Raw genomic sequence first — 72089 nt, forward strand, 5'->3', positions numbered from 1 at the left:
TAGGCATCAGTAACCCATCCTTCAATCACGGCCCTATCCTTAAGCCAAGCAAGCCTCTGATGTTTCCTTGATGGTGCATTCCTGGTTCTTCGGGCAAGTTTAGAGCATTAATGGTTTGTTAGCATTGAAGATGGGGATGGTGGTTGATTGGTAGCAATGGACATGTCCTGAGAGGCCTTGATTTAGATCCAAAGCTGGAGATCAGCTGAGGGAGATAAGGAAGGTTCTAAAGTGCTTAAAGGTGACACGGACAAAAGTCATCTCAGCCCATTATGGCCTCATTAAGTGGGCCACACATGGCAGGAAAGTTCACGAAGTAATTCAATCAGGAGGTTTGATCCCAGCTTACTAGTTAAAAAATAGTAACGAAATATAAAATATGTTAAACAAGTTTCCCTTATTTTCATGTGCTCCAAAAATTTGCATTTACATTACAACATGCAAACTGAGCCAATTGGAAAAACTAATGGGAAACAGACCAAGCCCATGAAGTTTTAGGATGAGAAATTGTAGAGAGTTTTTTTAAAATATGATGAGATAGTAGCCCAGCCCATCTGTGTAGGGTGGACATCATCCCAAAAGAAAGCAGACTCTGGGCTTTCACATACTGTATACATATTGGTACCATTTCCATCTACACTCGCACATGGGAATGCACTGCTCACTCCTGTGCAGCAAGGCTTCATCGGATTCTCAAACTTCCACCTTCCTGTATAAGGGACAGAAAAATCATGTACGTTATAATATTGTTGGGCTAGAATCCCGTGTTAGTTTTGGGCCATTCAAAAATGTTCAAGCATATACACTTGGCTTAGTTATACATCAATCCAGACCATCCCAATCAATGACCCTACTTTTATGGTTTTAAGACTCCAGTCTTATGTTCAAGCCCTTATCCGGGTTACCTTCAGTCGGTTTTAACATCTTCACCTTATTATTATTTTTAATAAGTTTTACTATTTCGAGGATGTTTCATATTTCTAGAGCGCAACTATGTTGTAAAACACATTTCTTTCAATAATTCAAGGTTTTTTTTTTTTTTTTTTGGTGGGGGTTTTTGTTGTTGTTTTCAGAGTTATTTCAATCCAGGTAGAGGGTGATCTCTCCTCTTTCCTTTATGCACTTGCTTCTTTGATCTCTCCTCTTTCCTTTATGCACTTGCTTCCTTAGGGACCCACAATTTAGATCGTTAGATAATTGCACATCAGTGTCATGTGTGAGAAGGGATAAGTCACCACTGTTTTTTCAAGCAGTGAAAAACTAACGAAGAGTAGAGTCTAGCCTATAATGTAAAGGGTGTTTGCATTGCCAAAAAAAAGAAGCTTTTAGACTGTTTGGTAAAAGTCTAGTCATTAGTTATGGGGCTTATTTATTTAGAAAGTAACAAATAAGCTCTGATTTTATAAGTTGGGGTTAGGGATGAGTTACTTTTTGAAAAAGAGTTTATGTAGCTTAATAGACATTTTGGGCTCTCTTTTTTTTTTTTTTTTAATTTTTATAACTAGTTTGTCTTTAAACTTTTTAAGTAATTCCTATCTTACCATCTTTTCTTCTCTTTACAATCTCTTTGAGGTAGGCTTACATGATGAACCACTAATATTGAAGAGGGAGGCCCAAATGATAAATGGTCCACATCAAATGTGAGCACAAATAATGCACTGTCACATCAAAGGTAAGTCCCACATAATGGATGATCCTCGTCAAAGTGTGGCCCCACATGATAGACGATTCATATAAAGTAGGCCCTACCTGATGGACGGTCCACATCAAAGGTGGGACCCAGATGATGGATGATGGTCATTGAAGGTGGGCATATATGATAGTTGGTTGATATCAAAGGTGGGCCTACATGATGAACAACCCATATTGAAGGTGGGGCCTCACACAATGAATGGTCCACATCAAGGTGGGCCCACATAATGGATGAAGTTGGCTTCACATGATGGATGACCCACATCAAAGTGTGGCCCCTTGTAATGGATAGTCCACATCAAGTAGGCCTGATCTAATGGGCAGTCCACATCCAAGGTCTGGTATGATGGATGACCCATATCCAAAGTGGGCCACATGATGGATGATCCACATAGAAGGTGCACCCCATACAATGAATGATGGATATCAAAAGTGAGCTTCACATGATGGACAATCCACTTTAAAGGTAGGCCCCACAATATGGACACATTAAATGTGGACTCCATGTGATGGATGATGAATAGTTGACATTAAGGGGCCCCACATAAAGGACAATTAGCATTGATGGTAGGCCCCACATGATGGGTAACCTACATCAAAGTGGGCCCTTAATGATGAATGGTCCACATCCAAGATGGTCCTTGCATGATGGACGACCCACTTTGAGGTTTAGCTTACACGATGGACGGTCCACATCAAAGGTGAGCTCCATATGATGGATGATCAACATCTAATGTATGACATAATAGATGGCCCAAATGTCTTAAAATATGAGATTGTAGCCATCCATTCTTTTGTCATTTAGGGCATGCTTCATTTATAGTAAGATCCACCAAAATGTAAATGAAGGAGCGGTGAATCAAGGGAACGTTTTATTCAGGAATGTAAATGATTTATCTCGCTATATTAGAGGTTTGTATATATTAGATAAGGTTGGTTTGAGTGCTATTAGAGAGTCTAATGTTTGATCATGTCTATGATCTGCGGAGGCTTTTTCCTTTTGTATATGGATATGATAGGCGGCCCATGTGTTTTTAGCATTGTCCTGGGGCAGCCCGAAATATATTAATGCTTCTTCAAATATAATATATTCATCTCTTCCCCTCCTGTTTGAGGAAAAAAAAAAGAAGAAGAAGAAGAAGAAAAAAAAAGATCCACCAAAATAACCATACGGATTGTTCTTCTAATAGAGTTGTTGTAATCTTCTTCTTCTTATTTATTTATTTATTTATTTATTTATTTATTTATTATTATTAAAGACATTAATTACCCTTAAAAAACACTCTTATTTGAAAGTTTTACCAAATGTCCTTATTTCAAAAGAGAGCCCTTTTTTTTTTTTTTTTCTTTTTTAATGAAAAAGTCAGGAATAAGAGATAAAACAAAAAGAGCTTATGGAAATAGCTCTTATTAAAAAAAATTTCTTATTGAATTGGAGTAAAATGCCAAACCGAGACCATAGTTTCAATTCCACCTACAACCCATTGCATGTGAATTTCACATGAAATACTATAATTTTTATTTTTATTTTTTTTTTTGCTATTTTGATTGTCGAAGTAGAAACGAGGCATGTGTATCAAAAGATAGGCCGTAGAAATCAGCAAAAACCCAACTAATTAGATCTCCCAAAACGTAAAATCAAAAAGCAAAACATGGTTTTGCATCTAATTAATCATACGAATGATCACCTTGTTTTCCAGTGCTCTGAAGTACGGAGTTGAATGCTTTGTAGAGATTCAAAATCACGACAGTTGATTTATTGCCATTTTTGTTCAACTCTTCCACAGCATTCTTCAACAAGAGGTTGTGTACATTAGCAACCTGATTGAACGTGTCATTGCATTGTTGGTAGGATGAAGCCTTGGTGTTCTGCGGTACGTTAGGCATCCGATGGGCTGGAGACCTGTTACTGCGATCTTTTTTATGCCGAGATCGGTAATGCGTTTTATATCTAATGCAAGCTGATTAATTAAAGATGGGATGAAGAATTGTATCTCCTGTTACCACATTGGATGAAAGAGAAGAGATTAGAAATAAGATGTGAAATGTGTTCAGAGTGGAATGATAATCAACGTCTAAAACCTTGAAAGAAAAAAAAAGAAACGAAAAGAAAACAAGGGACCCAACACACCCAAGCAGCCTCAACTATTTAAAATCTCACTAATACTTGATAGAAACATGATTAGTTGAAAATACTAACATTTAAATATTATTAAAAAAAAGTAAGAGAAAAAAAAAGTAAAGAAAGAACTCATCCGAGTGAATCAACTCAACTTGAATCCGACTTTTAGGTTTTTGAACTATGTTGTTAATTGCAATTGACATTTCCACAAGTTTCCATGGAAACACATGGTAGACAAGTATAAGATCTGAACAGCTCATCCAGAGGCCCCACATGTAAATATGTAATGTAAACATGCAAACGAATAACTGTTTTATTTCACTGGGGATTATTTATTTATTTTTTCCTATTTGGGAGCTTGGAGAGTATTAAGGTGAGAAATTATTCCAAGAAAATGACATTTTCCTCCGATTGGAAATTCCTTTTTTGGTGGAAATCATTTTTCAGAATGTGTTTCCATAGAAAAAGTCTTAAAACCGTTTCCTAGCCCTCTCCCACTTTTATTTCTCGTCGAATTCTTTTTTGGAAAATAACTTGAAAGAAAATGTCATTCTCTCCCATTTTCCAAGCTCCTATATGGTATTAAACATGAAAATTTCCTTCTCCAAATTTTTTGTTTGCATTTCTTACTTTTGGGCATCTTTATAATTATTGAGACCGAATTAAACACTGGTGTTTTCCGACTTGGATTATGAAAAGCATGGCCACCCACTCGTATGATGTAGAGCGGGTCGCGGATAAATGGCCAAGATGGATCAGAAAAGGCCCAGTCGACGACAGAAGCTCTGAAATTAATGTTGTCAATTGAGTATGTGTTAGGGATATCACTACGCCAAAATCGCTAATTTGCGACGGACCAAATCCGTCGTAAAACCAAATAAACGACGGACTTCGTCCGTCGCTTGGTCCGTCGCTGTTTACTGGGTCGTTTTTTTCTTTCGACGGATAAAATCCGTCGTTTAATCTGCGACGGATAAGGTCCGTCGCCTTCTAGCGACGGATAAAATCCGTCGTAAAAAATAAAAAATCCGTCGGTAAAATTCAAAAAATTAGTTGTCACTAAAAACATTAGCGACGGATAAGGTCCGTCGCTAATTTGAGTAACCGACGGACCTCAAAGCCGTCGTTGATTTTCAAAGGTCAGAAATTAGCGACGGATAAGGTCCGTCGCTAATATGAGTAAGCGACGGACCACGAATCCGTCATTATTTTCAATGTTAGGAAATTAGCGACGGATTTGGTCCGTCGCTAAAATATCTGTGAATAAAAAAAAATATCAATAAATTATTATTATTATTTTTAAAATCTTGCACCTGATAGTCATTCAAAAAATAATTCACACTATTGTTTGATAAGAATCCTATTCACAAAATTGGTAACAACTCAATTCAATAAAAGAGGAAATGTCTCAAGTGTCCCACTCCAACAAAAATTGACTTTAACCCTCCTAACTAAACACTTACCCACCAAACTAGGACCCATACAAAAGAAATTACCCGGAACTTCAACTGTTGGCTATGCCTTGCCTTGAATTGGTTACTTGGTATCTTCTCTTGTTCAACCTTCTTTTGAGCCCTTCCTACATATATTACAAACAACCAGTTTCAATCCAAGAAAAAACTAGCCAACCCTTCATATATTACAAATAACCAGCTCAAATCCATAAAAAGTGAATAGTTTAATCAACTGAAACCAATTAACAAAATAAAAGATTAGAATTCATCCTAGCCATTAGAGGTTCAGGTAAGAGCATTTCTTAACTTCATAATATTCACTGGGAGAGCATAATACAGTTTGAAAAGATCTTTAGATGTTGGAATCAATACACAACAGCACAATGCAATCTGCATTTAATGCACTAGTGTCTAACAAAATGACCAAATGAAAACTGTAGGAACTACGAAATTCCTATTTCCCAACAAGATACACTTGCATAATCAGAAGATAGCAACAACTTGTCAGTGCTTGTAACTGCTTTCATTTATGAAACTGCATCTCTATTACCATTTCACTAAAAGAAAAAAAGGGGCTTTAGCCTTGGTTCAAAACTGTGGGTAACATGGTTAAAAACTGAGGCTAAAGCCTTTAGCCTCAGTTTTGCCTCAGTTATCCAAACCGAGGTTGAAACCCCCATGGCTAAAGGCTTTAGCCTCAGTTTTAGCAACCGAGGCTAAAATGACTTTTATAGCCTCGGTTCTTCAAGTGAGGCTAAAAGAACCTTTTTAGCTTCAGTTTTCTCAAAATGAGGCTAAATCAAAATTTTAGCCTCCATTGTTTCCAACTGAGACTAAATCCAAATTTTAGCCTCAATTGCCTTCAACCGAAGCTAAATCTATTTTTAACCTCGGCTCTCAACAACCGAGGCTAAAGCCTTTAAAGTACACAATCAAGACTTTCAAGAACATGATTGTGTCCAACTATTCTCAGTTAAAGAAAACAACTAAATTACCCAATGTGACCAGAGTCTTGATCAAGTAAACTCTACAAGTTCGTTGAGTAACACTGCCAATCTGCCATTAATCACATCACTTATCCACGCAGTCTTAATAGTACTATAAGTGCAACCCTCTAGAAATTATGCCTTACTAATCCAGGGTTTAAGAAAGTACCACCAATGAGTCGAGGAATCCCATGACCAATTTACTCTCAGCAATTGGTATCTTTTCAGCATCCTCAGTTGTGGTTACATTGTGAATACCAGGTCCTGTTTTCTTCTTAATCCAAGTAACAATAGCATTCCTGTGTATTAAATTCAGAGAGCATTGGCACCAAATCATGTCAGCGAATTCACTGAAGATAGCATAAGAAAGGCTTGAATAGTGGGTGAAGTTACCAACTCCTAAGACAAACAGGAGGGTACCCATTTAACAACTGGGTGGGCCATTTAACAGGATCTACTGCTGACCTAAAGTATATTAGCTAATCAATGATGGTACATAAGACACTAATAAAGATTTCCATTTAGGTATCACCAAGTATCTAGAAATCAAATATTCAAATCCTATTGCTATGATTAGCTTGATCAATTAGAAAAAGATGTCAGACCAAAGATGTTAAAAGAATTAGTAGAAGACATGGAAATATGAAAAGATAACACTCACATTTTTCCAGCAATGGTCGAAGAATATGAAAGATGTACATCCCAGCTCTGCTAAGACCAACAAGATCACCAATATAGAATACTGGTAGGTTTAAGGAAACCATTTACTATTAAGAAACAAAATGAGTGATGTCAGGAAATTCCTTGTGGGCTTTTATTAGGGCCAAGAGTGATGTAATTGACTGGACAATGGTGTCACCTGCTTCGAGCGACTCAAAAATCAAATTTTGATTTATAATAGTACCTGATAAATCCACTTAAAAAATTGAAAGAACGACCACTGATCAGACGTCTGTGACAAGGTGTGACAAGCTGGGAATTTAAGTAGCAAAGCAAGAAATATGCGTATGCCAACATAAACTCCCAACACAAGAATATAAATCCAAAAATAGAAAGAATCTGAGTTCCGGTTATCTTTTCCTCCAGAACCTTCCTGCAATGCAGTTTGGGAAGCATGTATGAGTACAAGGATATAAAAAACTATTGTACAGCAATAGCAAAAAGGGACCATGGGTCTGCCACAACAATATGAAAATGTAAATTTCAAACATAATACTACACTCACATGTAGATATATGTTACAAATACTGAACTGAGTCCAAACCAAAAGAATCTAATAAACAACCTTGAGATCACCGTGCCTCTAGCTGTTGAATAAGCCCCAACTGTGAGCAGGACATCCAAGCAGCCTACAAATTCAGAATGGAATTTGATGTGAGAAAGACAGAAAAAGAAGTAGCAAAGAAAATATCCAAATGTGAGAGTTATTTTACTTAACCCCCATCTGCTTTGAGGCCCATCATATAAACGGTTTGGATCATTGAAATGTGACACGAGATCCAGCTGCTGCAGTCCCTACTTATAAAACCCCAATAACAAGTGCCTACTGAAATTCGAGGTAGAACTCTTCGCTATAAATACTGGGAAATTTCATCAGTTTCTGTCATTTCCTGTAAATTAAACAGAATGATTGTAAATCAATCTACTTTGCATCCAAACGCAACAACAATGTAATAATTCATCAACCAAATTGACAAGTCTGGTTTACAAACAAAATCCAAGGGCAACTCGAAAGCAATTGCAATACATAATTCCAAAGATAAAAGTATTAGTTAAAAGACCAAATACTTGAACTTTCGGTTTACAACAAATACCAACAGAAGGGAAGCAAACATGTACCTGGACTTGCCAATCTTCATTCCTTGCACAACCATAAACTCGCATCATCTAGGTGCTTAGAGCACAGACACCTGCTGTGGTATTTAAGTTCTACGAATTATCATGAAAAGGTTCATAGCACTTATTCTCTTAAAAGAGTTACAATCTAATCAGCCACAAGATCTTCCTTCTACGATTAGAAGTCTCTCATAACCCATGAAGTATCAACTCACCGTTTTACCGGATGCAAATATTAAAGCTGTTGTTTTCGGCTCCCTTATCCGCATTATGACTGCAGCAAAACGCTGTTGGAAAAAACAATTTGAGAAGGAAAATTAGTCATTATTGACAAAAGATACAATGCAATGAGGATTCATATAGGCTGAATTTGTGTCTGCCCTCAATCAAAGTGGGAATCAACTTGTGAACAGTTGGGGCATAAAAATAAAAAAATAAAAAAGTGGGCCCGAGAAAGTTTCAACTCCCTGTTGTTTTTAATGATGTGGCCCACTTTAATTTTGGATGTACCTTATGTTTGAGCTTGTCCTTAAAATGTGACATGTATTTAGTAAATCTGGCAAATCATTCAAAGTTGGTATTCCTGACATGGTCAGATTAATTGGGCCATATGTTACTATTAAAATATTGAATCGAATAACTTTCAAACATGTTATATAACATCGACTTTGATAACCGTGCATGACCAAAATCACTGCCAAATCAAATTTCTGGACAAAAGAAAAAGGTGAATACCAGTTTTTGGGCCATAGCTTGTAGATCGATCCTTGCAATCAGCTTTATGGTGAGGCCGCAGCAGTGTAATTCGGCTGTGCTAGTTTCTACAAGCAATGTGGTGGATCCCAGTAAGACTATTTAAATTTGAACATACAAAATATTCTCTCCGTAATTAAAGAAGATTGAAATGGAGAGATTGGTGTTGGAATCGATGGTGTATTTGGTGGTGGTGGTGGTGTTGTTGTTGGCAGTGGCATTGCCTTCCACAGGCTTTCTTGAACGTTGACGGCCTCTATGCATGTGGCGCTCACAGTACTTTTGATCCGACACCACATCCTTAGAGCATCACCATTTCTTTCCATCTGTTCTTCTGCACCTTCCTGGCTCTGGTTCCATGCTATTTCTATAGTCAAAGCACATATTTCTGCAACCAAGCCCTGAAATAGGAGAAGGAAAAAAAAAATTAATCATTCAAAGACAAAGATGACAAATGAAAAATAAATATTACTCTTCAAATAAGGGATAAACATGCCATCCTCCCTTGTTTCAGATTACAACTCTGATTACAGCCCTGTAGACGATGTACCATTCATTATACAAAAACTGCAAACCTTGCACTCTAGCTGCTTTCCTTTTCATTTTCCTTGTCCTTACCAAACTATGGAAGAAATATAGAACACCCAAAAGATGAACTCTCAAGCACATACATAAAGCACTAACAAATCAAAGCAGTTAGTTCAAAAGAAAAAAAAATAATAAAGTGAAAGGAAGTCCAAAGAACAGTTTTAGGGTGGATTTTCTATATTGCATACATCGAACTCCAAAAGGAAAAAAGATATGGAGCCAAGAGGTGCAATGGGATCATGGAGATCAGTTTCTACATTCGCTACAATTGTGGTCATTAAGAGAATCTTAAAAAAACATATTATACCTGTAAACTAGTACTCGAAGCTTAGGTACATGATTTTACCTACTTCCATGCTATGCAATGGCTAGGCACATTCCATAGGTACTCCAGAACTTCGAAGTTCAGCAATGACACCCATTTTCTCCTTGAAAAAGCACTCCATGTTATCCATCTACAAAAAGAAAATCACAAGAATTCCAGTTCTGAATAAGAATACAAAGGCAATGCACAACAAGCATTAAGATGACATGCAAGTCCTGCACTCATCAGAACAAATAGATCCCCATGGACTACTTTTAAGATGCAACAGTGGAGTCAGTACAACAGACTGCTACCACACTGTCACAAGAGTTGCACCAATACTCGATGCCAGCTGCTGCTAAATACTATCAAATATTACGTGTAGCACAACTGCAAACAGAGAAACAACCATAAATTGTAAAAGATACAACTCCAATTCTAGTAGATGTTGAAATTAAACTACCAATCCTTAGCAGTCTGCCCAAGTACACAAAAGAATTCCTGTTCTAAATATGATTCGCAAAACAAGTTACAAAAAAGACAACCCCATATAGTGTGGAGAAGGCTATGTTGATGATCATATTACTAACATATTTTGTTAAATTATAATTTTAGTTATTATTTTAATATAAATTATTTGGATATGGCTGGCCATTTTTGAGACAGATCTAATACCCACGTTGCATGATATTGGACACAGGTAGCCATGTCTAACTGCACAAAATCTAAATTGAAGCAATGACATGTTCAGGTGAGGGAGCAGTTGGGTTTTTAAAAAAAAGCGTAGAACATTTTCAAAAGCAATTTTAATCATGTGCTTAGGGATCTACTTCCCATCTAGATGAAATCAAATTTCCACAAGGCAAAAGAAGATGAAAAGAAAATTTTCAAGTTATAAGAAACATCACAAGTAACTTACAAATATCACACCAATAGATAGTTCAGCCCAAATACATTCATCATCCATTCACCAATATATATATATATATATATATATATATATATATCATAAGTTTTTTTATTTTCATTTACATTCACAAATACATTCATCATCCAACTATTAACAACATTTACAAAAAATAAAATATATCCAACCAACTCTTAATAATAATTTGCAACTTAACCTGCTAAGAACCGTCATGCACTGCAATGTCTTACGGCAGAGCGGGTTCTGAGGAGTTACAAGTTGACCCTGACAATAGCATATAAATGAAGCGATAAAGATATAAATGATTCAAGATTAATTAAAGGTTTCGAGAACTTACATCCACCTCACTCTTGTTGCCAAGTAGTCTTGACGAAAATGCATCCACACTACGAGAATGGGAAAAAAAAAAATTTGTGGCTGCACCGATACAGTCTAGTATGAACGGCTGCCTACGTACCCAATGTTGGAAGATTGGGATCAAGAAACTACGTAGTTCTTAATATTTGGCATATTTCTTTCGATATCGTCGTGAGATTTTCAAAATCTCAACAATATCTCTCCTTGACTAAAAGTAACCAATTATAGCTTCAAACTAAAATTCAACCCTTAAAATAATTGAATTTTGGGAGAAAAAAAGGAAGAGATGGATTAGAGAAATCTGTTGTAATACAATTCGAGGGAGGGATGAAATAGGAAAGTAGAATATACCTCAGTGGAGGTGAAACAGAATACAGGACCTTCCGTTTAAAGGTGATGGTCGATGGACGATGACGCTCCAACGGCGCAGGGAGGATTTCTCGATGGGTTCGGGCATGTTCGCCATGAACATCACATAAGAAATGGCCTGGATCTCATGAATGGCTGCCCTGCTGTAGCAGGTGTTGAGAGGCCCCCTCTCCATCTCACTCGAGAGTCTAGAGATAGTGTTCCTGACTGCTATCTCCAACGTGCGTTGTGCATTCCAATTACTAGTGCTTACTAAGTGAAATCTGATTAATAGCCAGAGTAATCTATCTTCAATTCATTACAAAGCTCTAAATGTTTTGGGATGAAAACTCGAAAATATATCTAGACTGGATAGGGCCCGTACCTGTTTGGACTCAAAGCCCCAACAAGTGATTGGATGAATTAGAAGAATAGTTTTCTTAAAGAACAAAAGATATATTCAAATTCTAATGCAGCAGCAATAAACCAGACTAACAATGGTATACATGCATTAAGTCTACTGAAGAATGCATGCCACTACATCTATTGATTTTGTAGAAAATCTGAATCAGGGACCTAAATTCCTACAGACTGTCACCTCCAATTTGATACAAATCACAAAACTATGTCGTGTGAGTCTCGAGAGGACTGGTCTTGTGACTATTTGAACCAGGTGGCCTAAAAAATACACATTTTTGTTTCAGGAATTTTATCAAACATGTGACATGCTTGTTGCTCATTGGAATTCCATCAAACACATTTGCATAGATCTTGCACACATGTTCCAGGATGGAACATGTTGCATAGACAGGCTGCCTTACACGTGTGGGCTTAGCAAAGCTCCCACACCATTAAGTGATTTGGGCAGACAATACCATCATCCAAGATTCAGCTCAACAACATGCACACAATATTTTAATGAAATTGCATCATTGCCACTATCAGCACCACCCAATGACCAAGAACATGGATATCCATGTTCTAGCATGAACAAGCATACAGTATGAACCTACAAATGCAGGTATACATGACCAACCGATTCAAGCAGATTGAAGAGAAGTTCATGCAAAGATATTTCACATTCCAGTTATATCATCTCCATCTTCAACAACACCTGCATATACAAGAAATTATATACAATATCAAGTTTCAAAAATAAAAAAACCACAAAAAAATAAATAAATAAATAAATAATCAAGAAGAACATTTAAAACAAAAAACAAAAACAAACAAACGCAGATCGAAAAAGGACACCGAAGGGAGATGATTCTAATAATATGAAAAGGCAGAGAAATGGCTAAAATCAAAAAATCTGAAGAAAAAACAGACGGACGGTTTTGATTCAATTGGACCCAGATAACAGCAAATCTGGAAACAAATCCACCCAAACCACCCATTTACATAAACGGAAACTCAAAATCGGTTAAAAACCGCCAAATCCAATGCCGATTTTTTGCATCAATGCCTTAAATCCCTCGAAAAACTTGAAGAAGGAGAATAAATCCAATTCCAGCTATCAAAACCGGTTTCCTCGAGCAATATAGGATCGGGAAGAAAAAAATAACTGAAAGGATCATCGATCATAAAACATGAAACTGGAGAGAGATCGGAAACGAGATTTCATACTGTATAATGGAAATCACAGTGGGCGACGGAGCTCCTATCTGGACAGAGTCCGTCCTTGCAGGGCCGCGTCCATCTTAAATGGTGGGGGCCACTCATCTACCGTCTGCATGTGCATGTGTAGCTAGCAATCACTCATCATATACTCATCCAAAACCACATTTCCAAAGCCACAAGACATCAGAGAGAGACATCCACAAGCCCCGATTGTTTCAATGGTGGACAGGCATTAATTCAACAGAAAGTGGTGTGGAGAAAGAAAAACTCACCTATTTGAAGATGATGCTCAATGGAAGATGACGCTCCAACGGCCCTGGGAGGATTTCTCGATGGAAGATGAGATGGAAGAGGAAAAGAGGGAAAGAGGGAAAAGAGGAGCGGGCGAGGGATGGGTTTCCCGATGAAAATAAGATAAAATTTTCAAATCCATATATTGTGAGTTTACCATAATTTATAACACAAGCTCTATTAATGGTCGTACATGCATGGGACCATTTTCTGCATGGTTAAGATTTTTTATGTAATAAAATTATAAATATTTACTATTTGCACTTAGAATGATTATTTGGATGGTCTGGATAACTCTGCATCTCATCCATTATTGTTATGGACGAGTCACCACTATTTTATATAAAATACAAGACTCACAATGCAAAATTGGATTCAAAACGGTAAGTTAACTTTTGGACCTGGCATCGCTCTATGGGCCCACCATGATAGATTTATTTCATCCACGCCGTCCATCCATTTCACGACATCATTTTGTATAATATTCCCATAAAGAATATTGAAATAAATCTTAGGTGGACCACACAATCAGAAAACATTATTGATTGGACGTACATGGGTGAGCTTTGGATTTAAATCTTGGGTGGACCACACAACCTTTGGATTTAACTCGTTCTTTGGATATTACCTTAAAATGATCTCTCCAAATGGATGGAAGGTGTGGATACAAAACGTACATCATGGTGGGGCCTACGGAGTTTGCTGACGTCACTTCAGTAGCTACTCTCCAGACCCGGATTTCCTGTGAAAGGCTTTCGCAGGAACTTCCTGTGCAAGAATGCTGGGTGGGGCCCATCGAGATATTTTGGAGAAATACACTCCGTTCATCCGTTTTAAGAGATCATTTTAGGACACGTGACCAAAAATTAGGTGGATCCAAAACTCAAGTGAGCCACAAGAGAGGAAACAATGGGGATTCGGTGAGCACCGTTGAAACATTCTTATGGACATGAAAATTTTGTATCAGGATATTTTTTCGGTTCTTTCACTTTATCCTATTAAGAGTGACCTTATAAACGGTTTAGATGGCCCATAGACATCATAATGGAGCCCAAGAAGGTTTCAACGGTACAAATTTCTTTTCCCAATTTTCTCTCTTGCGTGACTCAATTGAGTTGTGGATCTAACTCATTTTTTTTTCAGATGCCCTACAATGAGCTATAAAAACGTATGAACAGGGTGGATTGATCAAAAACATTACAGTGGGCCCCACCCAGCATCCTTGCACAGGAACTTGCTTCGAAAATTTTGGCAGGAAATCTGCATCCCTAGTCTCCCCGGAACTAGCCCCTTGGCTGTGGTCGGTGCTCTGTGGGCCCCACCATAATGTATGTATTTCATCCATTACCTTCATCCATTTTTAAATATCATTTTAGGAATTTATTCCAAAAATGAGAGGTATATAAATCTCAGGTGGACCACACCACATGAAAACAATAGTGATTGGATATCCATCATTAAAACCTCCTAAGGCCCACTGTACTGTTTATTTGACATCCAATCTGTTTATTAGGTCATATAGGCCTAGATGAAGGGGGAAAGCAAAAATCATCTGGATCCAAAACTTTTATGGGCCCTGAAACGTTTTTAATGGTTGACGCTCATTAAACACTGTTTCCTGTAATATGGTCCATTTCAGATTGGGATATGTCTCATTTTTTGGTCTCATGCCGTAAGATGATCTTTAAAAATAGATGGACAGCATGGATGAAACACATACATCATGGTGGGGCGCACAGAGCACCGACCACCAGCCATTGGCGGGTGCCAAGGTGAGTAGCCAATCCGTTCCCCTTATTTGTAGCGTGGTCCATTTAATCTTTGGATATGATTCATTTTTTGGATAATTCTCTAAAATGATCTTGAAAAATGGATGAACGATGTGGATTGATTCCAAATTTTCAGTAAATCCAAAACTCAAGTGGAACATGCCACATGAAACAGTGTGGAAAAATGATTTCCACGTTGATACCTTCCTTGGGCCCACAGTAATGTTTATTTGCCATCCAACCTGTTCATAATATCAAAAATATATGAATGAAAATAAAACACAAACATCAACTTGATCCAAAACTTCTATGGCCTCGAAGAATTTTTCAATGGTAGAGGTTCAATCACACTATTTCCCGTGATTTGGTCCACTTGAGATTTAGATATGCTTCCTTTTTGTTCTTTACACCTCAAATTATCTATTAACATGGATGAACAGAGTGGATAAAATAAATAAATAATGGTGGACCCCACAGAGTTTACTCTGGTAAGGGTAATGAGTAACTCACCTAAATATAGTAAAGAGGGAAACATTCATAATCATATATTGGGCCTGCCTAAATGTGATTCACATATCCAACCCACTCATTATGTGTGTCCCACTTGGATGAGGGGTCAGACCAAGTTTCAGCCGCATCCAAAACTCATGTGGGCCCCACCAAGTGCTTTTATATTTTTTAAGATGTCTTCACATGGTTTTAGATGGTATGGCCCACCTGAGTTTCATATACGGATGATTTTTGAGATATCTCATAACCTAAAGGGGACACATCAAATGCATGGTGTTGATGTTCGACACACATCATGATGGGGCCCACAAAACTTACTAACATCAATTTTTAGGTTCTCACGATGTTACTAAGTTGGGTCATAATTTTGACTAGAATATTTGACCTATTTTACATGTCTGGTCCATTCACTCTGCTTAACTGATCAATACCCAAAATTTGACTAGTTACTCGCCTCGATCAAGCTACATGAGGAAGATATTGGGCATACAAGATTGATCAACAATTTGAGTGAAATTTGATTTTAACATTTAAAGGTTCAATTAGTGGATGTACCTAATAATTTATTAACAAACAGTTTTTATTTCACAGGTAAATTTCAATTTCTATTTAAAAATAATATTTTTTTTTTCAAAATGTATATTTTTTTACTCTTAATTTTTCTTTGAAAACTTTTAACAAAATATCATTTTTATTATAAAATATTTCAAAAAAATTAAAATATAAATTTTGAATTTTTATTTTCAAAATCTCAAAAAATTCTGCAAATTTTAATTTTTTTTTCCCAAAAATTCCAAAATGCCGATTTTTTTCTTTAAAAGCATCATTTTGTTTTCAACTTTTCAAATTTCTTTTATAAAATAATATATATATATATATATATATATATATATATATATATATATATATATATATATATATATATATATATATATATTCAAAATCTCATTGCTTTTATAAAATATTATGGTGGGGTCAACATTGTGAAATTTTTCACATTTTTTAAAATATTTTTAATTTTCTTTTTCAGGATATTATTTTTTTTCTCAAAATCAAATGCTTTTTTTTTTTTTCAAAATTATCAACTTTATTCAATATTCTTTTTTTATTTTCCCACAAAATAGATTTTTATTTTTTCAAAATCTATTTTTTTTCTCAAACATTGTTAAATTTTTTAAACTTCTCAATATTCTTTTTCATGTGATATTACAAATCATTTAAATATTAATTTTAAATTAAAAAATAAAAATAAAAATTTCACTCATTTGATATAAAAAGAAAATAAATTTTCTTTTCGCACTCAATCAATTGTTAAAAAGTAATCTTAGATACAAATATGTACAATTTTAGAAATAGATTTTTATTAAATCACTATTTTTATTTTTTCAAAATCTAATTTTTTTTCTCAAACATTGTTAAATTTTTTAAACTTCTCAATATTCTTTTTCATGTGATACATTTAAATATTAATTTTAAATTAAAAAATAAAAATAAAAATTTCACTCATTTAATATAAAAAGAAAATAAATTTTCTTTTCGCATTCAATTAATTGTTAAAAAATAATCTTGTATACAAATATGTACAATTAAACCACTGAAATTCTATTAAAAATAATTATTAGACTACAAAAAATTTATTTTTTATATACTCATTAAGCATGTTATCATCACATGTTGAGGCAAAAGTCCTTTTACGACGGACATGATCCATCGCAAAATTCCTTTTACGACGGACCATGATCCGTCGCAAAAGCAACTGAAAAGCGCGCCATCTGGTGTTTTGGGCGGGAATTTACGGCTGTTACAAAATCAAAATTTGCGACGAATTTTGTCCGTCGCCAACTAACGACGGACCAATATCCGTCGTAAATACGTCGTAAATCAGATTTTAGCGACGGATGTTCGTCCGTCGCTAAATTCAGCGACGTTCAGACCACGGATTTTCGACAAACACGGGCTTAGCGACGGACTTTTTCCATTAGCGACGGATTAAATCCGTCGTTAAACCAAGAGATTTTAGCGACGGACGAAGTCCGTCGCAAAATTACGTTGCAAATTGCCCATTTGGAATGAACTATCAGATGTACCATATATGATTTTAGGGTAGGATGAGCTACTTTAGCCACCCAACCACGCTAAGTCAGGTTATGCATACTGAATTTTCAAAATACCATTGGATCGACAGTCGGATCCTCGTTTTAATTTCATTTTTACTATTTATAATAAGTTTTAGTTTGAGTATAACTCGTCATCCGTTGGGCTTTAGGAATTGCACCTAGCATAAAAAGTGCTTAGAATAGTTAGGGGATCATTGTAGTTTGGCCATATAGGACACTAACTATTTTTGACCGAAAACCATGTGCACTAGTAGGAATCGCAACCGTCTATAAATAGTAAGTTTACTATTTATACTAAGTCACGATTTTTAGGAGTTTTATTTATAGTATGATTCTAAAACTTCTCTCTAGGGTTTGTAGTCTTATTTAAAGAATTGTAAACTCATTTTTTTTTTATCATCAATAAAATTATTTAGAATATTTTAGAATTATTTCTATTTTTTTCCCTCATGGATTTGAAGTCTCTTTGAGTCCAGAGAAGTTCCGTGAATTCAAAACAGTTATTCCTGTGAGGAAGAGGGTGCTCGACCTCACGTCCTACCTGCATCAGCGTAAAAACCTCAAACTGAATAGAATAAACTTCATTAACAACTCACTTTTGTGAACCGAGACACTACTTACTGCTGTGGAGCCGTTGTTGGCTTGATACATGGTGTAATCATTACCGAGTGCAGATACGAGCGCCAAGGAGTATTGGAGGTCCCTCTTTGTATACACCCCTTGTTTGATCAGCTGCTGAAACATGTCGATTTGGGTGGTCATGTTTGGGTAGGGATACAACGTATCGAAGACACCAGTCCCACCATAAGCGAAATTCATGCCGTATTGTTTTGGGCCGATATTCCTCCATCTGTACGGTATAGGAGATTGTATTCCTATAATGGCAGCTGCAGAAACCGCATTGAAACTAGAATTTAGGAGAAATCCAAAAAGTGGAAAAAAAAAAATATATTAAACATGAAAAATAATCCTTTGCTCCTTGAGCACGTATACGTTACAGTGCTACTAGTTGAATCGGGGCACTTCGCATGATTGATCAATCCAAACTGTCGATTAGGTCTAACACACATTCAAAGGGCTATCAAGCAAAAGTTACACTGATCATATTATCCGATCCATTTGAGTTGGCATTATTTTCTGTATCCATTGATTTGTCAAGAGATGATGGAATGTTTTGTATGGTCTCATTTGAGATGATTTCTTTGGCGTCACAAGCCATCTATGTTGAGCCCCAACAAAGAGATGGTTCCAATTACTGGATGTTCTTTTCTTAGGTGATATAGGCAATCATTTTATGGCATGCTTTGAATTGTCTGACTGATGTTATTTTTAGATTGATTGCCCATGAAATGTAGTATCACATTGAGAGTTCAAATTTATCAATTAGATGTCCAGGCATACTGATGCAACATATGTAGTTTACCACGATTATGATTTTGGTCCAATTTACATATGTAAGACGCTTTCCTATGTTTGTTTGCACTGAAAACAGGTGTAAAATGTGTGAATATATATGACCCAACCTGTGAAAATTACTCACGTGATGGACCAGCTATCCGTCCACATGAACACACATGTGACATCACATGCATCCAAATCATTGTAGAAGGGCTCGACCACATCAAAACACGAGTCAAATCACATAGATCAGATGAATGTTACCTTTGTACTACTGGATTGGAAATTGGACGGTCCATATTCAGTATACTAGAGAGGTCTAAGTATTGATATGGACAGGCCATTAATTATCTTAGGCCTGCCTTTAATTACCATCATTCTCAAATAACTTTGATCCAATGATTCTAATCATCTGATTAGTGGTTTGGAAAATGGAAAGTCCACATTGAGTAACTAGATAGTCTAAGCATTGATCTAGGCTGTTTATCGTGTGCAGCCCACCTTTGACTAGCTACCCCTCTTATATTAATTTGATGAGATGGTCCTAACCATTAGATAAGTGATTTGGGAAATGGATTGTCTATGTTGAGTATAATAAAGAGGTTTAAGTATCAATGTGGATTGGACATCACATAGGGCCCACCTCTAATTGCCATCCATTTCAAATCACTTTGATTTGATGATCCTGAGAATCCAATTTAGTGGCTTGGGAAAAAGACTTTTCACATTGAGTATGCAAGAGAAGTGCCCATCATGTGATGCCCGCCTTTGATTGATCATCCCTCTCAAATCATATTCATTGGATGATCTTATATTTAGGAAATGGATATGGTCCACATTGAATGTACTAAAGAGGTCTAAGAATTCATCTGGTCCGTCCATCATGTGGGGTGCACCTTTAATGACCATTTCTCTCAAATCACTTTGATAGGATGATCCCAACCATTGGAGTAATAGTTCTGAAAATGGACAGTGCATATTGAGTATACGAGAGAGGTCTAATTGTTGATGTGGGCTATCCAACCTTTCATTAGCTATCTCAAAAAGAGAATGAACCTAACCACAGGTTAGTGGTTTAAGGAATCAACGAATTTATATATATTGAGTCCACTAAAGAACTTTAAAAATTAATGTGGAACATTCATCATGTGTGGCCTAGATTTGACTGGCCTTCCTTTCAAATCACTATCATCGGATGATATAAAAAATCTAAGAAGTGGTTTGGGAAAAAGATGATCCATGTTGAGGTGTTAATGCCAAAGAGAGTACTTTACATATGTAAACACTTACACTAGAGGTGTGAAATTTTTTTGGTCATTTTACATCAATGTTGTCAAAATCCTACGATTTAGGATTTGAGTCAAATGTTAAGCAAAATAATATGAAGCCCACATTTGAATTCCAATTTTATATGAATCCTATGGGTTTATGATTTGAATCTTATTATTTAGGATTCAAATTTCAGTTTACGATTTAAATTATACTGGTTTTCTTCTATTTTAAGCTTTACTTGTCTTTCATTTTAATAATTTTAAATTGGTTAGGGCTTTGGTAATCATTCAAGAAAAAACCTTTTTTTAAAAGAAATCAATTAAAAATGGTAATTTATTTTATTTTATTATTTATAAGTGATTAAATTATATATATTCTCTTCAACCTTAAATCATAGAATTTTTTTCTTTATGATTTCCTATTTCTTAACTGTTAGAAACACCGAATCAATATATGACTTATTTGGAATGTTTTTATGGATGGTTATGATCATGTTGACTTATATATCATAAAATGATGGTTAGAAATCAAAATATCTTTTTCAGTTGGTCTACATAATCAAATGCCACTTTTTCAATGTCATTCTACAATCAAGAAAGATAACAAGAACATAAATTATTAAAGTATGCTTTTCAAGTATAATTTCTTGAAAGACAAAAGAAAGGAAGACAAGAATTCTTTAATACTATTATGACATGGTATTACTTGGTGCATATTGTGGTAAAATGATGATTGATAAGTTTTTTTTTTGTAATTTTTTTTTCTAATTTATTTATATTTATTTATATTTTTAAGAAAATCATTAAAAATCTTATGATTTATGATATGATTTGCGATTCAATATGATTCAACCCCTGTTAAGATTTGTGATAAGATGATGATTTTAACAACATCAATTTACATTTGTAAATGGAGAGGCAGGGAAACATTTGCACATGCAAGTCAGCGCAAAAAAGAAACAAAAAAGAAAAACAGAAAAAAAAAAAAAAAAAAACATGTGTCCAACTCTGTACGTATGTAAACGCCATGCAGAAAAAAAATCCCCTAAAATTAATGGCATGTTTGGTTTTCAATTCTCAGAGTAATTCAAAGTAAATAAGTCATTATTATCTTTTCTAGGTGTTGGTTAAGAAAGAATTACAAAAAAAGAAAAAAGAAAAAAAGAAAGTCAAATACACATGTAAAGAAAAATGTGATCATTGCATTTATCCATATCAAAAGGTCCATTTTTACAGTCATGCCCTTATATGACAAACATTGGTGTAATGTAATTAATTATTGCAGTCAAATATAAATAATATCATCACACAATTATGAGGTAAGTAATCATAATCCATTTTCAACCAATTACCATTGTAATTGGAAAACCATACAGCCCTAAGAGAAATGGAGTATGCAAAATGAGCAGTGTGGATTATTTGTCGAAAATAAACCAAAATTCCACTAACTAGATGATTTTAATAATCCGACTTTCCCTATTAAATTTGGACAGTGAGCACTTTGTTCATGACCATGCAAGTTTTGATCATCAATTGGAGAGTTATGATTGTTTGACCAATGTGATTTACGTTTTATGAATCATTCACTATGAGGCCTGTGGTGCAGGTCATGATTTAGATGATCAAATATTATGTATGAATGTATCTAGATGTGTACTTTAGCTCATGGACACTTGTTGAAAGGAAGGTGGAAATGGTAAGGAGAGGAGTTCATATGGGCTAAGGAAAATACAAAGAAATTGATCAAAACTTTTGGAAGATTATCTCAACTCTTCACTCAATGGGCCTTGCTGTGTGCGAATCACAATGCAAAAATCCTGAAGAATTGGCAATAACCCTCAAATGGAAGATGCGGTTAAAAATGCCTTTGATTTTCGCTTAACGGGAATATGTGGATAATATTTTCTTTTGGATATAACAAATTGCAGGCAGTGTGCTTCCACCGTTTAATAAAAAAAAAAAAACCTACCTAAATAATATCAAATTTAGATTCTAGTAGCTTTTTTAAAAATATATTGTCAAGAAGTTATCTTATTATTGAGAAGTATTATCATTTCAACATCTGTTAGATTTGTCTAGCGCCCGATTAGGTCCGTAGCGCAAGCATATGGCTGGGGGCTTGAGTGGGCCTCACTGTGATGGTTATGTTAAATTTACCTCACCACCAAGTGTGTCGCCCCATGTTAGGCCCAAGGCCTTGTTAGACTTCGACGTGTGTCACCCCATATTATAGTCATCCATGACTCAAATGGTCCACATGTTTGGAAACAGTGTACAAAATAACGCTCATGCTCCAAACTATTTCCTTTAATGTGACTCACCTAAATCATGGAAGAGCTTTATTTTTAGGCCCAAGGATAAATTATGGTGAATAAAAAGGAAAGCAATTCCAAGATAGGTTACAAAGTGGCTTCTCTTAAGACAGTATTTTCCTTCACTACAAATTGAATTCTGGTCTACTTATCTAAGTTACTGGCAACTTGCCCCCAATGTATAATTAAGCCTATTTTTTTATAGTTAATATATAATGAACAATGTTGGTGATTATTCCCGATTGCCTTTGCAAGGAATCTTACAAAAAGATTTGATTTTATTCTATCTTTGAAGTCATGGGAGTACAATAAAAAATAATGAATCATGGTACTAGCAGAGATATAATATTAGAAAAATAATGAAAACCCATGGCACGAAAAAGCAAATTTCTGAAAAACACAATTCCATAGAGATTTGTGTTAGTACTTATGGTGAAACCTATACCTTTAAACCCTGACTTATATAAATATCCAAAAGACATTAATTTGGGTTGGATCTTGTGTCTAAATAAGCATCTTTACGGCACCTCTCAACCATTCAATGCATTTCTTGACTGTTTAAACTGTGTTATTAATATACAAATGTCAATTACAGTTACTTTGTACTCAATGGTTTTCTCTTCAACCCACTACATAGTCACAGTCAGCTGCCACCAGAGTTGTCAAATCAGTAGCCCTCACGCTCACGCCGAGGGTGTGCAAAGTGCAAAGTACATCAAACCCTTCATGCTTATATGACTGTATAAAGTGTAAAATGAGCGGATAGGAAAATGACCACATAAAACCAACTTTTCAAATTTCATTTTTGGTACAAATACCCTTTGCAAATATTAAAAAGATAACTTTGGAAATAAAAGTTTTGAATCAAAATTTTGAAGAAAAATAAAAATAAAAGAAAACTTTTCATTTTTATTTCCAAGCACCCCAAAAATATTTTCTTATTTTGAAATACTCAGCATATCTAGCATATGCCACAAAATTTGAACCATTCATATAGTTTTTATCAGCTACATATTGATGACACAAAATATATGGTGAAGCTACACATTTTGCAGTGGCAAATCTCATTCCCATCAATTTCTTGGCATGAAAACTTCTGCAGAGAGATTTTCAGATTTTTGACATTTTTCTTGGCATAATATCAGGAAAATCCCAGTGAGAAAGGTTTTTTTTTTTTTTTAATTTTTAATTTTTAATTTTTTTTTAAAATTTAGGTAAAAATGAATTTATGCAAACTTTTAGATATTTATTTCATAAAATCATGATTTCATGATAAATTTGTGAGAAATATAAAACTGATGAGAATTTTGAAATCTCACGATATTATCATGATGATCTCGTTTAATAAATTTACGATGAAAAGGTCACAAAATCTCAGCAGTATTTGCCACTATCTCTATAAAATGTGATTTATTGATTAAATTTGATTTATCTCATTATAATATAGTAGTGTATGTAGTATTAATTGGGTGCCCGTCCGAGCTCAACACCAACCCGGTTTTCTAAAGGGGTATAAACCGTGGGCCCAAATGCGAACAGGTTTAAAAACCAGGACCAAAAATCAGACCCGGACCTGCTCCAGCTGGGTCCGGTTCCTCAGGTACGAGTACCCATTGACAGCCCTGCAAACAATCTCGGGCTTTCAATCTAGAGGTTCGCTGATTCCAAGAAAATGCAGAGAGCCAAAAACATCTACACGCTGGGAATGAACAAATATGAAACAGTGTGTGAGATATGAGCTGTCCACTGAAGTTGGAAATAATGTAGACTGTTCATGAAAAATCAGACAATTTCACTTACAGACCATAAAACAACTCTGGCGCAATAAAACAAAAACAGGAGAGTAAAACTCGAAATTGGAATATTTTACAGACCATAAAAGTGAATGAGAGAAAGAGAGGAAAAAGCAAGAACAAAACTATATAAGAATGAAAGCAACTCCAAGATGAATCCCATTACGAATTGAATCCTTGTTTGTTAATTTATATATCTAGGTGACCGACAACGTATCCCTAAGATATAATGAACCCGCTTTCCTATAGTTGATCTACAACAAATAGTGTTCGTGATGGATCTCAATGGCCCTTGCAACAAATTGTTAAAAAAAAGATCAGATTATATTTTGTCTTTATAGTGATAGACATATAATAAAAAGAACACTGAAACTTATGACATGAAAATTTATTTAAAAGAAAGAATAGAATTCCATAAAGAATTATGTTAGCACTAATGGCAAAACCCAGGAAGCATGTGATGGATATTGTGTCTGAATAGGTCTCCTTATGGCACCTTTTAGCCATTTAATGCATCTCTTGACTATTCAAACTGTATTAGATGTGATTAAAATATATATGTCAAGTAATCGTTACTTCTTTGATGGCTTGTTCGGATCACATCAAATAATAGTAATGTAGTGTAAGTGGCAGTAAAAACCTAATAATTACCATTAATACCGTTTTCAGAAATAAAACAGAATATTGCTCTTATGTAACATGCCTACTGACACGCAAAGTTCATACAAAATAAATAGATTTGACACATTTACATACAGGCAGAAATAAAACAGAATATTGCTCTTAGGTAACTGCCTGTCAAGTGGCTTCCATATAAATTTGCATCTGCTTTATTTTTTGTCTTATTACGTAAAATGATAATACAAGATGGGTGAACTGTTAGATATAATGCAAACATCATGGTGGGTGGGGCCATTAAACTATGAAACGGCTTCGCTACTCCCCTTGCCAACGGCCAATAGCTGGTGGTCGGTGCTCTCGGGGCCCTACCATGATGTATGTGTTTAATCCAGGCTGTTCATCTATTTTTACAGATCATTTTATCATATGAGACCAAAAATTAGGTATATCCCAATCTCAAGTGGACCACATTATAGGAAACCGTGTTGAATGAGCGTAGACCAATAAAAACCTTTTGGGACCATAAAAGTTTTAGATCAAGATGATATTTGTTTTTCCCCTTAATATGGTCCTTTATGACCTAATCAACAGATTAGATGTTAAATAAACAGTACAGTGGGCTTTAGGAGGATTTTAATGGTGGATATCTAATCACTATTGTTTTCATACGGTGCGTTGTACCTGAGATATATATCCATCTCAGTTTTGGGATAAAGCCCTAAGATGATATTTAAAAGTGGGGCCACTTAGCACCGACCACTGTCACAGGGCTGGTGGCAGCGGGAGTAGCCAATCCGTTCAATTCATGTTATGGCGCCTAGATTCCAAAGAATTTAAGTGATTTGACGGATATTATCCAATTAAAGAAAAGCAATAATGATGTGAATTTTACTCTACGTTATTGTAGTTTTCCGTGGAAGCGATAATGATGTGAATTTTACTCGACGTTATTATAATTTCCCGTGGAAGCGGAGGATCGCATGGGTACGTGTTGCGCTAAGACTGGCGCTCCCCTACCTCCGCCTTGCATGAACCGTTCAAAGGAGACCAAAGTTATATGTGCCCACAATAATGGATGTGCCCACAATAATGGATGTGCTCACAATAATGTATTTGTTATATCCACACCGTTTATCCATTTGGAGAGATCATTTTAGAGCATTATACCAAAAAAAGAGACGTATCCAAAGCTCAAGTGTACCACACAAAAAATATCATGGGACAATGATTCTCACGTTTAAGACATTCATAGGGCCTACCATAAAGTTTACTTACCATCCAATCCGTTCATATTGTCACCCAAACATGGATGAAAAGGAAAAACAAATATCATATTGATCAACTACTTCTGTGACCCCCAAAAGGGTATCAATGTTATAAGTTCATTCTCCCACTGCTTTTTGCAGTGTGGTCCACTTGATCTTTAGATCTGTCTTATTTTTTGGTTCAAGACTTATGACTAGCTGTACAAATGGATAGACGGTTTGGATATAATACATACCTCATGATGGGAACCACAGAACTTAGTGACGTCAACACAACAGCCAGATCACAGGTGCACTAGCCAATCCGCTTCCGTTGCAGTAATTCAAACACGAGCCCGGATTACGTACTTCCCCGCCTGTTCGAGCTCCCCACAGCCGGAGGCTCCGTGAGGGTCGCTGAGGGTCCACCCTGATGTTTTCAGTTTATTCAAACCGTCCATCCATTTTTTCATATTATTTTAGAGTACTAAATCAAAAATAAGATAGATCAAACAGTCAACTGGACCACACCACAAGAAGCAGTGGTGCTAAGGATGCCCACCATTGAAACCTTCTTAGGGTCCACCGTGTTTTTTATTTGCCATTCAACCTGTTGATACGATCATATACACCTTGGTGAATTGAAGAAACAAATATCATCGTGATCCAAAACTTCTGTTGTCCCCGAGAATTTTCCCACGGTAGGAATCTAATTCTCACCTTGTAATTCATTTAAGCCTTTGATTTTCTCCATTTTTTATTCAACACCATAAAATGATATGGAAAAATGGATGGACAGTTTAGATAAAAAGAAAATATCACAGTGGACCCTCAGAGCTTCCGCCTGTCTGGAGCTCCGAACAGGTGGGGAGCTCTGGACAGGCGTGGGGAAGTACCTAATCCGGGCCCTTCAAACACGCCCTCAGCGGTCATCTTTTGAATCCGCTTATATGGGCATAGTCAACTGTCACCTAGTTGTCAAATCAGCAAACTAAAACTAATGCAAACGGTTCTGATGGAGTTTTGAACCTTGGTCTTGATAGCAAAATGGCTATATCAAACCAACTTTCCATGTTTCATTTTTATGACAAACCGTTTACATATACTAAAAATAACTTCTGAAATTAAAGTTTTAAATAAAAAATTTCAAGCAAAAATAAAAGAAAACTTTTCATTTTAAAATCAAGCATACCAAAAATATTTTAGTTTATTTTAAAATACCTAACATGTCTAGCATATGATATATAATTTAGACAATTCATATGGTTGTTTTGGGTGGGAAGCTTAAAGCAGTTGATTGGTAAGTGTGGTGTGATGTTCGTAATTGGTTCCTTTTTTCTTTTTTTCTTCTTCTTTTTCTACACAAGCACACACACCGCCACATACTCGCACCGTAGTGGGATTTCACCACCTATGGGTACTGAACCCTTGACCAGGCGTTGAAACTCGTGAGAGTCTACCACCGGAGCAAGAGCAAGACCCAACTTTCCACTTTAAGCTGTGGCGATCTCTTTCAGGAAAAAAGATCTGATTGACTGAGAGCAATAGCCTATTCGCCTGTTGAGGTTCATGAAAAACTACTGTGAAGTGTAGGAGAGGGCAGCTTGAAGCATTGTTTCTTTAGGGTGGTTATAGCCTTTTCACCATTTTATGTTTGCTGAACAGGCGATATCATAGGTGAGGCCGATGTTCTTGTGGAGCCCACCTGAAAGGTTGGTTTGTACATCATCTATTCGTATGAACAAAGATATAGGGGGCGTGATTCTCGTTTTGAAGAAAACAAATAATAATAATAATAATAATAATTATTATTATTATTATTATTATTATATATTTATCGAGGTTACCTGCAAGCACACGGTGGATCAGGGATGTGTGTGCTTATGCATATACGGCCAAGCTTCACATGCAGCATAATGGCAAATCTCATTCTCAGAATTTCTTGGCATGCGAACTTACACTACAACAAAAGGCGATATAAATGGCATTTGCGCTGCAGGTTTATCGGCGCTACGTAAGACCCAACGACGGATATCGTACCATATTAAAATAAAATAAAATAAAATAAAATCTCTCACATTTCCTACCCGTCTCTCTCTCTCTCTCTGCAACTCCACAACTCTCCTATTTCCTACCCCTCTCTCTCTCTCTCTCTCTCTCTCTCTCTCTCTCTCTCTGCAACTCCAGGACTCTCTCCTTCTCTCTCCTCTTTCTCCCTCACGGCTGCTTTGGGATCTCTTCAGCTGCAGCAACCTACATTGGGATCTCACCGTAGTATCTAGATCTGCTACTCACTTGTTTCCTAGGGTTTTGGATCTATTTTCTGCACTGCTACAGTTCGGTCTTTCGCCCCTGGTGAATCTCAGAATCTCAGGTATGATCTATTTTAGAATACTTGATTAGAAATATGCTTTGTTGAATACAAATCCCTAATTAGCGATTTAATCGTGTTTGTAATGCAGGGTGTGTTTAAGAGCCTGGACTGAAAAAAGGTGGTAAATGCATGGATTTAACACTCTGAGGACACCCAAGGCAGGGGACGGACTCCAGGAGACGAAGATCGATGGAATTATGCATCAAGGATCCGAGGAAAGCAGGCCATTTACATTAAAGAGGCCCGAAATTGGTGAAAAATGAAAGATCACATAGTTCTTGCCATCTGATTGGCTCAAAACTTCATACTTGGCCTGAGGGCCATGAATTAACCGTACACGTAAATTTTCATCCATTGGATCACTGTAGAAGGGGCCCAACGGACAGATCAGCCCCTTTAATCATTATGTGGGCCCCGCCTGATATCTGGATATACTCCAATTTTGGTCTCAACGCCTTAAACTACGTGTCAAAACAGATGGATGGAGCAGATTTCTTACAAACATCACCAGTGGACCCACGCATGCAGTGCACGTGCAAGGTGCACAAGTACACCGGACGAGTATAAACATTAAGGAAGTCGGTCAGCAGGCGCTGACCGACTCAAAACTCGGATTTTTTTATTTTTACGCAGCAACGGACGCTGGCCGACCGTTTTTGACTAGTGGGCCCCACCCATCATCCCTATGGAAGATCTGAACCGTCCAATGCATTCGGAATGGGGGTTTAACCCACGCCTAGGTCTCCTTTTAGGCATCATGAAAACTTCCTCACTTTCTTAGTTATTAAACACAGGATGGACGGTGACTTGAAAGATAACGTGGGCCACATAGGATTTGGTCCAAAAATAGTGCTTCCCACCTGGTTTTTCGAGTAGAACGCAGTGGACAGATCGGATTTTCCAAAAAGTCAGTGAAATGGGGCCCACCATCGTCACAGCGTCAATGACGCTACCCTGTTTTCGCAGCCGGACGCCGTCCGACTTTCACGGCGAGTTGTACGCCCTTAGGGGCGGTCGGACGGCTGATCTGAACCATTCATCATGTAGGTGGGCCAAGAATCTCCCAGGGGACGCTGTCCTTTTGGAAAGAAGAAAAAAAATAAGAAGAAAGGAGATGCGGAATTCCGGACTGCGTGAGAACTTTCGCAGCAAAGGGACGCATTCCAGGCTCCGGAAGGACTGTTTCCGCAGTCTACTCCCGGTGGGACTCCACAGCATCGGAAGAAGGGGGGCTGGCCATCTTTAAAAGGAAGGAAAAGAGGAAGGAAGAGGCATCCACGGTGAGAGAGAGAGAACGGCTGGGGGAAACAGGCAGTTTTTCTGCTGCTGCTGTGCGTGGTTGGGAAAAGGGCTGGAAGAGTGAAGACAGGAGGGGCTGCACGTCAAGGAAGGCGACGTGGGAGGCAGAGACGTTGGCTGCTGGGATTGAGAGAGACGGGACGGCTGGAACGGGAGGAAAAGCTGGGTTTTCTCTTTCTTCCCTTCTTATTCTTTTCTTTTCCTTTATTTTATTTTATTTTATTTAACCAACCCATCCATGTGTAGCTAATCCTCTTAGCTAGGGCTAAGAGGTGAAGCTTGTAGCGTGATGGGAAGATTTTGTTGCCTTTAATTCTATTTTAAACTGAATAGATTTGGTATTGGGTTGATTTGATGGGAATATTTTTTTTTCTTTAATGGCATGTTGTGACTGAAATTACAATGGGCTTGCAATGGCTTTGAATATTCCTCTCCCCTTTTAATGTTTATGACGTCAGGAAGCCCTGTTGTTCACCATCGTCTCATGGGCATGGTAGGATGACAGTACCTTCCCTAATCTTCATGCATTGTTGATTGGTTGGTAATTAGTTTAATTCTGTTGTTTGCTTTGTCTTCTGGGCATGGTTTGGTGATGGAATCCATTCTAATTCATACACCTTTCATCTCTTGAAACCTATATCAATGGCAGTTCAGTAAATTTCCATAATTTGTGATACTGGCATAAGATCTCCCTAATCTCTACAAGTGGATCCTCTGAATCCCTAGTTTCCTTTCTCTGAATTCCTTAAAGTTTTAGATAATTATTCCATAATTATTTTTTAAATTCTACTTTGTTTAGATCGCATCTTAGTCTATTTCTAGTTCTACTTGGTTTCAGATAACGTACAGGTATCAGTCCCTGTGGATTCGACCTCGGTCTTACCGAGTTTATTACTACATCACAACCCTATACTTGGGGAGTGAACAAGTTTTTGGCGCCGTTGCCGGGGACTGATAGTTACAATTTTCTGAAATTAATTAGTTTTAGAATTAGGATAAGATTAGGATTTTATTAACTTTAGTTTTAGATTTTTATTTCTATTTGATTTTTAGAACTAACTTGTTTCCTGTTTTGTAGGATCCTGACATAAAATCTCTAAATTGGTAATTCTTTCTTAAATTCTCTACTTTTTCTTTTTATAGAATTAGGGTTTAGATTTTAGAAACTTTCTAATTCTAGTATCCTCTGTTCTGTAGGAAATAGGTTATTTTTAGAATTTAGGTTATTTAGAAATTGACTTTCTATTTTGGTTCTATTAACTTTCTAATTCTAACACTTTTTGAATCTAATTCTGTTTCTTAATTTATTTTTAGGATTTTTGTTTAGAAACTAACCTTCCTATTTTGTAGGCCTTTAAGATAGAAATCTCTATTTTGGTACACTCCTTCCCTACTCTCTATTTTTCAATTTTCTTGTAGTAATTTACTTTTTAGTTTAGGCTTTCCTAGTTTACTTTAGAAATTTCCGTTTTTCTTTAAAGAATACTTTCTTTTAGAAATTACTTTACTGTTATTTTTCTATCGTTTCTCTCCTTTATAGAATCTAACTTATTTTTGTTTTATTTTGCAGGTCCTTGACTTAGGAGCCTCAATTTGGTAATTCCTTTCCAATTCTCCCTCTCTTTCGTTTTAGATTTTCTTTTTTCCTTCCTTAGGATTAGATTTTTAATTGAGGGCTGCGAGTGTTTCATGCCCAAGTGGGCCCGTGACGACACTCGACGTCTCTTGACTGAAGGAGGAGTGGTTGAGGGGTTGACTATCCATCGCAGGATTAGACACCGCTCGAAATCCCCTGAGTTAACTGAGGTTATGGCTGAAGACCAACCTCCTCTACTTCCACCCAGGGTGGAGGATAACCATGATGAGAATGAGGTGCAACAAGCACCCCCGCCTCGTACTTTACGAGATTTTCTACAACCGGCGGGAGTGAGTACGCCCTCATGCATGATTTTTCCTGAAAACACAGGACAGATGGACATCAAGCCAGGAGTTATCCAACTCCTTCCCAAATTCCATGGACTTGAATCTGAAAGTCCATATTTACATTTGAAAGAGTTCGATGAGATAATAGCTACATTATGTTTTCCTAATGTATCTGAGGATACAATTAGGCTGAAACTCTTTCCTTTTTCCTTAAAAGAGAAAGCTAAGACGTGGTTACATTCACTACGTCCTAGATCCATTGGCACGTGGAACGACATGCAGAGGGAATTCATAAAAAAATTCTTCCCACATCATAAAACGATTACCCTCAGAAAAGCGATCATGAACTTTGCCCAAAAGGAAGATGAAACATTCTTTCAATGTTGGGAAAGATTCAAAGATTTGGTCAGTTCATGCCCACAACACGGATTTGAAACGTGGCGCATTACAAATTTTTTCTATGATGGACTGACATCTTCCATGCGCCAAATGGTCGAGACAATGTGTAATGGAGAGTTCATTAATAAAGATATCGACGAGGTATGGGACTACCTCGATAGTTTGACTGAAAAATCACAATCTTGGGACTATTACCCAAAGTCGAACACCACGTCTAGGCCGACTCAATTAAAGGAGAAAGGTGGATTATACCTCTTGAAAGAAGAGGATGATCTCAAGTGTAAAGTGACTACGCTCATAAGGAAAGTTGAGGCCATGGAAGGAAAGAAGGATAAGGTCAATGAAATTGTTTGCGGCATCTGTGATTGCAACATTCACACAACTGAAAACTGTCCTACAATACCTGCCTTTCGAGGAGTGTTGAATGAACAAGCCAATGCCGTAAACAACTATCAAAGACCTTTATGGACCTAACTCCAACACATACAATCCTGGCTGGAAAAATCATCCAAACTTTAGTTGGAGGAATGGACAAACGGCGACTCCTCCAGGTTTCTTCAATCAAAATCCAAATCAAGTGAAACCTCAAGAGGAACCGGTTCAAAATCCCATACAAGAGCCGGCTCAGGCAATGCGTGGAATTACAGATTTTATGCAAAAGATAGATTCTCGTATGACGGTTATAGAAAAGGGGATGCTTCCTGCACAACCTCTCCCCAATCCTAAACCGCAATACGAGAATAATGATCCCAGCTCTTCAAATCAGATGGGACATGCTAAATCCATCACCACTCTTAGGAGTGGGAAGATCATTGATAAAACTCTTCCGGTTAGGCCCGAAAAGCCTCAAGAACCAAAAGAGAACAACAATGATGGATCCAGTGATGTCCCACAAAAAGTGGAACCGGAACTTCTAGAGAAGCCAGTTGCTCCATTCCCCCAACGGTTGGTTTCACCAAAACCTCTCTCTAACTCTCAGGATATCCTAGAGGTGTTGAAACAGGTGAAAGTCAACATTCCTCTACTTGATGTCGTTAAACAGATACCTTCATATGCCAAATTTCTAAAAGACTTATGCACGACCAAGCGACGGAAAATTATTCAAAAGAAAATCTTCTTGACTGAGAAAGTGAGTGCCATCCTGAAGCAAGACGTGCCGCAGAAATTCAAGGATCCCGGTAGCCCAACCATATCATGTGTAATCGGGAACCATCGAATTGATCACGCACTTCTTGACTTAGGAGCGAGCGTCAATTTGATTCCCTACTCGGTATACAAACAGTTAGGTTTGGGTGAATTAAAACCCACCCGAACCACACTACAACTTGTTGATCGCTCGTCGTGTACCAAGAGGGATAATTGAGGATGTGTTGGTCCAAGTTGATAGATTTTACTACCCGGTAGATTTTATCATCCCGGACACCGAACCCATCAATAACATGAGCACTCGTTTCTGTCATTCTTGGTCGCCCATTCCTTGCCACGTCCAAATGCAATTATCAATTGCGGAATGGTATCATGACTATGTCTTTTGGAAATTTGACATCGAGTCAAACATTTTTTCAATAACGGCAGCAACTCAGAGGATGATGACGATTTCCACGACATTAACATGATTGACTCTTTTGTGGAAGATACGACACCTCTGACCTTATCCTCCGACCATCTAGAGACGTGCCTGGCCCACTCCCATGATTTTGATGATGACATGATTAGGGAGACGTGCGCCTTGCTTGATACTGCACCGGTACTTGAAGTTAACCGATGGAGGCCACAATTTGAAGAATTACCACAAACTGATGTAGTGCCTCTACCGTCTAATCTCAAGCCGCCGAAGCTTGACCTAAAACCTTTGCCCTCTGATTTGAAATATGCCTATTTAGGTCAGGATGAGACATACCCGGTGGTGATCTCTGCCCACCTGGAGAAAGAACAGGAGAGTATGCTTATATCTACTCTCATTGAGCATAAAGGAGCCCTAGGATGGACGATAGCGGACCTCAAGGGAATCGACCCTTCGATTTGTACTCACCGCATATATCTTGAGGATAATGCAAAAACCGCTCGGCAACCACAACATAGACTAAATCCAAATATGAAGGAAGTGGTTAAAGCCGAGGTTCTTAAACTATTAGATGTGGGTATTATATACCCTATATCTGATAGTCAATGGGTGAGTCCAACTCAAGTGGTCCCTAAGAAGTCCGGAATCACCATCGTAGCCAATGCTAATAATGAACTCGTGCCAACTAGAGTCACTACTGGTTGGAGAATGTGCATTGACTACAGGAAGTTGAATACCGTCACGAGGAAAGACCACTTTCCTTTACCATTCATTGATCAGATCCTGGAAAGGTTAGCTGGTCATTCCTATTACAGTTTTCTTGATGGGTATTCGGGCTACAACCAGATAGAGATAGCCCCTGAAGACCAGGAAAAGACCACATTTACATGTCCCTATGGCACCTTTGCCTATCGAAGGATGCCATTCGGACTATGTAATGCCCCTGCCACCTTTCAGCGATGTATGCTTAGTATTTTTTCTGACATGGTGGGGCAATATCTAGAGGTCTTCATGGACGACTTCTCTGTTTATGGTCCATCTTTCAGCAAGTGCTTGGAAAGTCTTAAATGTGTGCTGAAAAGATGTGAAGAAAAGAACTTGGTACTTAATTGGGAGAAGTGTCATTTCATGGTTCAGAAGGGAATTGTCCTTGGGCATATCATCTCGTCCAAAGGAATCGAGGTAGATAAGGCAAAAATCGATCTTATCTCTAACCTACCTCCACCCAAGAACATCAGAGACGTGCGATCTTTCTTAGGCCACGCAGGATTTTACAGGAGATTCATAAAGGACTTTAGTCTTCTCTCTCGCCCTTTATGTAATCTTCTTCAAAAGGATGCTCCGTGCGAGTGGAATGAGCAATGCCAGGAAGCTTTCACCAAGCTTAAAGGCACGTTAACCACGCACCTATCATGCACCACCCGATTGGAGCCCTCCTTTTGAACTTATGTGCGATGCTTCTGATTATGCTCTTGGGCGGTCCTAGGAGAGAAAAGACAAGAAGCCCTACGTCATTCACTACGCAAGTAGGACTCTAAATCCTGCCCAAGTGAACTACTCGACTACGGAAAAGGAACTCTTAGCCGTAGTGTTCGCCTTGGACAAATTTAGGTCCTACCTGATCGGATCCAAGATCATTATCTATACAGATCATGCGGCACTGAAATATCTTCTTTCTAAGAATGATTCTAAGCCCCGCTTGATACGATGGATCCTTCTACTCCAAGAATTTGATTTGGAAATTAAAGATAAAAAGGGAGTAGAGAACGTAGTGGCTGATCACCTTTCTCGCCTTAATACCTCGATTCCCTTGAGACAACCCATATCAATGACATGTTCCCTGATAAACAACTGTTCAGAATCTCCCATTCACCTTGGTTTGCTGATATTGCTAATTATCTTGCTACAGTGCCATACCGACATAGACTTCGCAAGATAAGAAGAAATTTTTCACCGAGGTGCGCAACTTTTTCTCAGGATGATCCTTATTTATTTAAATATTGCGGACCAAATTCTAAGGAGATGTGTACCAGACGATGAGCATCGAAGTGTCATCTCCTTGTCACTCTCAGGCTGTGGTGGTCACTTTTCGCTAAAAAGACCACGGCCAAGATTCTGCAGTGTGGCTTTTACTGGCCCACTATGTTTAGGGACACTCATGAGTTTTGCAAAGCTTGTGAGCGCTGTCAGAAATTGGGAGCATTGTCCCGGCGAAATATGATGCCTTTGAATCCCATTCTTATCATTGAAGCATTTGATTGCTGGGGCATCGATTTCATGGGACCATTCCCCCAATCGTTTGGAAATCTGTATATTTTGCTCGCCGTGGATTATGTCACTAAATGGGTCGAAGCGATTCCGTGTCGAAAGAATGACCATCGCACGGTCATTAAATTCCTGAAAGAGAACATCCTTTCTCGATTCGGGACGCCTCGAGCCATCATTAGTGATGGGGGCTCACACTTTTGTAATAGACCATTCGAGAGCTTAATGAAGAAATACGGTATCTCTCATAAGGTGAGCACCCCATACCATCCACAGACAAGTGGACAAGCTGAGATTTCCAATAGGGAGATTAAACACATTTTGGAGAAAACGGTTAACCCTGATCGTAAGGATTGGTCAATCCGATTGACCGATGCCTTATGGGCATACCGTACTGCATTTAAAACTCCTATTGGAATGTCTCCCTTTAGACTTGTCTATGGGAAGGCTTGTCACTTGCCTGTGGAGCTGGAACATAAAGCGTACTGGGCGATCAAAAATCTTAATTTCAATCTGGACAACGCTGGCTCGCTACGCAAACTTCAATTAAATGAACTTGAAGAAATCCGGAACGATGCGTACGTTAATGCGAGAATTTACAAGGACAAGATGAAAGCATTCCATGACCAACACATTTTGCGAAAATCATTCACGCCTGGTCAGAAGGTCCTTTTGTATAATTCTCGATTACATCTCTTTCCGGGTAAGCTTCGATCTCGTTGGACCGGCCCTTACATTGTTGTGACTGGTTTTCCTCATGGGGCCGTCGAGATAAGAAATCCCGACAATGGCAAGGAGTTTAAAGTAAATGGACATCGTTTAAAGCCATTTGTCGAGAAATTTGATTCAGAGGACATGTCTATGCCTCTGACTGATCCTGTTTACCAGGACTGATCTCCTAGCCCGATGGAGGTATAGGTAGGTTTATCGCTTTCATAGGATTATGGTAGTTGCTTTTGTCTGGCTGAAGACGGTAAACTTAGCGCTCCTGGGAGGCAACCCAGCTTTTCACTTTTCTCATTCATTAGTTCAATGTTTGTGGGTAGCATTGCCGCAAACCCTCACGAGACTACAACTCGTCCACTAGGGGTAACCTAGGGGTTTAAAGGCTTGTTGCATGCGCTAAATGCAATCGAGAGCACTTGCGAAAGTGGTATAGGTAGGATTTTATTTTTGTTAGTTCTGTGTCACTTTCTCTCTCGTGCTGACCGGATTCTATGCTGCGATCTCTTGGAAAGTCTCTCACGATTCATCATCCAGGTACTATCTTTCCATCACTCATCCTATATTTCCGTTGTCTCATGTGCATTGCATGTCTATTTCTATTTACATTGAGGACAATGTAGATTTTTGGTTGGGGGTGGGAGATTAGGTTTCATAATCAGTGTTTTCTTGGTCTTGAGCAAACGTTGTGAAAATTTTTTATTTTTCAGGATTTCTAATGAAGTCGAAGTGATTTTGACAGGCCATCTAGGGCATTTAGAATTTCAAGATGCGTGATGTTGGTACTTCATGACTCTTGGATTCAATCATCTATTAAATTTCACAACTAAGTTTGAATTGTTAAATCCATTATTAGAATTGTAAACATTGATTGAGTCATGAATTCCCAGGTCACATCTCGCTTGCATATTAAGGTTTCAGTTTGATATTAAAGGCCTAACTTGGTAATCACTAAACATGAAAGAAACCCACTTGAGAAATCGAATGGATTGGGCGAACAGTCTCTACCATAGGTTTGCTCCCTATATGTGAGGATTCGATTCCCCATGAATGATATGTGAAAAAGTTGGGTGTACAGTCTTTACCTTAGGTTTGCTCCCTGTAGGTGAGGATCTGATCCCTCTTCTTAGCATTAATTCTAATGAAAAAATCAAAAAAAAAAATTAAAAGAATAAAAAGATAAGGTGTAAGCCAAGTTGGGTTATCGTAATTTCTCTTATTTGTTACCAATGATATTCTTCAATATCAAGGTGAATCTGAATGATTGACAAGTCAAGATTGGACTATACATCCATGGGAATTATTCTAATTAATGGACAAATATTTTGAACCTGATTATGAAGTTTACCGTGAGCCTGATTTCAGGAAAAAGTAATGCCAACATTCAGGAATCTTAGAATTCGAGTATCTGAACTATTTTTCATAAATCTCTTGAGTTTGTAGAAATTATCCTGTAATTCTCAATTTATTTTTCGCATACTTTGCTCGGGACTAGCAAAATGCTGGTTGGGGGTTGTGTTGAGGGTCAAATATTGCATATCAGACCCAGTTATTGCATGGATTTACAAACATGATACCGTTTAATAGCCTGACTTAATCGTGTTTGTAATGCAGGGTGTGTTTAAGAGCCTGGACTGAAAAAAGGTGGTAAATGCATGGATTTAACACTCTGAGGACACCCAAGGCAGGGGACGGACTCCAGGAGACGAAGATCGATGGAATTATGCATCAAGGATCCGAGGAAAGCAGGCCATTTACATTAAAGAGGCCCGAAATTGGTGAAAAATGAAAGATCACATAGTTCTTGCCATCTGATTGGCTCAAAACTTCATACTTGGCCTGAGGGCCATGAATTAACCGTACACGTAAATTTTCATCCATTGGATCACTGTAGAAGGGGCCCAACGGACAGATCAGCCCCTTTAATCATTATGTGGGCCCCGCCTGATATCTGGATATACTCCAATTTTGGTCTCAACGCCTTAAACTACGTGTCAAAACAGATGGATGGAGCAGATTTCTTACAAACATCACCAGTGGACCCACGCATGCAGTGCACGTGCAAGGTGCACAAGTACACCGGACGAGTATAAACATTAAGGAAGTCGGTCAGCAGGCGCTGACCGACTCAAAACTCGGATTTTTTTATTTTTACGCAGCAACGGACGCTGGCCGACCGTTTTTGACTAGTGGGCCCCACCCATCATCCCTATGGAAGATCTGAACCGTCCAATGCATTCGGAATGGGGGTTTAACCCACGCCTAGGTCTCCTTTTAGGCATCATGAAAACTTCCTCACTTTCTTAGTTATTAAACACAGGATGGACGGTGACTTGAAAGATAACGTGGGCCACATAGGATTTGGTCCAAAAATAGTGCTTCCCACCTGGTTTTTCGAGTAGAACGCAGTGGACAGATCGGATTTTCCAAAAAGTCAGTGAAATGGGGCCCACCATCGTCACAGCGTCAATGACGCTACCCTGTTTTCGCGGCGAGTTGTACGCCCTTAGGGGCGGTCGGACGGCTGATCTGAACCATTCATCATGTAGGTGGGCCAAGAATCTCCCAGGGGACGCTGTCCTTTTGGAAAGAAGAAAAAAAATAAGAAGAAAGGAGATGCGGAATTCCGGACTGCGTGAGAACTTTCGCAGCAAAGGGACGCATTCCAGGCTCCGGAAGGACTGTTTCCGCAGTCTACTCCCGGTGGGACTCCACAGCATCGGAAGAAGGGGGGCTGGCCATCTTTAAAAGGAAGGAAAAGAGGAAGGAAGAGGCATCCACGGTGAGAGAGAGAGAACGGCTGGGGGAAACAGGCAGTTTTTCTGCTGCTGCTGTGCGTGGTTGGGAAAAGGGCTGGAAGAGTGAAGACAGGAGGGGCTGCACGTCAAGGAAGGCGACGTGGGAGGCAGAGACGTTGGCTGCTGGGATTGAGAGAGACGGGACGGCTGGAACGGGAGGAAAAGCTGGGTTTTCTCTTTCTTCCCTTCTTATTCTTTTCTTTTCCTTTATTTTATTTTATTTTATTTAACCAACCCATCCATGTGTAGCTAATCCTCTTAGCTAGGGCTAAGAGGTGAAGCTTGTAGCGTGATGGGAAGATTTTGTTGCCTTTAATTCTATTTTAAACTGAATAGATTTGGTATTGGGTTGATTTGATGGGAATATTTTTTTTTTCTTTAATGGCATGTTGTGACTGAAATTACAATGGGCTTGCAATGGCTTTGAATATTCCTCTCCCCTTTTAATGTTTATGACGTCAGGAAGCCCTGTTGTTCACCATCGTCTCATGGGCATGGTAGGATGACAGTACCTTCCTGATCTTCATACATTGTTAATTGGTTGGTAATTAGTTTAATTCTATTGTTTACTCTGTCTCCTGGGCATGGTTTGGTGATGGAATCCATTCTAATTCATACACCTTTCATCTCTTGAAACCTATATCAATGGCAGTTCAGTAAATTTCCATAATTTGTGATACTGGCATAAGATCTCCCTAATCTCTACAAGTGGATCCTCTGAATCCCTAGTTTCCTTTCTCTGAATTCCTTAAAGTTTTAGATAATTATTCCATAATTATTTTTTAAATTCTACTTTGTTTAGATCGCATCTTAGTCTATTTCTAGTTCTACTTGGTTTCAGATAACGTACAGGTATCAGTCCCTGTGGATTCGACCTCGGTCTTACCGAGTTTATTACTACATCACAACCCTGCACTTGGGGTGTGCAGGTATGATCTATTTTAGAATACTTGATTAGAAATATGCTTTGTTGAATACAAATCCCTAATTAGCGATTTGCGTTGTCAAATCCATTTTTAGGGATTTGTATTTTCGAATCCATTTTTAGGGATTTGCATGGTCGAATCCCTAATTTAGAAGTGCTTATTACACTGCAGATTCTCGAATCAGGGTTGTTGATGGTGTTGATCTGATTCACAAGAGGTTATAGAGATGAGCCATTGTAGCAAGAGGTTATAGAGAATCCCTCCCTCCCTCTCAGCTAGTTGCAATATTTTCGTTTATCCTTGCTATAATATAGGTATGCTATTGGATATTCTATTTTCGCATAAAGCCCTAGGGCTTCATGTCTCTTCATCTCCTTCCCCATTCACTATGTTTTGATGAAGCCTCGATCCATGGCTAGGATTCCTAAAACCCAAATGCAAGGACTGATTTGAATGTGTGGAGATCTATTCCCTGAATTTTGCAACGATTTTGGGTAATATAGTTGGGTTTTTTTAAAATAACTATTTATTCTCTTTTTCTCTGAATTTTTAGTTTTTGTTTTCTTTTGTTCTCTCTGTTGTTTTTTTTTTTTTAAATCTTATTTGGTTACGAAAGTTGGGGCTTCTAATTCCCAATTGGAGGTTTGAATTGTTCTTTTCAGTTTTGCTGAATTTTTTGTGTGTTTTTCAAGTCTCTTATCTGGTTTGAAATATGCATGTTAACCATTTGAAGAAATGCTTCAACCAAGACCCTTTCAGTTATTTTGAATGTTTTAGCTAAGTTATATATCAATCTTTTATAGGATGCATGCCATTAGATACTATATTGGTAGATTTTACAAGTGTATGTATGTCTTCAATGGCTCGATCAGGAAATATCCTCTGCCTAATGTGACATATGGATGCGATATCTGGTCATTCGTCTACTGCACCCCAACATTATATACCATGGGCTAATCCAGCCATCAGGTGGACCATTTTACATATGAAAGAAGAAATGGACAACTAAAAAATAAAAATTAAAAAAGGATTTATGCTCCCCATTCAACATCCATATGCAGCCCAATCAATGCTTGTTTTGCAGGAGACATATTAGGGGCAACCGAGTTGCGTGGCCCAGTAAATTTTCATTACAAAGATCTGAAAATTGCAACCAAAAATTTCAGCCAAGAAAATAAATTGGGAGGAGGAGGCTTTGGAAACGTACATATATAAGGTAATATTTCCCAGTTGATGTTTTTTCTGGTGTTATTTACTGCTACTTGTAATATTTCATCTTCATCTGCAAACAGGACAATACTATGGCCCCTGATACAGTGGAATGGCAGAATAGGATTCATGTAGCTGACCCCGATTAGTTGGGACAAGGCTTAGATGATGATGATGTTGATGATGATATTCAATCAGGGTATTTTTGGATGTTCCACCGAGTAGAATTTCTGTGTTTACTCTAATATAGTGACCAAATTGCAATTTTCTTAGCGTTCACATCAGGAGTTTGGGTTTCAACATGCAATTACGTTTCTTTCAAGTTGGAGTTGAAAGAAACTAACTACAATTTGAGCGCTACTTCCTCATTGTTAAATGATAGAAAAACATCATTAATTTTAATCATTTTCTTAACATTGAACTGAATGTAACAATTCCCTTGTACATACAAAACAACCTTCAACCTTTCAGATACTTCCAAGATAATATATTATTTTGTATATGTCAGGGTGTTCTAAGAAATGGGAAAATAGTGGCTGTGAAGAAACTTGCATTAAGCCAATCCACTACTGCCAAGGAAGATTTCGAGAGTGAAGCTAAGCTTATAAGCAATGTTCATCACCGGAATGTCATCCGCCTGCTGGGATGTTGTAGCAGAGGAACATAACTGCTTCTCATTTATGAATTCATGGTGAATAGCAGCCTAGATAAACTCTTATTCGGTATCGTCATCTTTCCACTGCTGCTACAAACATTAATTGATCAATTTGCAATTCCTAATGATTTTGGGTCATTTATTTCTATACTGCTGTGAATTAGTGGTAGCTTGGTCATCTCTGCTAATCTCTCTCTTAAATCGTAATAAAAACATCCTGGTTTCTTTAAAAATAAAAATCATTATTAGGTAATGGCAACCCATTAAATCAAAGAATGCCTAAACAGGTTGCAACATTAGGTTTTTAACCTCTGGAAACAGTGTTGAGACTTTGACTAGTCCCTTCTGTACAAGACTTTCACCAGTGCAATCTTTCACAAAAAGCACAAAACATGTTGAAGGAGAATATCATCTAATTTCATTTCGTTGAAACATCAAAGCCACAAAAAAGGCTTCTTTATATTCTAAGAATTTCAATTCTTTTCTTCTTTCTTTCATTCTTCTATGATTCGATGTGGGCCACAAGTAGAACATGGCAGGTTGGGAAAGTTTCTTTTCTAGGCTACTTGAATTTTCAGAAGAATGTTGGAATGTATCAGGCCATTTTGCATTCTATCATATTTGCATTCCTTATCAATAGTCTATTACTCTATTTACATGCATAGCTCAAGTTGACCTACTTAGCTGTTTCTGCTAGGCATGCATATAATAGGGCATGACATTTTCAGATACTTTTACATCTGATTCTCCATTGACTGTGTAATATGCACATAGTTTTTTGTTTTTTCCAAAAGGAATGTAGACATGATCAAGACTACTTCCTCAATTTGAATTCTTGGACATGTTTATTTCTTCATGTTAAACTGAATGTTCCTCATCCAAATCACTTGTGCATCCATGTACATTCTAAATGAAGATTTCTAGCACATAAATATAGTCTTATGCTGCATCTTAAATTTCAAGCTTTATGGAACCATTGCAAGTCGTACCAATAGCATACCAGTATTCATTTTGATGAGATAATGAATATTTATCCTTATTCCTACTTTTTCCCCACCATCCGAATTGTATGGCCACAAGTAGAACATGGCGGGTTGGGAAAGTTTCTTTTCTAGGCTACTTGAATTTTCAGAAGAATGTTGGAATGTATCAGGCCATTTTGCATTCTATCATATTTGCATTCCTTATCAATAGTCTATTACTCTATTTACATGCATAGCTCAAGTTGACCTACTTAGCTGTTTCTGCTAGGCATGCATATAATAGGGCATGACATTTTCAGATACTTTTACATCTGATTCTCCATTGACTGTGTAATATGCACATAGTTTTTTGTTTTTTCCAAAAGGAATGTAGACATGATCAAGACTACTTCCTCAATTTGAATTCTTGGACATGTTTATTTCTTCATGTTAAACTGAATGTTCCTCATCCAAATCACTTGTGCATCCATGTACATTCTAAATGAAGATTTCTAGCACATAAATATAGTCTTATGCTGCATCTTAAATTTCAAGCTTTATGGAACCATTGCAAGTCGTACCAATAGCATACCAGTATTCATTTTGATGAGATAATGAATATTTATCCTTATTCCTACTTTTTCCCCACCATCCGAATTGTATGTTACTTCATCTTTTGGAGTGTTGTAATCCTTTCACCCTCATGGTGTATTTTCTAGATACTTACCATTCACATGCTTTCATCAACCTTCTGAAATAATACATGCCTTCTGTTTACCAAAACAAAGTATTTTATATTAGTCGTATTGTTTTTTTTTCCTAATATTTTTTGAGCTGTTGTATGCCACCTATTATTTTACAAATGTAAATGATAATTTGTACAAGAATAGCAAGCATGACTGTGTTAATATGCTCTCCCTCCTGGGGTAGATATATATGGATGTGTTCAATGTGGTTAATCCATACTGAGTTACATGAGCCTCGAGGGGAAGGATATGTATAGTATACCTCGGTTTTGAGTTTGTTCAAGGCCCATGGTTCCATGATCCAGACATTCCTTTGTGGGGACCACCATGGATTGGACAATGTCCTAAAATCTCCTCTCTCAATTTGTCACTGGAAAATAATAAACGTTTAAGAAGAGAAATGGTGCAATGGTCCACATTGAACTGAAAGGAAAGCCCAAGACTTGTGGCTAGGATCTTACAACAGATAGTTTCAGTGAGGGCCAATGGACCAAGGGTCTGGATCACTGAATGATGGGCCCCACTTGTACAAACTAAAAAACCACACATACTAGTTTCTATGAGTATCGGACTCAGATATGTATGGGTGGAATGTGGTTCCAAAATTTACGTCGTAAACTAATAAATTTGGTAGTTGTATATGTGAAGGAACAAGGATTACTTGTTGGATCTAGTGAAGAAGCAGATAGTAGACCCATGCAAGCAGCATCTTTGAAGGCATATTTATGAACTTGTTAGGTATGCCCACATTTCCTTACCTTTATGCAAATGATCTGGTAGACGTGTTGAATGGACCCTCATGGTTGCCAACAACATTTTAGAAGTTTTGGATACAAATACTTCATGGTGATCAACAACATAATGGCCTTGGTGCATTTGTGCATGCATGCTTGCGTGAGTACAGCTCACCTCCTGTTAAAGAGGCATTTGTAGGATGACCTATCTAGGAATGCTTTCTATCCTTTAGCTTGTTATAGACTCGTAGTAATGATTATCAGTTGTGCTGTTGGCATATTTTATTAGTTTTGTATTTTATATCTCATCCAACTTTATGCTTTGTGCAATTTTATTGTGCCAAAGATAAGGATGAATACAATCATTTGGCAACTATTTTTTTTCAATACTCAGGTTTTCATGAATCTTGTCGCAGCCCAGTCTTTCACTCTTTTTTATTAAATGATTTATATTTATTTTGTGATTTTCTTTTAAATGTTCTATGTTCTTGATTGCAGGATGATGCTACTTGCAGTTTATTTAGTGCAAAAACATTTCATTAATATAGTGCTCAAAGCCTTCTCACCTATCTGATATGCCATTTCTATATTCATTGATTTTTCTTGTAGACGAGTCAATTATTTGTTTTCTCTGATATAATTTAAAAGTGCTTGGGGAAAATTCAGCATTGTTCTCTTTTGGTATTGTAGATGTAATTTTCTTTTAAAAAAAGATTATTCTTTGCCTTGTTATCCTTGTCAGTTTGATGTCTTTTAGTTGTCTAACTCTAGAATAAAGATGCCTTTTATTATCTTAGTCGGACCTGAAATTCATCTTGATTTGAACTTCCATCGAGTTGAGTTTATATGAAGATTTACTAGACTGCAGAAGGCATGCTTTGCCTTTGCATTAAATATTTATTTCCATATTCACCCTTCATTTTTCTCAGTGAAACCAATTGACGCCAAATTCAGGTGTGTGGAAGTAGTGCGTTACCTGAAATGGTCAGATTAAATTGATCAGAGAAATGTGCATGTTAACATGGTTATTATATAATACACAGCCCCCAAATCGCTGGTGTTTTGGCTGCGGCATTGAGGACCAAGCATTCTTCATAGGTATTTCCCCTTTTTAACAATTTAGATAGTTCATCAGGTGGCACCCACGTTAGATGGAAAATAGACAATTTAAAGTAGATATCCTCATCTGAACAATGAGATCTGTGGACTTCTTTCTGTCACATGGAGATGGTTGTACATATTTTCTCTTTAACCATCCATTTACAAACCATTTATCGAATAGATAGTATTATCCAAAGGGAAATTCATGTAGAACTGTGCATCCATGGTTATGCTTACTAGATGCATGGTCTAGATCAATGAAAGGTAAGGCACACCTGTACATAGTGCTGATTCGAATGAAAACACCATCGATTTGGGATTCCTCCTACTAACATAAGGAAATGCAAAAGAAGTATAGAACAAGCAAGCCTTCCAAATTCAGCGCATACATAAATGTATGCATTGTGTTAACAATTTGCAATAACATCTACAGACACACCAATTTTTGTACTTAAAGTTTTCCTTTTTCTTTCTTTTTTTTTTTGAAGAATATTTGCTCAAAGTTTAACACATCAAAATTTTAATATTAGTTAATTCATCACAATTAGCTTCTCATTATAACAAAATCTGTGTTTTTCATGAAGTCAAACAGAAAATGAGAAGAACTTGACAAGAATTCGCCTTCCGAAGGATGCTCAAATCCTGAATCTACAATGGCTCGAAGAAGCTCTGGCTTTAGAAGGAAATCTCTGAATCCTGAGCTATGAATTCCAACATAGCCCCTACATAACAGAGGAAACAAAGAATAAAGACATGGAGAATGCTATCAAAAGCAATCTCAAGACAGAAAGCTCAATCAATAGCAAGTAAGCATCTAACTCCACATAAAACTTGAAATTCCGGTGAAGGAAAAAATAAAATAAAAATCTCATGACTCAATATCTAAAAACAGGGCAGCATAAAACCTACACCAAACTGAGGCTCTCTCTCTCTCTCTCTCTCTCTCTCTCTCTCTCTCTCCACAACATATTCAAAAGGTCCCACAAAAAAGTACGAAGGGAAAACAGAAATTTCATCCAACCTATTCATAAGGTCACATAAAGCTAGACGATGGAAAACCCAAATTTCAGCTTGTCACTGAAGGAAGCGCTGCAAGACGAAGCGAGGATTGACTACTATCATCGCCATCTTTTATTTGTTCAAAATGCCATCAGGTGTGGTTGCATTTACTCATGTCTCTTGTTTGATGTTTTACATGTGTGGTATCCATGTGTAGAGATAGTAGGATTGATAATTAAAATTATTAGGATGGTCTATTCTAGAATTACAGACTGATGGTTGAGATTTAAATTGTTGGCAAGGATGGTGTGGATGTGAGGGGCTACTTTGCTTGGTCATTGTTGGACAACTTCGAATGGGCAGAAGGTTTCACTGTTAGATTTGACCCTATTTACGTGGATTATAAAGATGGTCTGAAGAGATACCCAAAACATTCTGCTCTATGGTTTCAGCAGTTTCTCAGAGGGCATGAGGGTACAAATAATTCCTTCTCCTCTGAATGATAAGTGGGACATGCATGGTACTAATATAGGTAGGCCATGTGCATGATTTAACTTTATGGATCTATTGCTTAATGTACCTATTTAGTGTTATTTGACATGTATACATATTTAGTCATATGATTATGTTGTTCATTGGATAGGCATGGTCGTGTCCGCACTTATAGCAGATCATTTCACCATCTTGTTGCTTTTTGAGCATTAACTTTTGAACTCGTTCAATGATTTTCTCATTAGTAAACACCTTCTTAACAAGTTCTGGGATTCTTATTCTTGATTCAAGGGTCTCTTTCTTGGTGTCTAGGTCAAAATGGGCATGACAGACGAGTTTGAAGCTTCTTTACAAGTACTATGGGGATTTGATACTGACATTTCTTTTGAAGTGAATGAAATCAAGGTGTGGATTTGAACTGCCTTCAGTTCTTTTATTTTTTTTGTTCTTTTTCTTTTTTGCCTTCATTTTTTGAGGTCCATCAAGTCATTCTTCTATTTTTGCACTGTACTGTTGGAGCTGCTCATTTATTCATATGTTGGCAACCTTAACGCTATGATCATTTTTTAAAATTTGTTTCATGTAGAGATCTGTAACTTCCACAAGCAGGAGAACAACCATCTGATTTTCTGATCTCAAGCAAAGAAGATATTAGTTTCCATTCCATGATATATGTTCATCGAGTTGAAGGAGGCAAAGGTTCTGAAGAAACAGCTACAAAAGGTGCTTCTTTGGGTGTTTTTTTATTTTTTATTTTTTATTTAGTATTTATGAGAAACATGGTTTCTTTTTTTTTTTGAGTTTGTTCAGTAAGATCTGTGTTTGGCAGATTTTTCTTGCTGCCCCCCCTTCACAAAATTACAATAGTGCTGTTTTCATTGCATCATATTATTGTGATTTAATTAAATCGAATTCATGGAGCTGCAGAATGAAGATTTTGGATTTTGGGGGCATTTGACAAAAAAAAAAAAGAAAGAAAGAAAGAAAAAGAGTGGTCTACCTTTCGGATCTTGCCAGGAAGAATTGTAATTTTGTACTTGATGGGCAGAATCTTCTTAGCCACACCATTTTTCTTTCAAGATGCTCCAATCTTTTGTTGTTGTTTTGGGGATTCTGACTTGCTTCCTGTTTTCATTAGATTGAATTCACAAGCCGCATAATTTAGGAATTATTATTTTATCTATATCACTTGTTCTAATCTTGGAGTCGCAGGAGGTCACTTTTTTGGTTGTTTCAGAACTTGGATATTTTCAGGCCTTCCTCACTTGTTGCAACCGGATTGAATTCTTTTATTTATGTTCTTACTCAGGAACTATTCTGAATTGGTACTATTAAAAAAAAAAAAAAACACAAACACAAGTTTCAGACACTGACGTGAAGAAATCTGGATCTCTATACAATACATTCCTGGTGCTTTGGCAATGCGGCTAATTTTTCCAATAACCATTATACTGCTTTTGCATTTTAAGATTTGCTTCATTAGTTATTCTATTTGAAAGATTGTGCTCCCTAGAAAGTAACACAATGTAGATGAAATTGTTTATTGGCAGAGCAAAAGGTCAAAATTATACGTTCTAATTTTAGTATGGGTTTTTCTTCTTCCAGAATGCATGGCTTGTTTTAAAGATGAGAGTTTTGGAGGAATTTTAAGTTCTGAAGTAGAATAATTCCGTTGCTATGTTTGATTTACTAGGATCATTTTTCTTTCTAGTTCAATCAGCTTGATTGCCTCTGCTTAACCCATTCCATTTTGTGGATTATAAGATGTAAAGGGTTTCTTCTTGGGTTCAGTTTGTACGAGTGGGGCCTATCAAGCTGAGAAGCTTCTTTGCCGGTTTCACTTGGCTAATAATCTTTAGCAAATCTTCATGTGCAAGCGAAAGAAGCAAGCCAACTTATAGCAGTCACAACAAGGACAACAATTGTGCACGGCGATGAACTCATTGTCACCACAACAAGCCCCTATGAGCAAGCAGCATTTGGTTCTAAAACTGATTGGCGTGTGTGAGCAATCTCAGCGACGAATCTAGATCTTAGAGTCAATCGTATTTATGTAAACATTAAGGACATTAAGGTAAATAATTATGGTTATTTTCCATTATATGCACTTTTTAACTTTCAAGATTCTGGAAACTGAACTTATGTGAGTAATTCCTTATTACAGGAGACAGGCTACACATACATCATGTCCAAGAACATTTTGAAGAGGTTTATTTGCATAACAGATCTTCGAACTCAAATTGCAGGATATTTGTATGGCGTAAGCCTCGCAAATAACCCTCAAGTGAAGGAAATCCACTGTATTAGTTATCAATTAACATTAATAGTTTTTAGCCAACTCATCAAATTGAAGATGTGTATTGTAATAAATATTATATTTTTTATTGTCTAGTAATATAAATTTTGTTTAATATTCAATTTTAGTTGTATGACATCATTTTTTTGTTTCAAATATTTTAAAAATACAAGTTTCGATTGAATTATATATAATTAAAAAAATTACTGGCATGCTAGGGCCCAAATCTGTACAAAAGCTTTTAGCGGCGCTTGTGTAGAAATTTACGGCGCTTTTTCTTGAGAAAAAGTGTTCAGAAGTCACTTCTACCGGCGCTCGGAGTAACTTACCGGCGTTTATTCGCGTCAGAAAAAATACAATTAGTGGCGCTCAGACAAGCACGATAAAACTCACTAGCGCCGCCAATACTTTTCCCGACATACCCATTCAGCGGCGCTTGTTTAGCGCCACTATTACAATTGGCGGCACTTTTAGGGATTTTAGCAGCGCTTTCGAGCGCCGGCAAAACTCCCATTTGTTATTGTGTTACGGGAGATTTTGGGATTTTATTTATTTATTTATTCTTGCCATAATATGAGAAAATTCTTGGTGAAGAAAAAAAAAGTGAAATTTAGCTAAACATGAATTTATGTAAACTTTTAGATATTTGTTTTATAAAATCATGGGAATTTCATGATAAAATTACAAGAAATTTAAAACTAATGCAAAATTTGAAATCTCACGATAATATCGTTTAAAGAATTTTTGGTGAAAAGATGAAGAGCTTTTCGAAAACTCAGTTATTTGTCACTATCTCAATACAATGTGATTTATTTTGTTATAATATAGTAGCGTATGTAGTATTTAATTGGGTACCCGTCGGGTGCCCGATACCCACTCAGTTTTCTAAATGGGTATAATCCGTTAGCCCAAATGCGAACAGGTTTGTAAACCAATAGCTAAAATCAGACCCGGACCTGTTATTGGTGGGTCCGGTTCCTCGGATACGAGTGCCCATTGACAGCCATAGAAACAGTCCTGGCCATTCAATCTAGAGCTCTGTTGATTCCAAAAACGTGCAGAGAGCAGTGTGTGAGATCTAAGCTATCCACAAGGTTGGAATTAATGCAGATTGTTAGTAAAAAATCAGACAATTTCACTTGTTAAATGGGCCACCACTGTTAAAATTTTCTAATTATTCGTTTGTTTTAATACGCTATTCATGACTTTTGGTACCCACTTGAGGTATGGAATGGCCTGATTTTGATGGAAGATCTAAACAGTGTAATTCACCTGATGGTAAGTTCAGATCCTACACATGTGTTGCCCTTTGACACATGCACCTGTCGCATGAATGTGTAGAGGCGTGTGTGGAATTAGCAAACATCTTCAATCTACTGACAAATAAAATCATTGAATTGTTTTTAATGGCTCGAATCATCTTTTTCTTTAAAGGTGGAAATGTCCATGATAAATGGAGGCGCGGCTTCCCCAAGTAGGTCTTACGACTGATTCATTTGGCCGAGACTGCAGGCTAAGAATTCACTTTGGTAGTCCATAGGACTGGTAGCCGCTGTTACGTACCCTAACATGGTATGAAGATGAAGAATCCTGACAGGTAGGAAATAACACTGATACAATCAGACAAAAACATTATAAAGTAAAAAATGGGAAGGATAATGGAAGAAGGTATGTACAGACGGGCGCGGACCAGAGAAGAGAGAGAGAGAGAGAGAGAGAGAGAGAGAGAGAGAGAGAGGAGCAAGTAATCATGTTTGGTGTGTTTGAGAAAGTGGAAAAGAAAAAACCCACCTACATAATCCGATAAGACTCGGCCATCAGAGAACCGGCCGCTCGGCTTTCCAGGGAAGGTGATCCCATATGGCTCCTTCCATGACTCAGCCTCCGACTTATTTCTATTCCCAGTATCAACATACGAGTCTCCAAAGACAAACAGTTTCTGCACTTGAAGAATTCGAGGACGGTGGTGGTGGCCATGGTGGTGACGATGATGATGAGAACCTTGCACTCCAATCCCTAAAAAAAAAAAAATAATAAATAAATAAAACCTAAATTTTATTAAATATTGCAAAGAAAAATTTATAAAATAGAGAAGTTCTCTTTCTGACCAGCTAAGAGGAGCGCAATGATATAAAAGAAGAAGAGCTTATCCTTATTCGTCATGTCCACAAAATAAGTTTCACTGTTCTAAGTAAGAAAGAAGGATAGTTGAAGAAATGAAAGTAGAGATGATTGTTTCATAAGGGATGTCACAACAAAGAAACTTTGGGCTATATATATAGTAGTTTCTAGGCCACATGATAAACATGACTCTGTTGTAATATGGCACCTTCTCATTGATAAGTACCTGTCGATGGATGTAAGCTTCCTTTCTTTTTAGCTGCAGCACGGATTTGATGATTGTGGCCTGTTTGTTTGGCTGGCCATCTTGTCTATGTAGGATAGCTTGTATTATTTTTTATTATTGCACTCCAATTATTGTACTGTTTCTTTTTTCTTCTTTTTTTACCCAAGTATAACTTTAGGGAAGGGGATTGCGTATTGAGTAACTCAGCTGGCTAAGGGTATTGAGTAAACTCTGCGGTGCCCACCATGATTTATGTATTTTGTCCAATCTGTCCATCTATTTTACCAGATAATATTAGGGATTGAGCCCAAAATTGAAGCATATCAAATGCTCAAGTGGACCACACCAGAGGAAACAGTGTGAATTAAACATCTATCGTTGAAAAATTATTAAGAGCCAAGGAAGTTTAGGATCAAGCTGATATTTGTGTTCCCTTTATCCATCTCTATGTGATCTTATGAACAGGTTTGGATGACAAATAAACATCACTATGGCCCCCCAGGAGGTTTCAGTGTGGAAATCATTATTTCTACTGTTTCATTTGATGTGGTACATTTGAGCTTTGTAAATGCTTTAATTTTGGGCTCAACCCCTAAAATTAGCTAGAAATACGGATGAAGAGAGTGGATAAACCATCGTGCATTTACAATGCACCCAACTGAGTTTACTCAGTACGATGATTACCATAAAAGCTTATTGAGTTACTCAGCATTCAATCCAATTACAATGTGCGTAACAAGCCTGTCATCTTTTTATTAAATAATAATAACAACAACCGCGATGCAACCACCACCACCATCAAGAACAACAACAGGAATAAGAATAATACTACTGATAATAAAATAAGCGTCATGCTCCTCACTTTGGAAACAGAGTGTGCACCTTTATACTCGAGTTACAATTCATGACTCATATACTAAGTGTACATAAATCTTCCTATATCATACAATTATTAACAGGCACAATTTACATGTATTCTAGATCATCACCACATTAACATTACATCCAATTGGTTTCACTTATTTTCTTTACTCTCTATCCATAATATTTATATTCATAAAGTAAAACATCAAAATCAGTCTAAGTCCACCTATTTGGAACTTTGTTTAACAAAAATAATCGATTATAACTCAACCATATTATATTATGAACAATTCTGAATTTAATCCATATAACATTGTATATAAAGAATGAAAATTAAACATTCTAATAATTAGCAATAATAATGCATCAGTCATCTAATGAAACGATCTCATCCTCTCCCCAATATGGTTATTAATATTGAGCATCATCCACCAACCCAACCTCATTTGTTAGCACTTGAATCAGATTACCCATCTCATTCATGTTTGTACAGTTGTCAATCTACAATGTTAGCTAGCAGTAGTGAGTGAACCCAACATGGTTTATACATAGCTCAATATAAGGTAGCACAATCAAACAAAATAATATGTATGCAATAAGGGTATGAATGCAAATCTGCTATTAGATGCATGTCAAGTGGGATAATCATACACTTCATTAGGTTGGATATCGGTCAACTCAAAAGTTGTACCCTTTAGACATCGACCATAATTAGGCATGGGTAATTTGTACCCATCAGACATCTACCTAGGTAGGCATGGGTAATCATATATTTACTCTTTGAGTTGGCTTCCACTATTGTGGGCATCTAGTAACGAATCTACTAGACGTAACCATCCAGGGAGATTCCTAAAAAACTTGACACACGATGTGTGCATGCATTCGCAATGGATGCATGTAATGTATGCTCAATGTCTATGCATCGACACCTATAGTCAATTAGATACATCTCTCTCTCTCTTTCTCTCTCTCTCTCTATATATATATCTTTGAGAGGAACACTTCAATAATTAAATGTTAATCATACCAATTATAATAATCACAATCAATCACATCATTTATCTAAATTGTACATGTATAATACACACCAGGATTCACTCACCTATTTATGGTAGGGCAGAATCCTTTGAATAATTAAATGTGTTGAAAACTATACTTCAAATCCCTATCAAGATGATTTAGCATATCACAATTCAATCACATTATTCTAATAAGTTGAGACCACCTTAAAATAAAAATAAAAAAATAAAAAAATAAAAAATAAATAAAAACTGAAGAATATATTTATAAGGAGGATCTTACAATTTTTGGGTGGGCATCACAAAAAAAAAAAAAAAAAAAAAAAAAGGCAAAAGCCTCACCTTAATAGATAATTAAATATGTTTTTTTTTTGAATTTTTTGAATTTTTTAATTTTTTCATTTTTATAAATTCATGGTACACTTAAAATGAGAATTATTGTTTAAAATAGTTTAATTTTATATACCTTATATTAGGCATGCAGTTTATATATAATCTTTTAAGTATTTTTATAGTGTCCACTACATTGTAATTTTACACTGTAAAATTATTATTTTTATAATTGTATTTATGTAAAATAAATAATTTAAATAATGTTATCAGTGAAGTCAAGTGCAACTTAATTTATTGTACAATTAAAGCAATTTGTAATTCTTCTTATTATTATTTTTAATTTATTAATATAATTGGAGAGAATTGATGAGACAGGGTAAAGTGACCACTCTTATGGCACAGTAAATTGACATGACTCTTGCATAAGATGTTATTTTCCTTTCATGACAACTACAAGCCGAGATTAGGCTGCTCTACTCATTAGGTAGGCCATGTAAGAATCTTATAAGGTGGGCCTTATTGATCAATGGTCTGGATTGTCTTAAGGGTTGGATAATGTGATCGGGTGTACCAGTGGGCCCCACTAAGTTGTGATACATCCAGAAATTCGTGTAAGGGGCAACGTGCTACTACTGTGATACGCGCACACTGTCTTAGAGGAACTGGGATTCCTAATTCATGTGGAACCTAGGGAGAGGAGTTTTAATGGGTTTCAAACTCCTCTACCCTCACGTGTATAAATCACAGTTGGGTCTCCAATCCATCACCACTGACAGAAGTGTTGATGGTCAAATATTGCATATTAGACCCTACTTATTACCTAATTTTACGAACATGATACTGTTTAACGGCTTATTTTAATCAAGTTTGTGTTGCAAGGTGACTTTAGGAGCCTGGACTAGAAAAGGGTGTTAAAAGTATAGATTTAATGCTCAGAAATCACCAAGGCAAGAGACGGACCCTAGGGGACTGAGATTGAAAAATTTACACGCCAAAGATCTGAGAAAATTAAGTAATTGAAGTCCAAGAGGCCTGAAAGTCGTTGTGAATGCAAGATCATAGGGTTCTCATCATTGGTTTGGCTCGAAACTTTATATCTGACCTGAGGACCATAAATTAACTATACATGTTGAAATTCAGCCCTTGGATCCCTCTGAAAGTATCCCAATGGATAGATCATCCCACATATCAACGATTTAGGGCCCACCTGATCTCTGGATATGCTTCAATTTTGGTCTCAACCCCTTAATTTAAATGAGGAAAGGGATGGACGGAGCGGATTTCTCATAAGCATCACAATGGACCCTACATGGGGGCATGAGAGTGCACAACCGGTGCACTCCCGCGCCACACCAGACCATTGAGATTGGTCAGCGGGCGCTGACCCGATCTGATTTCTGCGGACGCTAAGTTGCGTAGTGTTGACCTTTTTACTTCCATGCACGTGAACACACGTGGATCACCGTCAAACGCAGGATAAGCAGCGGGACGATTTGATATAGTGGGCCGCACTAAACTCAACAAAAACCAGCCCTTCCCAACTAGTTTTTTGCCAGGAATTTACTGTGGGACCCGCCGAGCATGTCAGTGGAGTTCTAAACGCAAGTACATGCATAAACGCATGTTCGAAAATTACAAGCCATAGTGTGATCATGGCTGTGATTGACCAGCCAATCCAGACTGTCTAGAAGATTCAGAAGGGGGCCAAGACCATAGCCATGAAGTCAGAATGGAAGATGGGATGATCTTCCGTCCTAAAAATCAATCCAAATGCAACGAGTTTTGCGTTTTCTTTCTTGTGCAGTCCGATTGCTGCGTAAACTCACGCAACATCACCGACTTCTACAAGCCCCAGCCGACCGACTTCCAGGGAGAGAGAGGGCATAGAGGAGGCATCTTGAAATCTTTGGACATGCAAAGGAAGAAGCAAAAGAAGAGAAATAGAGATCGTAGCCAGCGTTTGAGTTTTTTCTTCCTTTTTCTAATTATGTTCATGTGATTTTTTAAGAGATTTTTGTCTAACCATGGCTATGGCTAGCTAAACCTCTTAGCTATGGCTAAGAGGTGAAGCTTGTAGTGAGATGGGAGACTTTTCTTTATGCCTTTGATTCATGTTTAACCTGATCTGATTTTGATTCTAGTTTGATCATAAGGAATGCCTTTAGTTTTTAATGGTTTGTTGTGACTTAAATTACAATGGATCTGCGATAGCTTAGAGCATGTTCTTTTCTTTATTATGATTATGAAATTAGGAACCCTATTGTTTACCATCGCCCCTTGGACATGGTTGGGTGACGGAACCCTTCCTAAGGTTCATAACTCTCTCAGATGGATGTGGATTGGTTAGATTCTGTTGTTTGCTTTGTGTCATGGGCATGGCCTTGTGATGGAATCAAGTCTAATTCTCATACCTCTTATCCATTAATGACTAGATCAAAGGATGTTCATAATTATTTTTAATGAAGTATCTTCCATCTAGATGAGGATAGGACTGAATCCAGTTATGTTTGTGAATCAAGCATAGATCTCCCTGATTGCTGCAAGTGGATCCTTGGCACCCTAGCTTTTTACCTTTGAATTTCACAAGTTTTAGTTAATTAAATTCATAATTATTCCCTTAAATTTTTCCTAGTTTAGATTACATCTTCGTCTAGTTCTAGTTCTGGTTACTTTCAGATAACGTACAAGGTTCAGTGTCCGTGGATTCGACATCGGTCTTACCGAGATTATTACTACATCACAACCCTATACTTGGGGTGTGAACAAGTTTTTGGCACCGTTGCCGTGGACTGACGGTTATGTTTTTCTAGGATTAGCTAGTTTTAGAATTAGGTTACGATTAAGGTTTTTCTAGATTTAGGTTTTTCTATTTGATTTATAGAAACTAACCTAATTTTTCAGTTTTGTAGGACCTTGATATAGGCTTTCTCAGTGTTGTCATGTGCAATCGAATATTCGCATATGCGCATATTTTTGGGGAGATCACATATGCGGCAGTGGCATATGCGATCCCTGCACATATGCGATCACATATGCGATCGCATATGCCACATGTGCCAGCATATGCGATCGCATTTGCGATGTATGCGATCCAATACTGCATATGTGATCGCATAATGGCCAACGGTCATATTTCTGACCATTTTTTGACTTTTTTTCTTTTAAAAAAATCTAAATTTTTCTCTATAAATATGTATTCTAAGCATTCTTACATGCAAAAAAAGCTCAAACTCTCTCTCTCTCTCTATCTATTCTCTATTTCTCTTACTACATCCTGTCTTATATATTTCTAATTCTAACTTCTAAGCATTCTACAATCTACATCCACTCCTCTCCATCCATATTCCATTTCCATATTTCTTTTCTTTTCTTTCAACTTTTAAGAATCAAGAACCAAGGAAGGGTACAAGAATCAAGAATCCAAGATACATGATACTTCCATATTCAAGAATTAAGAAGATTCAAGAGTCAAGACTCCTCTCCAATCTCCATCCACTGAATTGATTGAACTCTCTTTCTAGTTTATACTTTCTAGTTCAATCAAGGTGTGAGACCTGACCCAAGTTCGCATGTGTGCATGTATGTGTGTGAGTATGCATCTCATGTATTTTGGTCCCGCGGTCCTACCGGTCAAATTTCGGCGACCCGCGACCTTCGGATAGTGATTGCGGTCACTCTTGAGTTTGGTCACGTAGACCCGACTCGGATTGACCCAAGACCTATGCCATTGCGACCGCATCGTCGCCGCGATTCCAGTGCCGCGTCTCATGCGTAAATCCAGTGTGTCCATCAAAAGTTATGGGCCGCGCATTATTTGGACCGTTGATTGCATTTTTGGTGGGACCCACCTGATTGTACATTTCCCCATGTGCACTATTTCCCATGTAAGCCACCTTTAGCCTAGCAATGATGGCTTCTTTTCTCAAGAAAACCATGATGAGATTAACTTCTCTAGGTAATGATGAGTCACCCTATGCCATGAGCAATGATTATTTCTCTTTTCAAAAATTCATCTTTTTCTAAGAAAGTAATCATTTCAACTTTAGAAACTCTCTCATCTCCCTCTCTCTTTCTTCATTTCTCTCTTCTCCTCTTTGCAAATGTCCTCCATTGCTGAATTTTTCCAGCCCTCTATCCTCTTCTTCTCCCCTAGATCTAACCATCAAAGATCCATCATCACCATTGAACCTCCTTCCTTGAAGCTTAAGGAGCATGGTGGTTGAAGAATCTTGAAGATCCAACAAGTGGGTGAGCATGTAGGATAGATTGCATGGTTCTTATTTTCATAGATCTTTTGTTGCTTCATATGGAGAGTGTAGGACTCACCACATCAATGTTGAAGGTCCACCACTCCTTGGATAAGTTTTTTTTAGCCATCACTTGCATGCATGTGATCTTGATGGGGCCATTCTCCATGGACCCCATCTTGATGAGATTTCCTTTATTCCTCTCTTCTCCACTTTCTATGGTTTGGATGTAATGATTATGTGGCCCACCTGATGTGCCATGCAACCAGAATTTTTAAATTTTGGGACATCCAGGCCCAAGTTGTTGGACACCCAGGCCCAACTGTGCTGCCTAGTTTTGCTGCTTGATTTGGAAAGCCTTTGGGCCTGATTTTATGGATTTTCTTGGGGAGGTACTGGGCTTGGGAGTTGTGTGACACATCAGGGTGGACCCCACCTTATGAAATCTATGATTTATTTCCCATTTATTAAATTTTTGGGCTGATCTAGACAGCAACATGTTGTTGTCCAGATTGCTGGAATTTTTTTATGCTGTAATGTATGTGTTGTAAGCCTTGTTTGTGGTCTCATTTTTCCTGATTTCTTAGACTTCTCTTTGAGGTATGGACCCCACCTAAAAGTATGCTAAACCTCAGCTTCAAATGTCCCTATTTGATCACCCAAAAGGGTGGGCCAAGGAGGGTGGACGGTCCAGATTTTTCTGGACTGTCCAGCTACACTGTTTGCTGGAAAATCATAAATATCAGCTTGATTTTGAAATGGTGGGCCACCTTTGTGGACCCCACCTTACTGTATACTTGTATAGGAAGGTTGGCCTTACATTTTTCCAAATTTACATAGACCTGGGCCCACTCAAATGGGGTGCTAAAGTCAGGGACAGCAGCATTGCTGCAGCAGGAAAATAAAAATCTGGACCTTGCTGTCCATAAATTGCATGAGTTAAATAAAATATTTCTACTATCCCAAAAATCCTAAATTTTTGTAGGGAGGTGTCCCACCTATGGTAGGACCTATCCACATAATTTCAGGGGCAAGGAATCCTATTTGGGCATCCAAAAGGGGGGGGGGCCAACATACTAGACTGCCAGAAATTTCTGCTGTGCAGTCCAGCAGCATAGTCCCATAAAAATAATATTAAAAAAATAATTTCTAAGAAGGTGGGCCATATTCTGGATGCCAACTTGTTTTAGGCTTGATGAGGGACCTTGGGTCCAAATTTCAGGAATTTTAGAGGCCCAGAACCCACCCATTGGATGGCCCAAATTCAGGATAGTTATATTCCAGCAATATTTCACCCTAGATAGATTGTATTCTTTAAATTAACTTAAATACTTCTGAGTATCCTAAAATCATGAAAATTTACAGAGAGGTGGTCCACCCATGGTGGGACTCACCTAAAAATTTTTGGGGCCAATGGAGCCCTGTGTACATCGTGACAAGTGCTGGAATGGCTCACCACGTCCAGGTGTCCCGATTCACCTGATTTTCTTGATGGTCTGATTTATTTAAATTAATTAAAATACTTCTGATCATCCAAAAATCACAAAATTTTGAGGATTCGTGTTCCACCTATGGGAGGACCATCTTGTAAATTTTCATGGCCATCGGGCCCCTGTACTGATCGTGGTGTGGCTTGCAAACTTGGGTCAGTTTTGGGCCAGATACTCAGGCCCGTAGGACTACCCATCACGGGATGCCCCTACCTTGGGCTGTTGCTGGGCCTGTATTCCAGCGGCATGGCCCACTTCTAATATGTGTTGTGCATTCCCCTCTCATCCGGTGGGACCCACTATGATATGTGTGGGTCACCATGGGCTAGTAACCCATCTGAATTACATAAATTTCTGGATTCCAGCAGGCCCAGGAAGTGGGTGGGCTGAAATTCCAACAAGGGGCCCAAATTTGCTCCATAGTTGATTGTTTTGGAGCTGTTGTGGCCCACCAGATTTAAGGGAGTGTTGCACATACTCCTTGCCTTATTTCCTTAGATATTTTTGGGCGTAATTAGTTCCTCTTAAGGCCCACCTTTGTGGTGATGTTGGGGGTTAGCCTTAACCAGATTTTTGGTAGTTTATAGGCCCAATGGGCTGGAAACCTATTTCTTGAGCCCAAGATCGTGCAGGGCCAGACCTTATTATTTCACGGGCCCAACGGGCCGTCTACAGGCTGACCGTGTGTATTTATTAGCCGTGATGCCCTCATGAAATGCTTAATTATGGGCTGACTTGCGGGGCCCACATAAATGTATAGTGTGGAGGGCCTTGCTAAGTCTTTGGGCTGATGTGGCAAGGCCCACACTATCAGTATAGGCCTTGCCTATGTGTATTCTTGGGTTTATGGGCTGCCCTCAAGCCCACCATAATGTATGAATTGGATGACTTTTGTTTTGGGCCATTTCTTTAGGGCCCATTATGTGATATAGTATATGCATGTTTGTGTTAGCAAGTAGGCCTTGTGGACTCAATTCTTTTGGATAGGCCCATTGATCTTGAGCCTATACTCTCCTATCTATTGTGAGGGGCTTAGGGGCAATGATACACAAGAAGTCGGGCCCTTGGCTGCCCATTAAACTGACCCTGTACTTAGGCCAAAAGTGAGGCCCAACTCACTTGTGTTAAATGTGAAACTTGCCCATGTAAATGAATTACTGGGCTGCCCATGAAGCCCACCACAATATGTGGAATTATGACCTTTGTGGTTGGGCCCAAACCTTACTTGAGGGCCCACTATATGGCTTATGAGTTGGGCTTGGTGTATGGCCTACTAGTCCACACATTGCTTAGGCCTTAGATCTTTCATTATATGGGTAGTGGTGAGCTACCTCTTAGAAACCAGTTGAGGTTGGATGTCCTCCTGGGTGATCCTAAGGTAAGCTCATAGGTTTCTCTATGGGTGGTTAAAGGCCCACCATAGACCTTAGGCTATTTATTTAAGGCTCAATGTGCATGTATGTGGAATCTACCTTAATGCATGTTTGGTCCAGGCCGTCCAAGCCTTGGATCGCCCGATTGTGGAAGCACTCTCTGCCTTGGGTTGCTGCTGGACTCACAATCCAGTAGCAGGCCCACTTGATCTTTTCATGATATATACACACTCTCCATCTGGTGGGGTCCCCCAGTGAGTATAGTTGGCCTTCATGAGATTATTTCCACATACTCAACTAATTTCTGGACCTTAGCAGGCCCAGGAAGTCAAACGGGCCAAAAGTTTATCAAAGGGCCTTCAATGTACAATTTTATGGTTACAACTTTATTTGGCTGTGGGGCTCACCATATTGAGAACTTGTGTACGTGTTACATGCTTATGCTTTCTTATAATCCTTGGGCTTAATCAGTGCATTCTTTAGGTCACTTTTAGTGATCTTATGAGGACCCCATCTTAAGATCAGAATTTTGGGACATCTAGTGAGCCCAGATTGGGCAGGGACATCCCAGCTTGGCCCAACCATACATTGGGCCGACTTCCACCATTTTGATGGACTTGTGGGCTGAGGTAAGGATAGTATTGGGCCCTCGGTTGCCTACTTAAATTACTAATTATTGGGCTGATGTAGTGGGGCCCATTTCATCCAAACTTAAACCTATTTTTGGGCCGTATATTGTGTACGCGGGTTGCCCACCAAGTCCAACTTAATGCATGGATTCTATGGCCATTGGGAATTGGGCCTTGGGCCTTAATTCTCCTCTTAGAGCCCATGTTGTTAAAAGTGGTATTATATCTTTTTATGGCCTATTATGAGGAATATATGTATGTAGTTACTTTTATTTTTATCTTAAATGTAGGCCTTGGGCCTTTTATCCATATAGTTCATGGTAGATATGCCTTTTTGGGGAATGGTGGTTAAATGTCCCCATTATGGACCCCTCTAGGTCCGGTTGTATTTAAAAGTGATTGGATACTTATCTTAGACAGTTGCTAGGCTCATTTCTATATTACTTAGACCCGTTGTTATATGCTTAGGCTCGTGGGCTATCCCAGGTAAATGGGCCCCCACTAGAGGTGGGATTCCTTATGGATATTGTCTAAGTACCTAGTCTTGGTTCCTTCTTGGATAGGAGGAATGTAATTTACTTTGTATATCGCCGCATAATGCGCCTAGACCCATCTTCATGACCCATGTGCATCATTGTATGCTTGGATGACACTGTGTGTGTGGTTATGATTGTGCCATTGGGCATTGCATGCTGTCTTCCCGAGGGACGTAATATTCCCTCTTGAGCATGTTGGATGCTTGGAATTGATGCATAGTTGATTGTGTGATTCATGCATCTGGCATTGCATAATATGAGCATTATCACCCTTGCTTCATCAGGGTTGTAGCCTCCATAGATACATCATGGATGGCCATGTTTGGACACCGGAAATGTTACTTGAGCATACCGGGTGCATAGGATGCCCATGGGTGAAATTCCTAAAACTTCCATGGTACCAAGGATCTGCTCCAACGCCGTGACCGGGTGGCATACATGAGCGCAGGAGGGCCTTATACCGTTAGGGCACGACTCCCACTGTCGTTTAGTCGGTTGGATAGGGATGTGGCCTTACCTGCCTGGTGTGAGGAGGCATTGCTAGGCTGAGTCGACCAGCTCGTGAATGGGTCCGCTATCGTCGGCCTTGGTGATTGGTTGTCCACAGCGGGTAGTGAGGTCTCTTATGCTCGTTTGACGGTGCAGGTCTATAGAGCGGCAATGGCATAGAGTGTAATGGACCCCGGTGATTTCCTTATGATTGGAAATATACTTGACATACGGTTTGGTTATGAGCACTGGCATTACTTGCATCGCATTTGTATTGGTCATGTAAGCCCTTTCATGCATTACCTTGGTATGACGTCCAGTACTCATTGCATCATATTCATGATAAGCCTTGGTAAGGCTAGTGATATTCTCATTGAGCATGTCTCCTTCCTGTATCTCCTATTATTCTTCTGTGCACTATTATCACACACTTACACCACCCTCTAAGCTTCTATAAGCTTATGCACGATTGATACGTGCAGGAGACTCTAGGTAGGCGCCAAAGTAGTTTGGATTAGAGCTGAGCTTGAGGACCCAGTATTGCATCCTTCTTTTCTTTCTTCTATTATCTTATGTATGTCCTTTTGGACCTTATGTAAACTTGTAAAAGTTCAAATTCTTAGTGGATTTTGTGATATGTGCCTTTTTTATTCTCAGATTTACTTGTTATGATCTTGAGTATGCTCGTATTGGAAATGGTTATATTGTTATGGAAATCCTCCTTGTAGGATCCCAGGATCGGAACCTGCTTCAGGAGCCGAGAATGGGGTACTACGGAGGCTGTTGCGGCCAGAACCGGCCATCTGGTTCCTTGTGAATCCGGTTACCGAGTCTGGGGCGTGACACAAGGGAACATACATAACATCACTCTCTCTTTCTATCTCTCTTTCTATCTCATTTTCATTTAAAGTTTCATATTTCATAATATCCAAGTTTTAAGTTTTCTAAGTTCTAAGTTCTGAGTTTCTAATTTCATTTCTAACAACTTCTATCATTTTTTTTTTAGTTTGTTTGTTAATTGATTTGTTGCTTTGTTAGTTATTTGACAACTTACAACTTACGAGTGACAAGTTATAACTTATAAGTTACAAGTTACAACTTACAAGTTACAAGCATAAGTTACAAACTTACAACAAGAATTCAAGATCAATACTCAAGTCAAGGGGCAAAGGTGAAGAGAAGACAACTTAGACAAGAATTTGGAAGTTGAAAGTTGGAAGTTGGAACCTCTTTTAGATTTGTAATTTTAAATTTTAAATTTGTTTGTGTGTAAATCTCTCTCTCTCTCTCTCTCTCTCTCTACAAGTGTAACTCAACTCTCTCTTTTTCTCATTTTCTTTTCCCTCTTCTTCTCCTTTTCTACAAGTGTAAGTATGTAACTCAACTCTCTCTCTCTCCCTCTACTAGATCACTACTACTACTAGTGTAAAGTGTGTAAGTGTGTGTGTGTGTAACTCTCTCTCTCTCTCTCTCTCTCTCTCTCTCTCTCTCTCTCAAGTCCCATCTTTTTAGGCTCTTTACTCTTACAGTCTTACTTACTCTCTTAGGTCTTACTTCTTAGTTCTTAGTCTCTTCCTTTAGTTTTCTTTTTATTTGTAGTTTACTTTCTGGTTTCTAGTTAGTAGCTAGTTACTTTTTAGTACTAGGACACTATTAAGTGGCAATCAATAATACACATACCACCATCCACCATCATAATGTCTTCTTCCCAATCTTCCTCTTTGAAGCCCAAGTCGAATGACCTGGGTTGGAAGTATGGGCACTACCGTAGTGCTACTGAAAAGACTCACATATTATGTGAGTTATATAGGTATGTGAGTTCCGATGGTATTGCAAGACACAAGCAACACCTTGCACATTTACCGGGGTCAAATGCAAAATCATGGGATAAAATTACTCTAAAAATTCGAAGGGAGATCGTGGAGTATATGGAAAAACAATCAAGAAATAAATGCGATAGTGCCCTACATCAGGAGGAATATCTGGAACAAGATGCATATGAAGATATAAATGTAGTTAATGTAGATGAAGCTAGTCCCACTCCCCCTACTTCGACAGGCTGGTATAGACCACAAGTACAACCATCGAAAGGATCCCGAGGGCATGTGCCCATGGATAGATGGTGTAGACCACATTCCGAGGATGTGATTGACCAAAGAGGTAAAGGAAAAGGGCCGACTCAAACAACTATAGAGAACCGGTATAAACAAAAAGATAGAAAAATCACAATTCAAAATATTGCTAAGTGGTTTTACCAAACCGGCATTACTTTCAACACCATTAAATTGAAAAAGCTTTAAAGTAATGGTTGAGGCTATTGGTCAATTTGGACCTGGGCTTAAACCTCCTTCATATCATGAAATGAATGAGACATGCTTAAAAACTGAAGTTGAATATACACAATTCTTCATAGCTAAATATAGGGAATCATGGAAAATATATAGTTATTCACTAATGGCCGAAGGATGGACCGATAGATCCAATCAGTCTCTCATTAACTTTTTAGTAAATTGTCCAGCTGGGACAATGTTCTTGAAGTTAGTGGATGTGTCGGGTCATTCACACACAGGAGAATATTTGTTTAACTTACTAGATAGTGTAGTTGAAGAAATAGGTGAGGACTAAGTTGTACAAGTAATTACAGATAACGCACCCTCATATGTAATGGTCGGTCGTCTTCTTATGGAGAAGAGGTGACATTTATTTTGGACCCCCTGTGCGACCCGTTGTATTGATCTTATGTTAGAAGATATAGGTAGATTATTTATAAATGTGATTGCAAGGGCTAGAAGAATCATGGTCGTTATGTACAAATACACCCTTCTTCTCAGTCAAATGAGAAAAAACATTGGGGGTAACTTGCTACCTTCATCAGTCACCCGTTTCGCTACAACCTTTTTAACATTATAAATGCTACATGCAAAGAAATCAAAACTTAGAAGCTTTGTAGTGTCGGTCGATTTTACAAGTGGGCATTGGTCAAAGAAGGCTGAAGGGAAACGGGTTCAACAAATAATTTTTTCTCAAAGTTTTTAGACTTAAGTGGTAAAGACGCTAAAATCATCCTAGCCCTTAGTCGCTGTGTTACAATTGGTGGACGGGGATGAAAAGCCCACAATGAGCTACATATATGATGCGATGGAGAGGGCGAAAAATAAGATCATAGACCATTTTAACTATAGAGACCGTGATTACAAGTCAATTTTAGATATTATAAATAGAAGATGGGGCAGCCAAATATTATCCCCATTGTATTTGGCTGCTTACATCCTTAACCCAGCCTGTTTATTCGCTTTTGCTGATCCAGCAGAAGCACTAACTATGCATATGGTTGGATTTATTGATGTCTTGGAAAGAATGATTCCAGATAGAGGAGAACAGGACAAGATATCAACTTTGCTGGACTTCTACGCAAAAAGTGAAGGGATATTCTTAAGGGATATCATAATAGGACATCAAACAATGAAATTACCCAGTAAGTACTTCTATGAATGTTAATATACTGTCAACTGTGTACTGAACTCTTACAAAAAGTTTTTCTATAAAGTGTCTCTAAGAGATTAAGACTCTAACCTATACTTAAACTGTTTTTCTCAGCTGACTGGTGGGTTGCCGATGGAGTGGACTCGAATAGGAAGGATCCAACTCTGAAGAAGCTGGCTATGAAGATTCTTGCACTCACGTGTTCTGCCAGTAGTTGCGAGGACAATTGGAACATGTTCGACGCAGTAAGTTTAGACTGTTTAGTAATTATTTTTTTGTAAACTATAATTTTTTTAGTGGCCTAAGCTAAATTAATTACCTAAATAGCTAATGTCAAATGCACTTTCTTTCTTGCAGATTCATACCAAGAAAAGGAATCACCTTGAAGAAAAAAAGCTCAACAACTTGGTTTTCATTCAATACAATAAAAAATTGCAAGAACGATTCCAAAGTAGGAAAGAAAAGCCCGGTTTCTTTGACCCTACCTGCATAGATGATTAAATGTATATAAAGAGTGGCTCGTGGAGACGAAGGACCCGGTATTTGATGGAGAGGAGCTGACATGGGCACAAGTTGAAAATGCTGCATACGGATCGACACCTGGTGAAGGTAAAACCACTCGAAGGTGAAGGACAGGGGAGAGCCGGAGGGCGAATTGTAGCCATCAACCCGTTGATGATATTGAGGAGATTGAAGAAGGAGAAAGTGATAATGATGATCAAGCTGAAGATCATCCACCATTGGATGTTGATGAAGTATTAGTACATACAGATGATGAAGAAACGAAAGAAGAAGAAGTGTCTATGGAAGAAGGAGATGACTCGAATGATGATGATGATGGTGGTGGTGGTGGACCTGGTGGTGATATGCCATAATGGCTACTAGATCAATGTATATGATTAATGATTATTGATTAGATAAATAATAAATACATAACTTCTTAATTTTGTTTAATATTTACTAAGTCTAAGTGTGTTGATGACTTGATGTTGATGTTGTTGATTGTGATAACTTGATATTGATAACTTGATTGATATATTATATATCATGTAGTGTTAAATGTTGAATATGAATATTTCATATTTCATATTTGTTAAATTTTAATTGTTACTAAGTTAACTATATTGTAATTTATAAATGTATCATATGTATGTAATTGGTTTTATTTTATTTTTACATATAATAATTTATTTTGATTTTTCTGATTTTTTTTTAAAATTTTTTTAAAAAATGCGAAAAAAATATGTGACCGCATATGCGATTGTGCCATCACATATGCGCACATGCATATGCAATCACACATGATCGCATATGCTATTCGACAACATTGGGCTTTCTAAATTGGTATTCTCTTTCTAATTTTTCTTCCTTTTTATTTTTAGGATTAGGTTTTATTTCTATCTTTAGAAACCTTTTTTTTTTAGGTTCTCTTTTGTTTTTAGAAACTAACTTGTTTTCTAATTTAGGTTTAGAACCTTCCTGATTAATTTTTAGAAACTATGTTAGTTATTTCTTCTTTTTTTTAAGAACTTTTTCTATTCTTAGAAACTAACTCATCTTTTTAATTTTTATTTTTAGAAACTTTCTTATTTTAGAACTTTTATTTTTAGAAACTAACTTACCCACTAATTTAGATTCACCACGTGAAAAATGGAAAAAAATGACGGATTTAAAGACGGTTCTGGACCGTCTCTAAAATTGCTTGGTTTAAAGACGCTTTAGAGGCGGGCGTAAACCATCTCTAAACTTTTAGACGGCCCTTGACCGTCCTTAATATTGTCTTAAAATTTTGAACGTCCACAAATCATTTAAGACGGTCAAAAACCGTCGTTAACTGCGGATAAAAGATGGCCATTGACCGTCTGGAATAAGAGACGGTCTCTGATCATCTTATATGTAGCCATTTGAGACGGTCAAAGACCGTCCGTATTAGAGATGTTCATTGGCCGTCTCTTACTGGTAATTTGAGACTGTCAAGGACCATCTCAATTAGAGACGGTCATTGGCCGTCTTTTCCTATAATCTGAGACTGTCAAAAATAGTCTGTATTAGGGACGGTTCTTAGCTGTCTCCATTTGAGACTGTCAAGGACTGTCTCTATTAGAGACAGTCTTTGACCGTCTCATATGCAGTCATTTGAGATGGTCAAAGACCGTCCGTATTAAAGACGGTCATTGGTCGTCTTTTATTGGTAATCTGAGACTGTCAAAGACTGTCTCAATAATAGAAAGTTATCGGCCGTCTTTTACTGGTTTAATGAGACAATAAAAAATAGTCTGTATTAGTGACGGTCCTTCGCAGTCTCCAATTGAGATTGTCAAAGACTGTCTCTATTAAAGACGGTCCTTAGCCGTCTTATAGTGGTCATTTGAGACTGTTAAAGACCGTCTGCATTAAAGACGGTCCTAAACCGTTTCTAATGCTCAAGTCAAAAAATAAGAACAAAAAAAATTATGAATTTCGAAAAAAAAAAGTTAAAAAGCTTAGAAAAATAACTAACAATGTTAAAGAAAAAAATTTAGATTTTGAAAAAAAAAGCAATTTTATAAAAATCTAGATTTTGAAATAAAAATTAAGAACTTTGAATAATGTTGATAATTTTCAAAAAAAAAAAAATCGATAAGCAAATGATATTTTGAAAAAGAAAATTTTAAAAATTAATTTAAAAAATTAAACAAAATTATGAAAAAATTGACAAATTGTAAAAAATTATATATTTTAAAAATGAAAACTAGATTTTGTATTTTGAAAAGAAGAATTAAAAAGTTGTATAACAAAAGTGATATTTAAAAAATGATATTTTGAAAAAGAAAAATTAAAAAATTAAACAAAATTGTGAAAAAATTGACAAATTGTAAATATATATATATATATATATATATATATATATATATATATATATATATATATAAAGAAAACTAGATTTTGTATTTTGAAAAGAAAAATAAAAAAGTTATATAACAAAAGTGATATTTAAAAAATGATATTTTGAAAAAGAAAATTTAAAAACTTAAACAAAATTGTGAAAATATTGACAAATTGTAAAAAAATATATATCTTTTAAAAAAGAAAACTAGATTTTGTATTTTGAAAAGAAAAATTAAAAAGTTATATAACAAAAGTGATATTTTAAAAATGATATTTTGAAAAAGAAAATTTTAAAAATTAAACAAAATTGTGAAAAAATTGACAAATTGTAAAAAAATATATATTTTAAAGAAGAAAACTAAATTTTGTAAAAAAAAAATTGTTAAATTTATTTATAATAAAAATGATATTTAGTTAAAAGAGTAAAAAAAATATACATTTGAAATAAAAATGTTAAATTTATTTGTGAAAAATAAAATTACTAAATTATTAGGCACATCCACTAATTGAACCTTTAATCGTTATTGGACAATCTAATCAGTTCAAATTGAATAGTAAATAACTTCAGGTGTTTAAATCAAATTTCACTGAAATTGTTGATCAATATTGTATGCCCAATATCTTTCTCATATGTAGACATGTAAAATGGGCCAAATATTCTAGTTAAAATTGAGGCGAGTAACTAGTCAAATTGAGAGTATTGATAGTAAAATAGAGTGAATGGACTAGACATGTAAAATGGGCCAAATATTCTGGTTAAAATTGTGACCCAACTTACTGACCTTGTGAGAACCTAAGAATTGATGTTAGTAAGTTTTGTGGGCCCCATCATGATGTTTGTCGAACATCAACACCATGGATTTGATGTGTCCCATTTAGGTTATGAGATATCTCAAAAATCATCGGTAAACGAAACTCAAGTGGGCCATACCATTTAAAACTATGTGAAGACATCCTAAAAAATATAAAAGCACTTGGTGGGGCCCACATGACTTTTGGATGCAGTTGAAACTTGGTCTGACCCCTCATCCAAGTGGGACACACATAATGAGTGGGTTGGATATGTGAATCACATTTAGGCAGGCCCAATATATGATTATGAATGTTTTAAGGAAACCTTTCTCCACTACATTTAAGTGAGTTACTCGTTACCTTTACCAGAGTAAACTCTGTGGGGTTCACCATTATTTATTTATTTTATCCACTCCATTCAACCATGTTAACAGATAATTTGAGGTCTAAAAAACAAAAAGGAAGCATATCCAAAGCTCAAGTGGACCACACCACAGGAAATAGTGTGATTGAACCTCTACCATTTAAAATTTCTTAGAGGCCATAGAAGTTTTGGATCAAGCTGATGTTTGTGTTTTCTATTAATTTATATATTTTTGATATTATGAACAACCTTTAACTGTTTTTGGACATTCTGATCAGTCCGGACATGAAGAGTAAATAACTTTAGATGTTTAAATCAAAATTCACTTAAATTGTTTATCAATCTTGTTTGCCCAATATCTTTGTCATATGTAGTATGATCGAGGCCAGTAACTAGTCAAATTGAGGATAATGATCAGTAAAATAGAGTGAATGGACGGTGTCGATATACATACAATATATCAAGGTGGGCCCTACATGGTTAGAGTAACACCCATGAAGGAGTTACTTAAATAGTGAAATGGTACTATAAGGTCACCTCATAGGAACTTCCCATGAGGTGAATCTGCTAAGCCCCACCATGATGTGTGTAGAACATCAACATCATGCATTTGATATGTCCCCTTTAAGTCCAAAAATCAGTCATATACGAAACTCAGGTGGGCCATAACATCTAAAACTATGCAAAGACATCCCTAAAATATATAAAAGCATTTGGTGGGGCCCACCTGATTTTGGATGTGTATGAAACTTGGTCTGACTCCTCATCCAAGTGAGACACATAATGAATGGGCTGGATCTATGAACCACATCTAGGTGGGCCGAATAAATGATTATGAATATTTTAATGGGAGGGTAACCCTCTCAACTATAGTATGTGGTGTGGCCCACCCAAGTCATGGATTGACTTTATTTTTAAGCTCGTGGCCCACCATGGAATGGTGCATCTGACTGACGGGGCAGATCTAAAGTTTAAGTGGACCCACCATAGAAAAGAGTGGGATAGTGAATAAATGAATAAATCATGGTGGGCCCCACAGGATTTACTCAGTACGCTTAGGGTACTGAGTTACTCTATACGCAATCCGCTTCCATCTAGAAACGTACGTGGTTTGGCTAGTTACGCTGCCACTAGCCAGGTTGCTAGTAGTCGATGCAATGTGGACCCCACCACGATGTATGTGTTTTATTCACGCCGTCCATCCATTTTAAAAGATAATTTTATGACTTAATCTCGAAAATGAGATAGATATAAATCTCAGGTGGACCACACCATGGAATTTTTTTTGATTGAATGTCCACTGTTAAAAACCTCCTAGGGCCCACTGTAATGGTTATTTGACATCTAACCTATTGATATATTAGGTGTAAAAAATTGTATGAAGTGAAAAAATATATATCAGCTTGATCCAAAACTTTTGTGAGCCCTACCATGATGTATATGTTTAATCCATGTCGTCTATCTATTTTTAAAGAT

General features: G+C 37.4%; 1 long non-coding RNA gene, 1 other non-coding gene and 1 pseudogene across 3 annotated transcripts; 1 reads left to right on the forward strand and 2 right to left on the reverse strand.

The window, feature by feature from the left end:
* Positions 1 to 380: 380 nt before the first annotated feature.
* On the reverse strand, positions 381 to 51942 carry LOC131234566 (GDSL esterase/lipase At5g03610-like; annotated as a pseudogene).
* Positions 32235 to 32341, reverse strand: LOC131235934 (small nucleolar RNA R71). The gene has a single exon (XR_009166445.1). It is a non-coding gene; the product is annotated as a small nucleolar RNA R71 (small nucleolar RNA).
* LOC131235097 (uncharacterized) lies at positions 46504 to 48475 on the forward strand. Of its 2 annotated transcripts, XR_009165933.1 has the most exons (5): positions 47063 to 47129; positions 47276 to 47523; positions 47796 to 47888; positions 48070 to 48206; positions 48313 to 48475. It is a non-coding gene; the product is annotated as an uncharacterized LOC131235097 (long non-coding RNA). The 2 variants fall into 2 exon arrangements; XR_009165932.1 differs by lacking the exons at positions 47063 to 47129; positions 47276 to 47523 and adding an exon at positions 46504 to 46798 and having other exon boundaries at positions 48411 to 48475.
* Positions 51943 to 72089: the final 20147 nt, after the last annotated feature.

This window comes from Magnolia sinica, chromosome 19, assembly GCF_029962835.1.
Source record: "Magnolia sinica isolate HGM2019 chromosome 19, MsV1, whole genome shotgun sequence".
Classification (NCBI taxonomy): domain Eukaryota; kingdom Viridiplantae; phylum Streptophyta; class Magnoliopsida; order Magnoliales; family Magnoliaceae; genus Magnolia; species Magnolia sinica.